We start from the raw sequence: 72,089 nt of genomic DNA, 5'->3' as shown, positions 1-72,089 counted from the left end.
ATTAAACTGTGAGTGAAAAGGTCAATGATTACAATGCTTTCCAGTATCTTTTTGCAAATCAAATACAGTTTATTGATTGAGCCTTGCTTATAGCTATTCTTTGCTATTAAATTTCCTTTAGTTTTCTTTAATTTTGTTTTAAACAGAGAACTTATATAAATTCTGTTATGTCTATTTCAATAACTTGGATAGCATTTTTAATTTTAATATTTGTTGACATTTGTTTTGGCTATGATAATATTATAGTCTAATAATTATTTCCTAAACTAATATTTAGGTGGTTTTATATAGGTATGAGCTTGGTCGTCAGCCTGCTAACACTAAGCTGTCAAGCAATAAGACAGTAAGGAGGATCCGTGTTAGAGGTGGCAATGTGAAATGGAGGGCACTGAGATTGGATACCGGAAATTACTCCTGGGGAAGTGAAGCTGTAACTCGCAAGACTCGTATACTTGATGTGGTTTACAATGCCTCAAACAATGAGCTTGTGCGAACTCAGACACTTGTCAAAAGTGCTATTGTTCAGGTTGATGCCGCTCCATTTAAACAGTGGTACCTTCAGCACTATGGTGTTGATATTGGTAGGAAAAAGAAGACTGCTGCCAAGAAGGATTCTGCCGAGGTGATGATGTCTTTATCGTTTTCTTTTATTGTTCCTTCTTTACCCACAGTTTATGTTCTCATAATATTAGTAACTTTCAACCAATATTTATTAGTTATACTTGTATGATTTTACTATTTTAAGTTGCCTGTTTTGGTTGTTTAAATAATGTTGGATATGAAATGTGTTGAAAGTAAAACCAATTACTCTGATGCATTGTATATCAGTTTTTTTATATTCATTGGATACATCTTTTTAACATGTCCAGAAAAGTAATTTTTTATCCGAATCAGTGGATTTAACTAATCTTAATAGTTAACTTAAATTAAGAATCTTTGATGTTACATCTGTTGTCTAAATGAAGGGTATTTGCAGTTGTGTTTCATAAAACTACTTCATATATTGTGTTACTAGCAGGTACAGTTTGCTGAAAGTGAAACATCTATTATTGTTTCTGCTGTGATGAGAAATATATAGATGTTTTCTGTTGCTATTTTGTGTAATTCTTTCTATTGTACCTGATATTAACTTTATAAATCATGATGGCACTCTAAATTGTTCAATGAATGGATGAAGGGGACTTCTCATGTATAGAAGCTAAAGTCTATTTCTTTATCTTGGGATGTAACTTGCAGGAGGGTGATGCTACTGCTGTTGCTACTGCAGAAGAATCCAAAAAGAGTAATCATGTGCAGAGAAAATTGGAGAAGCGCCAGAAGGATCGAAGTCTCGATCCCCACATTGAGGAGCAGTTTGGTGGTGGTCGTTTGCTTGCTTGCATTTCATCTCGACCCGGTCAATGTGGCAGAGCTGATGGGTAATTTACTTAAATTGTGATTTTGTTAAATATGTTTATAAAGAACTTCATTCATATGTGTTGTTTTGTTTTTCCTGAATTATGCAGCTACATTCTGGAAGGTAAGGAGTTGGAATTTTACATGAAGAAACTTCAAAGAAAGAAGGGAAAGGGTGCTGCTTGATTTTAGTGTTTACCAAATTTTTATGTGGCTTTAGTTGTTTTTATTTGTTGCTGGTTCCATTTAAGGGGATGTTTGTGCTACAGGACATCGTTTAGTGCGAACTATTTTATTAGTCCTTTGCAGATTGACAATTTTGTTTATCCCTCTTTCAATGAAGAATTTTAAAAGTTTGGTTATTTAAGAATGATTGTATAATTAACTCAAGGGTTTGTTTATTAGGAGCAAAGTGAGAAGGTTAAGTTTGATACTATTTGCACTCAACTTCAGAGAAATTAAAATAGTAAAATATATTCAAATAAACTACTTCACCACCTTTATAAATTTTATAGAATGTTTTCGTTTTATTTAATAATCTTCTCCATCCTTTGTAGTTTGATTATGATATCAAATTTCCTTTTATTCCATTTACAACAATATTATTCAATATTTTACTGAGTTTTCAATTCCTGCTTCAGTTATGCGTACAGTTAAGTTTAATTAGTTGTGTTTGAATAAGGGGAAAAAGACCAATCATTTGTACATTCCTTTTTACATGCGTGTTTTATGTGTGTATATATATATATTTATATTCATAAAATTATTATTTTGATATTAAGAAAAAAAAATAATTGATCAAGTTATTCAAAAATACCAAACCTGAGATTATTCAAGTTGAAAACTTAAATCAAATTCCACCTTGTTAGAATGTTAAAATTAGAGATTTGCTATAATATTCCTATTATTTTTTAATGAGTACATCACCAACGGGTACCCTTTTAATATGACAAAATATTATTTTATTTTATAATTAATCCAATAATTCAATATATAGCTATTTCACCTTGTCGGATAAATTAGTAATTATTACGTTGCTCATAGGTCACATCAATGTTTTTAACAATTTTGTTTATCTCTTCTATCTCTATATTTTTCTTTGAAATTGAAGTCGTAGAAGTTTCTCGAAATTCTCTCTCAAATTTTTCTCTCTTATATATATATATATATATATGAAATATAAGAATTGGATTATTGCAACATGATTATGGTTAGTTCATCAATTGATTTTAGGTTTCAAGAATTACAATAAAATTTGAGTTTTTAATCTTTTTATTGAATAAATTTTTTGTTTTAGGTTTAATTTTTTTTTCATGATTATGAATTTCGTTTTGGATCTAGAACAAAGTTTGAAAATTAATTTAGACCTAGAAAAACCTAAATCACCTAATTTATTTAACTGGTTATTGTTTTTGAATTTTATGAAAATTGTGAGATTGCAATTGTGTTTCATGTTTTGATGGAATTCATAGATCAAGATTTAGATTTATGTTTTTGATTAAGTCCGTGTTGAATTAGGTTGATTTAGAATTTAGATTTATTGTTGAACTATGAAAATTTTATCGTACTGATTGAAACCTCAAATAAATACTTATTTAATTGAATTTTTTATTCTTAATTATCTGTTTTGTTGATTAAATACTATGTTGAAAACTTGAAATATTAAATCCCGTTGCTAATTTTTTGAGATAAAATATGAATTAAATGTGCTTGTATCTTCGTGAAGAATAACTTAGGTTGTTCCCTGTATTACAACATTTTAGAAAAAATTTAGTTTATTTTTAATAGTGACTCGACAACGCTATTAGTTGTTGTATCACATCTTATTAGTAAGATAAAATAACAATGATTTCCCAACTTTAATTTTGTATTATAACTTGAAGTTTGAAGAGGTTTTATTATAAAACAATACTTGGTTATTGAAGTCTGGGGAGACTTTGTTATTCTTATAATACTTGGGTAGTTAATTGAAAAGGTAAGTCAAAGAATACTTAGTTTGTACTAGAAGTGACTTGTGAAAGAATACTTGTATCTTTGCAAAGATAATGAAACTTGATTGGGTTGATCAAGAACTAAATGTAATCTCGGTGATTGAAACAAACCTGTGGAAGAAAGATAAACACTAGAAGGGTGGGTTGAACAATGTGTATAAAAAACTTGCACTTTTTGTGTAGTGAAGTAGTATCGTTAGTTAGATGGAGTGCGAAGAAAAAATAGATGAAACACTAGGTATTTTTATACTGGTTCATCTCAACTACTAAGATTACGTGCAACCAGATTAAGTTTCACTATCTTTCAACAAAGCTATGAGTATTCTTTTAACAAGCTACTTTTGTCTCAATCTTAAGTATTCTTTGACTTGACTCTTCAAACAACTACCAAAGTATTATTTTACAGTCAAGCCTACCAAAGCTTATAACAAGTATTCTTTTATAGACAAGTCTCTTTAGGCTCAACCTTACAACAATGATTATAAAGATGTTTCATCTCATTTAGACATTATACAACCAATGTAAAGCAATAAATCTTTTTACAAGAAAGAATGAAGTTTATACAAAGAGTGTTTCTTTGTGTATGTTTCTGTACAAGTCTTTTCTTTTCTTTCTTAAGTTTCAAATCTTCTAATATAGTAGCTTGGAGAAGATGACTGTTGCAATATTTTGAGTCTAGCTCACAAGTTTCTTTCATCTGTCTTCATCGTCTTTCTTTGCGATGATAGGTAATTGTTGATTCATTTAATGCAAACATTAAATGCATTTCACCACATGATACCTTTTATCTGATCAATGATGCTACTTATCATCTTTCGATACCAATCGGAGGTTGTAGAAGCAATACTAGTGTAATGTAGCTACAACAATGACTTTATCTTTTTTTCTCTGTGATTTTAGGAATTTTCGTCCTTGGTTTTTATGAAAAGCATGACTTTTTCTCTTTAACATATTTGTAAGTTTCAAGATGGTTTTTTTGTTCGATCTGCTAACAAATGAAGCATTCAAAATAAAATTTGTCATTAGTTTCAATAAATAATGAACATTTATTGTATATGAGACAAATTGCATGTTTTGTTTGATATATATCGTCTTATAGATAATTTACGTCTTACACTTCGTATGATAAATATTTTTCAAAGACATTTTAAAGACATTTTCTCTTGTAAAAATGTTTCATTTGTTATTATTTAAACTTAAAAACATAAGGAATCCAAGATCGTCTTGACTTAACAAAACCAATATAAAATTATGAAGGGGGTTCAAACGATACCGGTGTAACTTTTACTAAGCGTTACACCGCTCAATAACTTTAAATTAAATGTGAATTTTGTAAATCCAACCGTTAGATTGAAAGTTCTTTACTCTTAGATCATATATACAAAATTTTATATTAATCCAAGATGATTTGACACTTCATTCTTATAAAACAAAATTGACGTAATATATTTATTTTAAAATATACTAAAATATGAACACTTTAATTACCGTCAAGTTGTTGTTCAATTTTAACAAAATTTGATATACACATATAAAGTGATATGAATTTTCAATCTAACGATTAGATTTACAAAATTCACATTTAATTTAAAGTTATTGAGTGGTGTAACACTTAGTAAAAGTTACATCGGTGTCGTTTGAACCCTCCTCTAAAATTATTGTGTTATTTGCTCTTAACTCTTCATCTGTACTATCAAGGTTTAGATACTACTTCGTTGTTTCAAAAAAGTGTTGAGTTTTTTATTAATACTATTCAACTCCTTTTTAGTGTCTTTCTTTTCTCCACACCAAATATATTTGAAAGCTAACATCTAAGGCTAAAACTTTTATGCATATCAAAATAATTAATTTGGTTATTTAAGACTCATTTAAAGGTTTATAAATTACATACATTACTTTTCATGCATAAAACATGAGACTCATCTTCTAACTCACACAACTTGATCGTTTCTTAACATTTTGATGGGATTCTTGAGTGTAAACTATAGTCCTAAATGTCTAGTTTTCACTTCACTACCCATATATCTTATATGTGTTAAGTCAAAAGATGATCCCCTAAATTTAGAGTTTTAATGCTAACAAATAAAGAATTTTTATATAGAAAAAATGTCTATGAAAATTTCTTTGAAACATATCTTTGAAAGACTTCTCAAATGAAGTGTAAGACATAAATCATCTATAAGATGATTGTTAATTAGACAAAGCATACAGTCTGTCTCATATGCATTAAATATTTATCATTTTTTGAGACTAATGATAAAATTTGATTTAAATGTTTCATTCCTTAAAAAGACCATCTTAAAACTCACAAATCTATTAAAGAAAAGAACCATGCTTTCTACCAGAACCAAATCCCTGAAAACACGAAGGAAAGTATATAAAGTCTCTATAATAGTTGCTCTGCATTGACATTGTTTCTGCAAGCTCCATTTGGTATGGAAAGTTAATAACTAGCCTCCTTGATCAGATAAGAGGTACTATTTGGTGAAATGCATTTAATGCTCATATTAAATGTGTCAAACGATTACCTACCACTACAAGGAAGATGATGAAGACAGACAAAACAAACTTGTGAGTAAGACTCAGAGTGTAACAACCTTGTAATACCTTGATAACTGTTATTATAGGGTAGAGCCTGGAGAGACTTGATTATAAAAGAATACTTGGGTAGAAGCTTGAAGATGTCAATCAAAGAACACTTATTGTAGAACTTGGAGAGACTACTTGTTGAAAGAATACTTCAATAGTGGCTTGAAGAGGTCAATCAAAGAACACTTATTGTAGAGCCAAAAGTGGCTTGGGAAAGAATACTTGTAACTTTGCAAAGATAGTGAAACTTGATCGAATTGATTAAGAACTAAATGTAGTCTCGTGATTGAGATGAACCAATATAAAAATATTATGTGTTCTTTACTCTTAACTCTTTGTCTGTATTCATAAGGTTTTGATATTAACACCAAGTATTTTTTTTACAGATAAACTTCTCTATGCTTAAACCCAATAACTCAAAGTTATAAAAAGTTTACAAAATTATTTGGTCTTCCTTTCAAGACCTGATACAACAAATTAAGTACAAAGTTTTTTTAACAAAAAGAAAGAATATAGCTTTTACAATCAATTGATCTTTCCTTCTTTCTAAATTTCAAACTTCCTTTTATACAAATTTAGTGAAGATGATTGTTACAAATCCTTGAGCTTCTCTCTGATGGCTTGCTTCGTCTGTCTTTTTCTTTTGCTTCTTGAGGAAAGAAGTGTTTGTTGGTATAATAAATGATTACATTAAATACCTTCACCAAATTGTCACTTCTTATTTGATCAAAAAAGCTACTTATCACCTTTTAGGTACCAAGTGGGTATAACCATGCATGTGTCAAGTTAGTGAAGCGTTGAAACAACTTTAACTACAACTTTGTGTGTTTGTCGGGACTTGCTTGTCCTTTTCTGACACAAAGCATGTCTTTCATTCTTTTTTGCAAATTGTAGGTACTAACGAAGTAGTTTTGAGTTTGATCTGTTAAGAAAACATTCATACATAATCACTTCCTTTATAGAGATCATAAATGATGAAGATTTAATGCATTTCTCTTTAGAAATAAGACTTTGTTTTAGAGCAACTATCGTCTTATACAAGGATTGATCTTATGGAAGATTTTGTTTTAGTGAGAAAGTGTGTCGTCTAAGAAGATTCATCTTATGAAAGATTACATCTCATTGAGAAGTTATGTCTTCTAAGAAGATTCATCTTAATCATTTCAAAAACTTTTCTATTAATCAAAAACCTCTTTATTTGCTAACAACAAAACTCTAAACTAGAGGGATCTAACATTGTCTTTTGACCTAACAAGTGTCTTGTGAAAGAATACTTGTATCTTTGCAAAGATAGTGAAACTTGATCGAATTGATTAAGAACTGAATGTAGTCTCGTGATTGAGATGAACCAATATAAAAATATTATGTATTCTTTACTCTTAACTCTATGTCTGTATTCTTAAGGTTTTGATATTACTTCGCTATTTCAAAAAAATGATGAGTTTTTTTTATTAATATTGTTCAACGCCTTTCTAGTGTTTTTCTTTTCTCCACACGAATGCTATTCGAAAGCTAACATCCAAGGCTATAACTTCTATGAAGATCTCAAAACTTAATTCAATCATTTAAGGCTCCTCTAAAGGCTTACAAATTACAAACATTACTTTTTGTGCACAAATCGTGAGACTCATTGTTTAACTCACATAACTTGATTTTTTTTAACATTTTGATGAAAATCTTGAGTGTAAACTATTGTCCAAATGTCTGGTTTTCATCTTAATAAATGAATATCAATTTAGTTAATCACACAGGAAGAAATCACCTAAATACTAAGGCATGTTCATATAAAAATTTTCAAAATTAAATAAACTAGACAAAAACTCTCAAATCATACATACAGCTCTAATTCCCAATTTATTTACTATTCTTAACATATCACAATCAAATCATCAAGATCAACAAATTTCATCACCATCCACAAACAAACACAACAACGATTTCATTATGATACTCAGATCATCAAACACATACCAAAATAATTTCTTGGAGGCTTAGGAGTCACTTTACTACCCATATCTCTCATATGTGTCCACAAGGTGATACAATCTCACTTCGTCTCTTAAGTGATGATTTTGCAATGCAACTCACTCCTTGTAGGTTGTAGCCTTAGCCATTACTTCACACTCTGTCTAATGATATCCTTTAGTTTCTCCATTCTATGAGTTCTTAGGATTTTAGAAAAATAATGCATTATATGACCTAACCCCCTTCTTATTTTTTTAAGATTTCAGATTGAACTTAAGAGTCCAAACCCATAGATTCTTCTCTAACCCATCCCTTAAACTCTATTTTATTTATTAAAAAATATTATTTATATTATAAATTTAATTAAATAAACTAATTAAACCTATATTATAATATTATTTAATTATTTTATTTTATTTTTATTTTTGAGAACCAAGATGTTACATATTTAAGATTTTAAATTTGTCTCATTAAATTTATTTATATAAAAATTATTAAATCCAACTAAAATTCAAATAAAAAATTTCATAAATATAATAAAAATAACGTAAATATTAGTAAAAAAACAACTTAAAAAATAAAAAATTATAATTTTATATTATATTCGATTTTTATTATATTTATTACGCACTTAAATTCAAGCATTAATTAAATTTTATAATTTTAGTGAGCCAGTACTAGTTTACTGTAATCTGTAACTATATAAGAATCACTTGGAGTCCATCCCTCTGCTTCATGCGTTTGCCTTGTTGGCGGCGCAGGTTACAATTTCAAGCTTAAAATGCGCATCATGCTCTCTAAGTTGATCCCTCCAATTCCCTTATTGAGAAGGAAATGGAATCCAAAAATGGCGAGCGTGCGATGGTTCTCAGTTTCTCCCATAGACATGGCTGCAAGAGATGGGGAACTTAGGGTTTTCCTTGTCGCGGGTGAAGCTTCTGGAGATTCCATCGCTTCTCGCCTCATGGCTTCGCTCAAAACTCTCTCCCCTTTTCCTCTTCGCTTCGCCGGCGTTGGAGGGTCAGTAATGTGCTTTTTCTCTCTCTCTCTCCTTTTATTTCTTTACCCTAACTTTTAATTTTGATTAAATGTTTGTTACACCAAGTTAGTTGTTCCCTCAATTTACTGCAATTTCTTACTTTAAGGTGTTGTTTTTACTGCAATTAATCACACTAATTAAGGATTATTAGCTTACAACAAAAATTTGCATTTAACAAGTCAGTCAAAATTAATACCGTTAGTGCAATAAAATAAGAAGTAGCAACACCACCACTCACTCTCACACTTTCTTCCTGTACTCTCCTTATTATTTGGTGCATTTGACACATTGGTCCAAATTAACATGGTTAGTTCAACAAACTAAGGAAGGACCAATTTGGGGGTTAGTTTGGATAACTTTGTGCAAAAGCACATTTTGGAGAAGAAAATAGAAAAGAAAAATAAACTTGTTCATATGCTAAAATTAACTTATACATAAGTTAAAAATAATTTTTTTGAGAAGGTAATATGAAAGAACTTCTATAAATTAGTTTATGCATGTACTAATTTTAGCTTATGAAGATCTTAACTTCAATTTTCCTTTCTATTAGTGCTTTTGTATCCAAACAGACTGTTGGGTCTATTTGGTTTAAAGGAGAAGAGGCGAGGAGAAGGAAGGGGTTAGAAATTTATTTTAGTTAAATTTTAATGGACCAAACCAAACATGTTGGTCTATTAGAGACATTTTTAATGGGTTAAATGAAACTTTTTAAATTTAGTAACTGAATCAAAATAAAATGAGATGAGACATCAAAATAAATTTTATTCAAAATTTTAATTCCTAGATATAAGTTTAATATTTAATCAATTCAGGGCTAAGATGGCGAGTGAAGGGTTGCAATCTCTGTTCCCAATTGAGGATATTTCGGTAATGGGACTTTGGGAGCTATTGCCACATTTGTATAGAATCAGAGTGAGTGCTTCGGTTTATGTGATGTAATCATGCTTTGCTACGTGTATTAATCAGTTTGATAAGTGATTTCTAAACTGAGAACAGTTGCTGTGATTTTTCAATTTGTTTTCCACTAAATGGGTGCTTTTGAGAATCTGTTCAATATCTTATAGATAAATAAAGTCTTGGACATAGAATGTAGTACGTAGTTGTTACTTGAAAAATGTGGTTACACGCACGGATAGCAAATAGGACTCATCACAGGTATAATTCTAGTGTAACGTATAAAATCTACATGTATACAAATTTTAAATCAGGAGAGAATTGGTTTATTTAACCCAAGTATTAGTCGTTGTGGATATATTGATGTGCTACATCTGTCAAATTACTGGGATATTTCCATTTATATAGTTATAAAAGTTTAGAAGACAAAAGAAAAGGTGTTAAATGCAGATAGGAGCATTCTAAGTGTCTGTGAAGTGTTTCTAGTATGGAAACATTTTCGACATGGTTACTATTATAGTTATACTTATAACGGAAAGTGACTGTTAGTTCTTCATTCATTTGATACTTTTATTACTAAGGGATATCTCATGATTTTTACTATATTTTGAATTACTTTTGAAGCTTATGTATATGGAATTTTATTTGTTTCACATGTGAATTCCTTGTGCATTTGTTTTCAGGTGAAACTGAATGAAAGTGTCAAAGCAGCTGCACTATTTGAACCTCATGTTGTAATAACTGTTGATTCTAAGGGCTTTTCTTTTCGGTTCTTGAAACAGCTTAGAGGTACTACTACTAATGCACTCTCCTTGCTGGAATAACTTCTGCATGTTTGGTTTTAGAGTTACACTTTATGCCAAATGGGGTATTTCCTTTTGCAGATAGATACAGTCACAAAAAGTTGCATACGCCAGCACACTTTCACTATGTAGCACCATCATTCTGGGCATGGAAAGGAGGTGAAGCTAGACTCAGAGGACTAGCAGAATTTGTGGATCATCTATTGTGCATACTTCCAAATGAGGACAAAATATGTAGACTGAATGGATTGTGTGCAACATTTGTTGGGCATCCAGTCCTGGAAGATTTTCTGGAGTTGAATTTGGTATGATATCGGAATATTTGATAATGCTCTTATTGGGTTTATCATAAAGCTTGTATGTGTTTATGTTAGGCTATAGAATGAAGGGAATTGGAATAGTTACTAATCAGAGGGATATTATGGGTCAGACCCATCATATCTACAAATAGGAGGATATTAGGGTTGTCATATCTATAAATAGAAGGATATTAGGGCTGTGGGGAGGCATGCATATTAGTAAATCTTTGTGGGAATAGAGCAGTGACTATTGGAAATGGGGAAACCCTTGGAGGATAGATTGGTCTCCTATTTCTTGTTCTTTTCATCCTATTCAATAAAATCTTTTTATTTTCCCACTTGTAAATTTTGGTTCCACAGTTTATTAGTGATTTTATGGATTATCATGTTTATTGTTTTTAATTCTCCTCTCTTCTACAATAGTAAGCCAAAATCTTTTTGTTCTCTTGGATTTCTAATCCTTCCATAATCCATATTTAAACTCAATCCTTGCCCATCATTAAAAATATAAAATTAGTTCTCTCATGTCTCTTTGATATCTTGATCTGTAACCAAAACTTTTCCTTCTTCATCCTTATTGTATTTTACTTGGTCCAAATTATTGATTTCCTTTTCTTAATTTTGGCATGCTTATATTTCCAGATAAACAATTCCTCCACTCATGAATGGAGGGCTGAAGGAAATGGTGAAGACTTCCGAAATAAGCATGCAGTGCCAGCAGGTACTTCTAATCAAATGACATTCCACAACTTCACATATTTATTTTTAAGAAAAAGTTTACTATTTTATAATTTATTGTTTATGGTAATTGCATGTATGAGCTCATGTTTAATATTTCGTTAGTCTGATGATTTGCTTTCTTGCTCCCTCTGTGGATATTTGTTCAAGCATAATGTCCCAAAATCTAGACTTTGGAGCAGAAGTTAAAGTTTTACAAGAAAAGAGATATAGTTCATATTATTTTGCTTAACATTGAAGTCATAATTTGTTTTTTCACAACAACAATACTTTAAAAGGAGCCACTGTCATTAGCTTGCTTCCTGGAAGCAGAATACAAGAAGTCAGTCGGATGCTTCCCATCTTTTCAGACACGATGGAACTGATGAAAAACATGGTTCCGCAGTTGATGACAGTCATTCATGTTGCACCTAATGAGCATGTGGAAAATTTCATAGCTGGTGCTGTTCATAGATGGCCTGTGCCAGTTATATTGATTCCAGGTGGAACAACTCAACTGAGATATGATGCTTTTAGTGTAAGCCCCTTTGTCCCGCATGACTTCAATTTACCAAAAAATACTTGACACATTTTGCCAAAACATGTAACTGTAGCAGAAAATTGGTCTGAGACTTCTGATAGACATCTAGATCTGACAATTGTCCTTATGGTCTATTGTAGAATGCTTACAGATTCTAGCTTGCTTGAGTTCCAGTGGACAGTTAAATAGAATAATACTTGAATCTAAACATGCAATTACATAATAACTGTTAATTTTTCAAAAAGTTGTGATTCTGTTCAAATGAGATTCTGAGTTTAGCTTAGCCATATCCATCTGCTTCCCAGTCCCCTATATAATGCATGAAGGCTGCACTTTGTGCCTTGTTAATTCAAATTAACTTCATTGTAGGCAAGTAGAGTTGCGTTATGCACATCTGGGACAGTTGCTGTGGAGCTGCAGCTTGCACGATTACCTTGTGTTGTGGTGTATCGTGCCCATATTTTGACAGAATGGTTTATTCGGTACAAAACAAAGATCCAGTACATATCACTTCCCAATATTCTCTTGGACAAGGCCATTATTCCTGAAGCCCTCTTTCAAAATTGCAAACCAGCAAACCTAGCCTTGTTGCTCAAGTAAGAGTGAAACTAAAATTATTTCAATTGCATTACTAATTTTAGAAGAAAATGAATAACAGTTGATAGGTCTCAAGCTGAGAATTTATTAGTTGCCGGCAGTATTTCTCTTTGGAATGTTTGACACTTGTTTTTGCCTCTACATTACAGTGATTTAATACATGATAACGATTGTCGAGAAGAACAAATACTTGCAGCCCACAAGTTTGTCAAGCTTCTATTTCCTTCAGAGAGAATAAAGTACCACCTTCCACAACAAAATTTGATAGGAGCATATCCTGATTACACTCCAAGTGCACTTGCAGCATTGGCTGTATTAAACCATGGTAAGCCAATGACTAATATCTAAGGACATCTATTTATGCGAGGGCACTCTGGCATGGGATATTTTTACTGCGAAGATTGAAGGTTTGAAGCTAGAGAATATTTTCTTTTGATAGTTACTGATAAAAGTAGCATTCAAAAATGTAGTATCAATTTAGGAATAAACATGGAATCAGAAAAGCATTGGCATTGCTCCATATTTTGTTTCGGCTATAACCCAAATATTCCTTGGCCCCAATTTTTCTTTTTCTTTTTCGGCTGTGTTTTATGCTATATTTATAAAACTAGAACACATACATACCTCAGCCTTTTCGGCTCTGATTGCATGAATTGATTGAAATGCTATCTCGAATGTAGATTTAGTTTCCCTTGTGTGGTTGCTCAATGCTTTTCCACAACATACCTCAGCCTCTTCAACTTCATCACCATTGCTGGTGTCTGTATCACAATTTTCCTCAACAGAATAAGACTGGACAAAACAATCTTCATTGACAGATTTGTCCTTTGGATTCCCACCACTTGAACTATCTAATTCATCAATTTGCTGGCATAATTGCCTTATGTCATCCATCCTCACTGACATTTACATTACATGCTCATTAGTATCACTATCTATGTTAGATACAAGAGAGCGGTTTAAGCTGACTCATCTGATTCGGCCTTCAGGGTTTCCTGCACATTATGTCCGTCTTAACTCCCAGCTGAGCTATGAACATCAGCCTCTGCTCTAATAGTTTCTTCCAGATCCATATATAACACAATGTAATTCAAAGATTTGTATTAGTTTAATCTTTCAGAAACTACTACAAGTGACAAGTCCAGGAGTATACCTTCAAGTGTCGAATTTTATTACTCAAATCAATATCAGGCTCCGTTACTACATTGATAACTGGCTCATTTCTAATGGATCTTAGTAGCTTCCAATCAACAAATGCAATCTTTATTTCTAAAACTCAAATATCCTTCCACTACACACTACACATGAATAAATTTGGTCTTCAATCCAGGTAAAAATACCTGTTAGACATTTCCACCAATTGATTCCTGTAGCAAGCGCGTTAAACAGGAGTCACTATGGAATTGGAATGTCTTCGTGCATGTTTGGGTTTCAATGCAAACGTGAATTTTCACGTTTAGTTGAAGCAAAGAAATTTTGCTTCCACGTAAAATTCATATTCAACGTGGAGAGAGTGTAAAATCAAGTTTGTTAGACAGAGGATTCTCTAAATACACAATTGAAATATAAAAGTGGTTACAAATAGAAAGCAATCATGGTCATGTACTTTGACCATTAATTAGTGGTAGAAGCATCTGACTCACAAGTACTAGGACAAGGATACTGCTCCTCAAAGAATAAAACAAGACAGTTAATAAATTGAGTTATCTAGCACAGCAAAAGAAAAGTAAAAGAATGTTAAAACATAATTATAGACACTTCCTTACAAGAATATTATTATTATCTTTTCAACAACTATCAATATTACCACCACCCACCATTACTATCACACACACACATACAAAATTAGTATGTAGGTTTTATATTTTGTTAGGTTTTAATTTTTGTTATGTAATTAGTAGATTTTACTTTTTGTTAGGTTTTACTATTTGTTTGTAATTAAACATGATTAGTAGGTAGGTTTTACTTTTTGTTATGTAATTAAACATAATTAGTAGGTAGGTTTTACTTTTTTGTTAGGTTTTACTTTTTGTTATGAATTAGTAGGTTTTACTTTTTATTATGCAATTAAACATTAAGTTAAAAAACCATTTTATTAAAAAATATAAAAATCCATTTTATAGTAAGTGAACAAATATTATAAAAAAATATATTCATATAATAATTAATATAACATTAAACCAGAGAAAAATAAAAGATATAATAAAATATTTTTTTAACGCAATTAATATATTAATGTGCATCTGTGTCAAAAGTTTAATATCATTTGTTATATTTATTAGTAACTTAATTATTAACTAGCAGATATTAATATGAAAACACAAATGATTATAATGCATACAAAAACCATTCACCTAGTCTAAATGTAGTGTATGTGGTTATATGAGTCTAAGCACTAAAAATAGAGACCTAAAACAAAAACAAATGGCTTAGTAGTGGTGGAGCAAAGGCCATAGAAAATGAGTGTATAAGAGAAGTTTTAAGGACACTTAGAGCTAGTTTTGGTTTTAGTTTTATCCTTTTTTTGTTCACTTTTTTTTTTGTTATTTCTTTCACACTTTATATTCAGGTTTTAATGTTCAATTAAAGCACAAAAGACTCTAGGAATTGCTGTCCTTAAATTTTTAAGTAAGAGTTAACAAGTGAAGTTCACAAAAATATGACACTAGAACATGTTAGATCTAATAACATGCATATGATTCATATAATGAGCACTTGAGTTGTGCAACCAACAATGTTTATTTTTCTAAAATAGAGAATAACGTGCAGCTAGCAAAGCTTCTTGAATGGATCTTTTACTCCTTAGACTCTTTCAAGCTTCTTTAGTGGCTCTCATTAATGTTAGAAGCCAATTCTAACACACAAGAGAAGATAGAAACTCTCTTAGGTGACGCCACACTCTTAAAGAGTGATAAATCTCTTCAATTTCTCATCATATTTAAGAGAGGATAAGAGAAAAGGAAGAATCTCAAAGAGAAAAATAAGCTTTGAGAGAGAGAATTGGAGAATAGTTTTCAGCCAAATCTCAACAATATGCTCAAAGTTATGTACAAATGGTTCCAAGCACCTATGTATAAAGTTTAGATAGCTTGGAGAAGAAGCTAGAGCCTTAGGTAGCTTAAAGAAGAAGCTAGACATCTAGGAGACAAGGAGACACTTAGATCTAGTTCCACCAATCACAAAAAATCCCTAGGAGACATATTTGAGACATGTAGGAGACAACTAGATCTAAAAGATCTAATGAGTAAGTGTCAAGTGTCCTCTTATCTCTTGGTGGTTAAAGAAGTAGTTCCAAGGGTAGAAGCTAACCAAGGTGTCCTTGGCTAGTCTTGGTCAAACCAAAAATCAAAGAATTGGTTTTCTTTGGTTAATCAAATGAAGATTAAACCAAGCCAAATCAATTCCTTAGGTCAAGAGAAGAAAAACAAGTTCAATATCACTTTTGACTATTTCCACACATTTACTACTTCCACACCATCTAGAATGGCTATTGCCAAACTACTAGAATGAATATTTCCACTCCAACTACTAAACTGAAAAAAACTAAAATATGGTGACCATGAATATAATGTCAAATGGAATACATTTCAAAAAAGAACATGTCTCTAAATCTTAAAGGTATGACCTAAAAATCAAATAAACATACACCCCCAAATACAAGGCAAAAATAACCTATACACTTAACTATTAGATGCAAAAGAATGGAAAGAAAACTATACAAAGTATATATAATAGAAGATTAAGCAACTTTGAGGAGAACACATACTCTATGTTCATGATAAGTAAAGGTCTAAGAAACACATTTTCTCTTATAGCTTCCTCTAGCCTCGTAACCATATACCTTGTCATAGGTCATATGGCCTTTAAGGATAGTCCTCCATTATAGACTCTAACCTTCACCCTTCTTGGACTTATCTCTTCCGAAGAGATTCTTGGAATTTAGGTTTCCATCAAAACCCTTCCAATAATAATAAAGACAGAATAAATATTAGTTAATGTTATCAATTGTTGTATATTTTTTTAATTAAAAGATAACAACTTCAATATTTTTAGAAATGATCATTTCACAAAAAATTAAGCTAACAAATGGCTAGTCATTAAATTCCCACAATTAAATAACACCAAAGATAAAAAAGTTTATTCAATTAAGGCCTTTGATTGTTGCATACTAGAATAACTTTTAAAAGAAAACAATTTCTATTTCACTCCATGCACAAAATTCATGATAACAAATGACTATTTCATAAACTTTTATGATTTAAGTGATATTAAAAGGCAAAAATGTTACTCAATTAATATCACAAATAATTGCATAAATTAAAATCATTTTTAATTATAATTACGAATGCATGAGTAAAAAACATGTATATTATAATTAAAAGAAATACAGGATAATGTCTCATATTTTATTTGTTATGTATTTTAATTTACAAAATAAAAGAAAACAAAAACGAAAGAAAAAGAAAAAACATGCTTGTGTACTTTTACTGCTACTCTTTTTTATAAGCAAATTAAGGGTGAAAAAAAAGTTTGAATAAATGGATAAAAACAAACTATGAGCTAAAACTCCTCTTAAAAAAATGATGTTTTTAAAAGAGTTAACATCAATGAAATTGATACATGTATACCAACATCAAAAAATGAAACAAAAAGAATAAATGAATAAATAAAATAATGATCTAAGTAAATAAGAAATTTTTTTTTGAGGTAATGCAATTGTGAAAGATGCAACCGTTAACCAAGACAATAAAAAATTTACAAGTGATAGCGGTAATCTAGAAATAAACACTATTGTAATAGTGGTACACCAGCAATACTGACGTAGTGATGAAATTTTAACAAGGAATGATTGATCCTCTTGGTATTGTGATGAATGGAAGATATGCATTGCCAGAAAGTGAAATTGTTTCCTCTTTTCGCTTCGATCTTCTCATTTTTCTTTCATCCCCCTTCTCGAGGCTGTAGGTCCCTTTTTGTAGATAAAAATACACTCCAATTGTGTATCCATGATTCCTTACAGTGATGACAACGGGGCAGGTCAGGTACGAGTTTTATGATACCTGTCCCCGTCCTCGCGAGTCAAATCCATTCCCGTCTCCCGTACCTGTCGGGTATATGATTTTCATTCTCATCCCCGTCCTTGTCGGGTATCGGGTATATCTGTATCCGTACCCGTCAATTTTTTTTTTTTGTAAAAAAATGATATTTTAAATTTATTTTTTATTATATTAAATTATAATTAGGTTATATCTCTATATCATATTATAATAAATAATCACAATAAAAACATATTAAAATTCTTTAATATAATTAAATTGAAAGTGACTATTAAATTAAAAATGATAACGGGGAAGGGTACGCATACGGGGCAGGTAAGTACATACCTGTACCCGTACCTGGTCAAACCGGGTATTCTCCGTCAAAGTCGGGACAGGTTTAGGTATTACCCACTGGTACGAGATACGAGTATATTTTTCATCCCTAATTCCTTATGTTTTGGTTTGCAGTTGTAATCACTTCATCCACTTTGCAACCAATCTTATCCAATATTGACCGAGTTCAATCTATCAAATATTGATTGAATCAAACACTTCAATTTTCTCTTTTTCATTTTTAATAGAATAGGGTAAAATTTCTTATTCACAAATGTGGTCTAAAAAGTGTCTTTTAACAATTGTTGCATGTGATGTTGTAGTGTTGTTGGTGTAGTCCATGCATACATGTTTTGTTGCAGGATAGTGTGAGTCTATGTTGGTAGGTCTCAAAGGTCATTTACCTAGATATTGGGAGTTTTATGGTTGGGAGCCTCTAACAGGAGTGAGGGGTAACCATAGCCGGTTGTAAGACTTCGACAAGACCCTGATAAACATATCTTGGTTGGGGATGGATGGGGGGATCACCTACGATAAGTGTTGGGTATCGAGCTCCCTTCCTATGTGGAGAAAAGGCCCAAAATTGAGAAGCCCACTTGATGTCTCACTTAATTAAGTGGAGAGAGAGTCTGAAGCGGGTAAGAGAAAAAGAGGGAAAGTCAGAAATCACTGAGAGCACCAGCACTTTGAGAGAGAGGAAGAGAGAAAGTCATTCTCGTTTTTACACAGAGCTGCGACAGTAAAATAAGTACTGCAGATTCGTCACTGTTGGATCGGGCTAAAAATTGGACAGCAGGTTCGTGACATCCAGTTCTTCATTATGACCGGTTGGATTGTTGAAACGAGGTCTGAGTAGGGAGATATTCAGTTCGCACTGTAGCTGTGTATTTGAAGTTTTTTCATCTTCTTTGTTCTCTATTTGTAAGCTTTATTGCTTTGTTGTTTGGCTGGGTGTTAGCACTATTTTGTGCAGTAGACTGAGACTCTTTTGTACTGTTTGTTGATCATAGTGGAGCTATTTCTTTGGTTTGGACGACTCGTGATTTTTACCCTTACTTTGAGGGGTTTTTCATGTTAAAAATCTTGGTGTCTCTGTGTGTGATTTTTGGTGATTTATTATTGTTTTTCATTGGTTGTTGCTCCTTACAGATTCTTGCAAGTTTGGGGAATTTATTTCCGCTGCGATAACTGTTTGAGTTTGCTCTGTATTGTTATTGTGTTGCTGTTTCCCCATCAGAGTGGCATTAAAGCTCTTGTTGGCTTTGGTTTGGGGCTATTTGACTTGCTTGAATGATGGAGGCAAATACTAAAATGATTGCTTTGAATGACACTAATTATCACTTGTGGAAGGGCAAGATGAAAGACTTGCTATTTGTGAAGAAAATGCATCTTCCTGTCTTTACTACTCAAAAGCCGGATTCTATGTCTGAAGAAGATTAGGACTTTGAACACCAACAGGTGTGTGGTTTTATTCGACAATTTGTAGAAGACAATGTTTATAATCACATTGCAAATGAGACACATGCTAGAACTTTATGGGAGAAGATTGAGTCCTTGTATGCTTCTAAATCAGGAAATAATAAATTGTATTTGTTGAATTGTCTGATGAATTTGAGGTACAGGGAAAGTTCTTCCATTTCAGATCACTTGAATGAATTTCAAGGGCTCCTAGATCAGTTATCCGGTATGGGTATCAAATTTGATGATGAAGTTTTGGGACTATGGCTACTAAATACTTTACCTGAGTCTTGGGAGACATTTCAGGTTTCTATTACCAACTCGGCCCCTAATGGTGTTGTTTCTTTGCAAGCGGCAAAGAGTGGTGCTCTTAATGAAGAGATGAGAAGGAAGGAACAGGGTTCTTCATCTCAGTCTGAGGTGCTTGTCATTGAAAACAGGGGGAGAAGTCAGAAGAAGGAACTGAAGGGTGGTAGAGAAAAGAGCAGGAGTAAGTTCAAGTCTAGATACAAGAATGTGGAGTGTCATTATTGTCACAAAACAGGGCATATATAGAGGAATTGTTTTCTGTGAAAAAAGGAGAATAAAGGCAAGAAGGGTAAGCAGAAAGAAAAAGATCATGATGATGATGATCGTGTTGCTACTACTACTTGTGGTGATCTTGTTATTCTCAATGACCATGGGTCAGTTAATCTTGTATCAGATGAGAGCATGTGGATTGTTGATAGTGGTGCTACACTACATGTTACACCAAGGAAGGAGTTCTTCACATCTTACACTTCTGGTGATTTTGGAGTGTTGAAGATGAGTAATGATGGTGTGTCTAAAGTGATTGGTGTTGGTGATGTTTGCCTGCAAACCAACATGAGAATGCAATTGTGGCTTAGAGGAGTCAAACATGCTCCTGATGTCCGTTTTAATTTGATCTCTGTGCAGATACTTGATGATGGTGGTTATGATAACCACTTTGGTTCTAGAAAGTGGAAACTCACCAAAGGTAACTTGGTTGTGGCTAGAGGGGAGAAAAATTCTAAATTGTATTGGACAAAAGCTTTGGTTGCTAAAGACAGTGTGAATGCCATGGATATGGAGGCATCTTTGTGGCACCGAAGGCTTAGTCATATCAGTGAAAAGGGATTGAATTGCTTAGCTCAAAAGGATGTTCTTCAAGGGTTGAAGAGTGCAGAATTGGAGAAATGTTCTCATTGCATGGCTGGCAAGCAAACTAGAGTATCCTTCAAGAAGCATCCTCCCTCAAGGAAGTCAGAGTTGTTGCAATTGGTACATTCTGATGTTTGTGGTCCATTGAAGGTGAAATCCTTTAGTGGTGCACTTTACTTTGTTATCTTTATTGATGATTGTTCCAGGAAACTATGGGTCTATACTTTGCAGAGAAAAGATCAGGTGTTGGAGAGGTTCAAACAATTTCATGCCTTGGTTGAAAGACAGTCAGGGAAGAAGCTGAAACGCATTCGTACTGACAATGGTGGTGAGTATTGTGGACCCTTTGATATTTATTGCAAGCAACATGGTATTGCACATGAGAAGACTCCTCCTAAAACTCCTTAGTTGAATGGTTTAGCGGAGAGGATGAACAGGACATTGCTTGAGAGGGTGAGATGTATGCTCTCAGATGCTAAATTATCCAAGCATTTCTGGGGTGAGACACTATACTCGGCGGTGCATGTTATTAATCTCACTCCTACTGTTATTCTTAACAGCGAGGTGCCAGAAAAAATTTAGTTTGGCAAGAATGCAAGCTATGATTATTTGCGTGTCTTTGGTTGCAAGGCATTTGTCCATATTCCAAGGGATGAAAGATCCAAGTTGGATACAAAGACAAGACAATGCATCTTTATTGGTTATGGTGAGGATGAATTTGGCTACAGGTTTTATGATCCTGTTGAGAAGAAGCTTGTTAGAAGCCGTGATGTACAGTTCATGGAAGACCAAACTATTGAAGACATTGATAAGGTGGAAAAGACTACACCCGAGAAAGATAGGAATCTGACTGATGTTGATCCTATGCGATTACCTATTCACAATCTGGATAATGTTGATGGTAGTGTTCAACCTGGTGAACAACATGATGATGTTGACAATCAACAACTTGGAGGTGGATTAAATGTTCCTATTGATGATGACCAGGAGGAGCATGAAATGTCTCATGATGAGAATATTGATGATGCACCTGAACCACATCAAAGTTCAACTCAGGAGGTCTAATAGACAGAGACAACCTTCAAAAAGGTATTCTTCTGATGAGTATGTGACCTTGACTGATGGTGGAGAACCTGAATGTTTTGAAGAGGCTTTAGAAAGTGAAGAAAAGTAACAGTGGTTGGATGCAATGCAAGATGAGATGAAATCTTTACATGATAATCACACTTATGACTTGGTGAAATTGCCTAAGGGCAAGAGGGCCTTAGAAAACAGGTGGATTTTCAAGGTGAAGCAAGAAAGTAATTCTACATCTCCAAGGTACAAAGCCAGATTAGTGGTGAAAGGCTTTAAACAGAGAAAGGGTGTTGATTTCAATGAGATTTTCTCACCTGTGGTGAAGATGTCATCCATTAGAGCAATTTTGAGTTTGGCAGCTACTCTTAATTTAGAGGTAGAGAAAATGGATGTGAAAACTGCTTTCCTTCATGGTGATTTGGAGGAAGAGATTTATATGAAACAACCTGATGACTTTTAGGTTAAAGGCAAGGAAGACTGTGTATGTAGGCTAAGAAAAAGTCTATACGGTCTGAAGCAGGCTCCAAGACAGTGGTATAAGAAGTTTGAGTCTTTTATGTGTGAGCAAGGCTACAAGAAGACTACTTCTGATCATTGTGTCTTTGTTAAAAAGTTTTCTGATGATGACTTTATTATCCTGTTATTGTATGTTGATGACATGCTTATTTTTGGGAAAGATGTTTCCAGGATTGACAGGTTAAAGAAGCAATTGGGCGAGTCATTTGCCATGAAAGACATGGGAGTTGCTAAACAGATTCTTGGTATAAGAATCATTCGTGACAGAGAGAAAGTGAAGCTTTGGCTATCACAGGAACATTATATTAAAAGGGTGTTGCAGAGATTCCAGATGGAAAATGCTAAGGCTGTGAGCACTCCTCTTGCTACTCATTTTAAATTGAGTGTTAAACAGAGTCCTTCTAATGAAGCTGAGAAATTAGACATGGAGAGAGTTCCTTATGCATCTGCAGTGGGTAGTTTGATGTATGCAATGGTGTGTACTAGACCAGATATTGCACATGCTGTTGGTACAGTCAGTAGATTTTTGTCAAACCCAGGTAGAGAGCATTGGAATGTTGCGAAATGGATTCTGAGGTATCTTCATGGTACTGTTGATATGAAGCTTTGTTTTGGAGGGGATAAGCCTACTTTGGTGGGTTACTCAGACTCAGATATGGCTGGAGATGTTGATTCCAGAAAGTCCACTTCGGGCTATTTGATTAAGTTTGCAGGGGGAGCTGTGGCTTGGCAATCAAGGCTGCAAAGGTGTGTAGCATTGTCTACTATAGAGGCGGAGTTCATTGCCATTACTGAAGCATGCAAGGAGTTGTTATGGTTGAAGAAATTCTTGCAGGAGCTTGGTTTTGTGCAGGACAAATACCCTTTATTTATTGATAGTTAGAGTGCTATACATCTTGGCAAGAATCCAACTTTTCATTCTAGGTCCAAACATATTGATGTAAGGTATCATTGGATACATGATGCTTTGGATGCTAAGCTGTTGGAGTTGGCTAAAATTCATACTGATGATAATGGGGCTGATATGATGACTAAAGCATTGCCAAGAGAAAAATTTAAAATTTGTTGTGAGATCGCCGGTTTGGCGGTTATCTCCACATACTTGTGAGGGGGAGATTTGTTGGGTATTGGGCTCCCTTCCTATGTGGAGAAAAGGCCCAAAATTGAGAAGCCCACTTGATGTCTCACTTAATTAAGTGGAGAGAGAGTCTGAAGTGGGTAAGAGAAAAAGAGGGAAAGTCAGAAGTCACTGAGAGCACCAGCACTTTGAGAGAGAGGAAGAGAGAAAGTCATTCTCGTTTTTACACAGAGCTGCGATAGTAAAATCAGTACTGCAGATTCGTTCACCGTTGGATCGGGCTAAAAATTGGATAGAAGGTTCGTGACATCCGATTCTTCATTCTGACCGGTTGGATCGTTGAAACGAGGTCTAAGTAGGGAAATATTCAGTTCGCACTGTAGCTGTGTATTTGGAGTTTTTTCATCTTCTTTGTTCTCTATTTGTAAGCTTTATTGCTTTGTTGTTTGGCTAGGTGTTAGCACTATTTTGTGCAGTAGACTGAGACTCTTTTGTACTCTTTGTTGATCATAGTGGAGCTATTTCTTTGGTATGGACTACTCGTGGTTTTTACCCTTACTTTGAGGGGTTTTTCACGTTAAAAATCTTGGTGTCTTTGTGTGTGATTTTTGGTGATTTATTATTGTTTTTCATTGGTTGTTGCTCCTCACAGATTCTTGCAAGTTTGGGAAATTTATTTCCCTATCAATAGGATGGTCCCATTCTATGGCTCTTAGGCTATCTTGAGATGATGATGATGATGAAGAGATATACCACATGCATATAGAATTAAGCACAGGCATTTGCACAAGTATATATATATATTATAATTATGATTGATTAGGTTACATGAATAATTGTTGTTGATAATGAGTGAATGTAAAATGATTAATGTATTTGAGGCGAGTGTTGCCTTGGATGTTGGATACGAATATAGATGCATTTATGGAACTTAAGTATGATGTATGTCATGTTTAGTGTTATCCTTATGTCTTATATGTGTTATACATTGATGAGATGTATTCTTACTCCTTGTGTTTTTTTGTTGTGTGTGTTTATGTTGATCACTATTTACAAAAGTAAAGTAAGTATAAGATGATGAGTATGATGGCATAGAAGCTTAGTGTTTAGTTGGTGTTAGGTCTTGCTTTGATATTATGACATCGGGGGCTAGTGGACATTGTCTTGTTTACTTTGTTATAGATGGAACTTGATTTATTTTACGATGGATTATGTTTTAGAAGGTTTTGTATAAAGGGACGATTTGTGCATTGATTTGAATTTATGTTGCTATTTGTATATCTTTCTATATAAAAGTTTTATTCAAAGTGTTCTGAACCTTTTTATTAAAGGAGTTAAGTTTTAAGAAATTTTACAAGTTTTTCTAATTTAACAGTTTTATTATAAAAATAATTATTTATTATGCTTTGGGGTAGAAAGATGTCACACAAAAGGGTCACAAAAGATCTTCATTAAAAGCTTTCAAAGTCAAAGAATCATCTGATGAACAAATCGAGAAGGATGACTCTGACATGGATAAGATATCTCCCATAACATGAAAGATTCACTTCATGTGAAGAAAGAATGGTAGATCTAGATGGAAAAACCTCAATAAGAAACATTCTAAAGAACCCAAGGATAAAGGTCCTATAGTTTGTCATGAATGTAAAAAGCCAATACATTTCAAAGTTGAATGTTCCACATTATAAAAAGGAAGAAAAAAAGATTTTTCAACAACAAGAAGAATGGTCTAATGGCTACATGGAAAGACTTGGATTTATCTTCTCAGATAAAAGTGTAAAAGGAAAAGACATGTCTTGAAAACCTTTTTAAATTACAAGAAGCTTACCATCGTTTTTTTTTTTTTTTTTTTTTTCAAATTCTTCAGTTTTCTCAAAAGGTTATAAATATTTGAAAAAGAAAGTTTTAAAACTCAAATTGGTTACAAACTTTTACAAAAAGAGAAAAAAGATCTTTTTTTTCAAAACACAAGTTTGAAAAAAAACTAAGCCACGAGAGAATCCAAAGGATACACATCCTGATGAATTATTAGAAATTCATAAAGAAGTTTAAACCTTGAAAGAAAATTTCACGAAGTTTGTTTTGGGATTGATAACTTGAACAAGATTCTCAAATACAAAAGAGATCCTTATCTCAAATAATCGATTATTTGCAAAACTAATAATTTTGAAACTAGTTGATTATTTCATCAAATAATCAATTATTTGAGAATTACTTACCTCTATTATGACAAATAGAGCATAATAATTGTTGTGTTAAGCTGGTAGTTGATTATTTTAAGTAAACTTAGTTTTCTACAAATTTGATATTGTATTCTACCAAAACTTGGATTTTAATCTTATATAGCTTTGTCCTAATTGAATTTTAATCTTATGTCATCAATTGTCACCCAAATTTAGATTGAACTACTCCTAAACATACAAAAATACACAACTAATCATTCAATACAATTTTCAGTCTTTCTGAGAGGCTTTTGGAATCATCAAAACATGTATATGTTGCTCTTTAAAAACTTGTTCTTCAAAAGTTTGTTAAAAAATATGAACTCGAAATGGAGAACATGGATGTGAGGGTAAGATGAAAGTTTTGCATCAATGGTTGAAACAAAAACACTAATGGTGTGTTTGGATGAGGGATTTTAAAAATTCAAGGAATTTAATAAAATTCTTGGTATTTGAATTACTATGATTTCAATTTATATAATTTTAAAAATATTTTGTTTGGATAAGTCAATTTTAAATCTTTAACTTTGATATGATAATTTGATTCCACCATGATAAAATTGATTTTAAAAATATATTCATATGTTGAGATTTTTAAATTAAATTTTATAAAAATAAAATATTAACCAATTTAAAAATATTTAATAATTTTAAAAATTAATATTAGATAATATTTAATAATTTAAAAAATATTTTTAAATATTTAATAATTAAAAGAATGAAGAGATCGATAAGAGATAAAAATAAGATATATAAGTGAAATAAGAAAAGAATTATGAGGAATTTTAAATTCTTACTTTTTTTTTTGGAGAATTTGAAATTTTACTATTTCAAAGAATTTCACAAATGCTTGAATTTCAAATTCTTTATAAATTTTCTATCCAAATAAAGTATATATTTAACCGCAAAAAATTTAAAATTTTTTAAATAAATAAATTACTTCATTTAAATTTTCCATTCAAACACACTATAAAACAAGGGTACTAGGGAGAAAAATGAAAAAATGGAGAAGTAGGAGAAAGAGAAACTAAAGGGTATAAGAAATGATGGAACCCCATGTGAGGCAATGTGAAGGTGAAAATGTGCTCCTCTTACATTAAGTGACCTCAAGTGGTACCCTTTCATCTGACGGTTAAAATGGCTTGTCATTGAAAAATTGTTATAAGTGTGCACTTGTAGGGCAAGCCACACTTCATGTTAACTCTATCACCATAACACAATAGTTGTCTGGGTGGGACACATCAAAGGTATGTTGGTTAGACTTAGAGCATCTCCAATGGGAGTTGCTTATAAATAATTTTCTGTGCCACATCACTGCCAAATCAGCTCTAGTTTACTTTATGGGTTGTTTAAATTTTAGCAAAGTTACTTCTATAAGTAATTCTGATAAAATTTAAGCAACCCATAAAGTAGGCCAGAGCTGATGTGACAGTGATATGGCACAGGAATTGCTTATAAGCAACCCCGATTGCAAATGCTCTTAGAGATTGTCCATCTCAAGCTAGAGAGTTGATTCATGCATAGGTAACTGGCTTGAGACAATTACTGAGAACATTTCACTAAGAATAAACAACGGGCGAGAATTTCGGTATGCATCTCGTAATCCTCCACCAACATGGCCATAACAGTTAGATTCACTTGGCAGTTATAAAATTATTGTATTATCTATATCTTAAACGTTTTAACTCATTTATTCAAAAATATCTTATCTTCAAGATAAGATTTAACACTTATTTAAAGGAGTATAAGTATAGTTTCTAAACTTAATTCATTATTCAATGTGAGACCACTTCTCACTTGAGCATTATAGTCACTTTTTTGTACGTGTGCTCCACTGTCAGGATATCATCAGCATTATTAGTCTTTTTTGTATGTGTGTTCCACTGTCAGGATATCATCCCTTCAACCTAACAAAGTACAAAAAGATTTTGACAAGAACAATGATTAAAGTTCATAATAAATAAATATTTTGAATATATAAATTAATTATAAAAAATAAATATCTTTTAACATATAATTATATTATATATTTATGATGAAGAAATTATATTATGATACAAGATTATTTTTTAATTATTAATAATTTCTAAAATTACTGTATTGAAGAATAACTCCTAAAAATGATAATTTTTATTGAATGACAATATTTTATGAAGTTATTCTTAAAGTAAAGAATTTTTTTTAAGAGCTATTACTCAATAAAAATATAATTTTTTTTTACAACACAAGAATTTTTGGAATTTGTTTTTCTTATTTTTATAACAAATGTTTTAATTTTTTTTTATTTCTTTTGATTTTTTTTTTTAAGATTTAAGATTTAAGATTTAGGAAGGGATATATGTCAACTTCAACTAGCCCTTTCTCTTTATAGGTGGGCAAGTCATCCCGAATATAATCCGAGATAAGCTTTGAGAGGGGTAAGCCGAGAAGATATGACCGAGTACCCTGAACATTAAGACTAGGGATGGCAACGGGGCGGGGCGGGTACGGGTTTTATGATACCCGTCCCCGTCCCCGCGAGCCAAATTCATCCCCGTCCCCGTACCCGTACCCGTCGGGTATGTAATTTTCATCCCCATCCCCGTTCCTGTCGGGTATCAGGTATACCCGTACCCGTACCCGTACCCGTCAAATTTTTTTTTTTTAAATATAATATTTTCAAATTTTTTTATAATTATATTATAATTATAATTAGGTTATTTCTTTATCTCATATTATAATAAATAATCACACATAAAAAAATATTAAAATTTTTTAATATAATTAAATTGAAAGTAGGTATTAAATTAAAAATGGGAACGGGGACGGGTACGGGTACGGGTACGGGTACGGGACGGGTAAGTACATACCCGTACCCGTACCCGTACCCGATTTAATATATCGGGTTTTACCCGTACCCGTACCCGGTCAAACCGGGTATTCCCCGTCAAAGTCGGGACGGGTTCGGGTATTACCCGCGAGTACGGGTATATTTGCCATCCCTAATTAAGACGAGAAGAGATAATCGAGATGTGGTGGCCGATCACCTCACTAGACATATCTCCAATATATCAAGTAACTCGACCTCCCAAGAGAAGTCGAAATAAATCCAATTGAAATTTATATATAGAATAAAATCTTATCTTTATTAGTCAAAATCTCACTAATAAATAACTATCTTATCAAATCACAAAAATCTTGAAACCCGTAATTCCATGATAATCAAGCATAAAAATCTTAACCCTAAAATAAATAATGAGATTACACTTTTGAATATTTTGACTTTGATTGAATGACTAAACTAATCATAAATATTCTCCATACCAGAACAATTATAAATTTTAAATATGATGTAATTTATATATTCAATAGTAATTATTTATTATAAATTTTAGTTATATAAAATAAATATTTATCAAGTTCAAATATTAGTTGTCAATAATAAAAAATAACAATGTATCACAAATGAAATTATCTATTATAAATATAAAATATAATTTATATATATTCAAAAATACTTATTTCGTATGAATTTATCATAATATATTTTTTAATTAAAATATTTATATATTTTAGTGATATAAGAAAACATTTTTCTATTTAATGCACGTGTCAAAATTCTAGTTTATAATATAACAATAGATTTACAAAATATAAATTATTTAAAACTTTTTTGATGATAGAAATTTCATAATTATATTACGTTTTTTATGCATTTGATGTGAAATATTCAGATCAAAATAATTTACAGTTGTAAATTTTTGGGTTAATTTTAGTCCTCGAAAAATTTTCAAGTTTTATTTTTAATCCTAATTATATTAAATTTTCTCCCCTGGACCGACACCAAAGTTCAATTATTTCACAAACAAATATAGTAACTAACAGCCTAAAGCCAGTATTTTAAAATTTGGAAGCTAAAAGAAAATTTATATATTTTCCGAATATAAAAGCACCAGCACTAATCCTAATTTGTTTTTATTAATTGTGATATAACAACCAGTACTCTTTTTATACTTTACTTTATTAATTTAAATTTTTAATAAATAAATAATTTCAAATTAAAGTTATGTTTTAGAATAACTTTAGAGTAGCTATTGTCGAACTAAACAATATAGTGTTGGTTTGAGATTGAATAATAGTATAAAAACAATAATGACAATATTAGTACATGTATTTTTTTTCTCTTATGTATTTACTAGTTTGGTAAGAATATATTTTCTAATAAATTAATAAACATTATAATTTAACATATTTTTTATATTCTTTAATTATAAGATACAGAGTTTGAATTTTTGTAATATGTAGTGTGAGGAAAGGATGATATGTTAGAACTAGAATGACTATTAGAAGGACTAGAAGGTGGGTCTGGTCTTGGTGAACAAGAAATTCAGGTGTTGACTTATTGCATCAGTCGTTTTAGCAACAGTTTGAGTCATGTGCCACGGTGTCACAAATGAAGTGTCCGTTATACTTGAAACTTTAAAGGCTCTTAGGTCGTTAGCTAAAGTTGCCTTGTTAGCTTCCCTTAGTGCTTACTTTCCCATCTTCGTGCCTACCATAGAGAAGAAAGGAGGTTGGCATTCTCACTTTTTTATTATTATTATCACTATTATATAGTGACAAAAAAAAATTACACTTCAGTTTTGGACTATTACAATTTTGGAATATTTTGGAATATAGTAGAGCTGCAAGTGGTTACGGGTAATTCGCGAATCTGAACTAACTCAAATCAACCTAATGGGTTCAGATCAGATTTTTTAATGTTCGGGTTAGATCCAACTCAACACGATCAAAACCCAATACTGTATGGGCCGGATAATAGATTTTATGTTTTCAACCTATTACCAACCCGATCATATATAATAATAATAATAATAATAATAATAATAATAATAATAATAATAATGTTTGAATGATTATTTATTCAGGATAATACTTACCGTAACTTTTACTTAGTAACAAGTTTTGTGTTTTAAGTTGATAGTATTTTTAATAATATAATATATTTATTTTAAATTTTATTTTGTATTAATTATTATTGTTATTTTGAGTTGATAATAATGTAACAAATTAATAAATTTATTTTAAAATTTAATTTATATCATTGTTTGTTTTATAGGTTGACAATATTGAATTTGCAACAATGTATCAAATGATTTACATTTATTTTAAAATATTTAAATTTTTATAATAAATAAATAAATAAATAAAATTGTTATCCCGATTAACGCAACACAATTCAACCCATTCCTGATTAGATTAGGTTGGATTAGATTTTAAAAAAATGTTACACAAATCTGACCCAACCTAACCCGTTAAATTTTGATTAAGTTGGATAACGGATTTATCTAAACCCGACCCAACCTAACCGGCTAACACTCCTAAAGTACATGTAGAAAGAAGAAAGAGATAAAACAAAAATAAAAATGAAAAGTGATAGATGTGATATGTGACCTAATGTAAAATGAAAGAAAAAGAGAAAGTGAGTGTATAGTTAATTATTCTTTTATTACTAAATAAGAAAATGCTTTAATATATGTTTTCGTTATCATTTTTTGATTATTGGTTCTTTCTCCCTCTTTGTGTAAACATATATATGCATCTGGCAAGTTCCTTTTTCATTTATAGAATATAAAATTATATGTGGGTTCATTATAGGTGTGCTCAACAAGAGTTCTTCTCTTGGTTAGTTAATTGTGTGATCAGGATATTCGTCCATTTTGTTTGGTTTAGGTGAGCTCTCCTCAATTTTCAGGTAGAAAAGTTGCCCTATCTAAATAACATAACCTCAAGTAGTAAATCAACTCCTAAGTATCGAGCACGAAGTGAGTGAAGCAACTTAAACGATACACATTCTCACAAACAGCCAAAAAGCAAATTTGAAAAATGCACAACTTGGCCACCTGGTATAACCATTCACACTACAAGATATGGATATTTTTATAATTTGAAAAAGAACGGATCACGAGATTATGGCCATCGAGATAGAAAGGTTGAGACTTTGGATCGATGGGTACAGGCAATTTGACCCTTCACGTCACGCCATTTTTGTCGTAAACGAAAGATCGTTTCACAAAATAAATGTCCCATTTCCCTTCATTTCTCGTCGTCTTCTTCCTGACATCATTCCATGTTACTTTGTGTCCATTATTTTTCCATTCTTGTTTTTGCTAATGTCCCCCTTTTGTAAGAGTTCAAATGTCTCACATCAATTAAAATTGAACATGTTGAATAGTATATAAGTAAGAATAACCCATCTATTTAATATCTTAAGGTTTTGAGTTATAATAAGGTATCAAACTCAGTTGTATAACTTACTCACTTCTCATGAATGAAGTGTTAAAACTCTCTAACAATGATATCAGAGCTAATGGTTTGACTAAGTGATTGGTGATCGATTTAGACGAGTATCGAGTAATGGAATTGGTTGTTGATACCAAGACTAAATTGGTGGTTTGACTAAGTGACTAGAGATCGATTTAGATGAGTATCGAGTAATGAAATTGGTTGTTGACACCAAGAGTGAATTGGTGTAGGATCCAAGAGTGAGATCTTTCTTGTATTGAAAAGTCTCCCTAGAAGTGTGGAAGACGTATGCAATGGCAGTTCAAGAAGACCACCATTGAATACTCATAGATGAAAAAAGACTTTCGCTTGAGGGGGTGTGTGACCAATTGGAATAGACTCACACTTAAAGGAGTGTTGAAGTTCAAGTGTAAAGTGAGTTCCACATCCACATCGGTTAAAGTTGGGCATGTTGAGTAATTTATAAGTAAGAAGGATCCACTTACATAATGTCTCACATCTGTCATCTAGTGCTTATCTAGGTAAGGGAAAGTGAGAAATCTCGTTTTGGGTGTGAGAATATATGTTGGGTAGTGGAATTGACTTCCAATCTTATTTCTGTTGTTTTTCCTTGTATAAAGGGTTTTTCCTAAATGTGTCTTTATCTTCTGTATTTCTCTTTGTGTGTTCTAATTGATGTAAATTGTATGTATGTGTTGGTAAATTTTGAAATTGGATTGTAAATTATATTTTTTGATGTTCTTATGGGTTCCAGTGGGAACCCTAAAGGAATGCATTAGGGGTTGTATGAGGAGATTATTTGATTATGTAATTATATGCCTAAATTATGTTGTTTAGAACATTTATTACATGGTTTAGAATGTTTCTACCAATTGAATTGTGTATTTGGTGAATTGGCGTGTGACTCGTATTTTCTGCATTTTTCTACAATGTGTGCTATTTTTGATACTGCGTTAAGCGCCACATGGGGCGTGTTGGTCATCATTGAGGTTGAGAGCAAATTTTTCTCTGACGGTCTCTCACACTAGGTGTGAGATGATCCTTACCGGGTGCAAAAGCTCTCCAAGGGCTTCCCTATGACGCTTCCATTGGGCATGAGTTGACTCTCGTTGAGCATGGACATTGTAGGGGCTCTCTATTGTATTTTCGTTGGGCATGAGCTCGATTACGTTGGACACGATTCAGACAAAGATCAATGTGGTCCTCTAGAGGTATTGCATCGGGAGCAGGACATGTGTTGTCGGGCGCCATTCCATTTGTGAATGTTGTTTGATGTTCCTTAGATTACATGATATTTTCATGTGTTGTAAAGTAAGTTGTACATGAACATATATATATGTGTGTATACGAGTGATTGATGAAGAATGTGATATAATGAGGTTTGTTATATGTGAATTAGGAGATCATGTGAAATGTTACGCATAGTGTCTATTTAACATGCATCATGTGCATAAAAGTATTTTTTTAAGGGTACGATATGAAATACACCACCAGGGAAGACCCTCTCATGTAAAAGCTAGGGTATCAATCCTTGAGCATAGCTCAATTTGAAAGTCTCAGTCTTGCTTTTTGTGTGCATGTGTTGTATCTTGCGCGACTTAATTATTTCGATCAGACCCTGATAGTATGTCCTCTTAGTGAGAATACACAGAGGGTGTGACCCATCAATACTCTTAGGCTACTCTACGTGTATTGTGTGATGTCTTATTAATAAAATAATATCTTTCCCATAGCTTATTAATTCAATTATAAAATTAATAAAATTTATCATAGGAACAAAAAAAATTCATGAACTAATGTACATATAATTAGATTATATACATCACAATATATACAATAACGTACTTATTTACAAACTATTTTTTTTTCACTTCTACTAGAATAATTACATATCAAGTTGAAATAAAGTTACTATTGGGTTGGTATGATTGACTAGAGGTAAATAAAAAGTAACTAGTATAGAGTCATCTATAATAGTGGGACTTTCCTAGTTTGGAAAAAATACAAAAGTTGATAATCCTATGCCTTGAAAAGTTACTAAATTTGCAAATGCATCAATGCTTCAATTTGTGCCAGAGAATACAACCGAGATAACTGTGGTAAAAGAGCCTAGTATAGCTAGAAAGTCCATCTATTGTATTATAATTAATTTAATTTTAAAACAAAGAAAAATAAGGAGTGGGAACAATTATCCAATAAATACAAATAAATAAATAGAATATACAAAATTATTCGTAACTAATATTAATTATATATTTTAGATTTTTCTTGTTTTAGTAAAATTTGAATTATTCTTGTAGTGACTAATCATGATAAATAAACTTTATCATAATTTCAAATAACAAAATGACATTCCATCTTAAGTTTGTACTCATTTAAATCTCCAAAGTCAAACCTCCAACTACAAATTAATTCAAAATTTTATTTTTATGGTCATAGATTAACATTTATCTTTAAAAAAATGATGATATAGTAATAAGATGAGCTTAGAAAGATTAACTAAATTAGACTATAATTAGAAATAATATAAAAATAATTAAAGTAAACGATTTAGAGTATTTTTAATTATTTAAAATTTAGTAAACATAATTTACAGAAATGTGATGTGTTTAAGAATATTAAACTAGTTAAATGATAGTTATAAATTTCATAAAATAATTAAATAACATAAATTAAGAACACTTCATTAACTATTTGAGCTAAAAATATCATAGATTAAACAAGTAAATAAAGTTAAAGACATCTCACTAAATAAATATACATAAAATAAATAAATATAATAATATAGATAATTTAAAAGGAATAAAAGTTACCTCCTCTTACCTTAATAGAAGAGTGAAACTGCTTAGAGTTAACTTAAGGTTGAATAAAAGAATTTTTTTTACTTTCCTTCTTCTTACTCTTTCTGTCTCTTCTTTCTCAATTTTTTTTCTTTTCTTCTCACGTTCTCTTTTGTATATGATGGTCCCCCTCTCCCTTTACCTATTTATAAGCAATCTTGGAATGATTACTAATTTTTTTCTAGTTAAAATTGAATTACAAGATTCAATTCTCATTACTTAAAGATAAACTTCATTACTTGAAGACAAGGAGATGAGGATCCGTACACTGCAACAGATTTTATCTATTGCAAATTTTTTTAAAGTTTTTCTCTTTCTTCTAACTACCTATATTATAAGAGATTTAAAATAATTTTATTACTTATATTAAACCTTTAAAATATAACATAATTAAAATATTATTTTGAAAAATATTCTAAATAGAGTTTTAAAATTTTATAATATAATTAAATATTATACTTTCATTTTAGTTTACTGGAAATATTGTAATAAAAATTTTAATGTATTAAAATTATATAAAAATATTTTACTTAATCTCTATTTATTTTAAAATATGACAACTACAAATTTAGACTATTATTTTAAGAATAAGATAATAATAATAATAATAAAATTGAGAATACCAAAATTATATAATATTGTAATTAAGTATTGTATTAGAAATTTAGAATATTACATATTGCTAGCAACAATGCAAGTGTGATGTTTTGTTTATCTATGTATGTGATATCTTGTTATATGTCTTATTTATGTTTGACTATTAGATTTGCATTCTTGTACCATAAATTAAAGTGAGATGTTTCTCACTCTTTTTCTTTTGTGTTGTTTTTGTGTCTTCTGCAGGTGATCATCAATATGGTATTGAGGATCGACGTTTGTGATGAGACATTGTCCTTAATGATGAGTTATACTTTGATAAAACATGTGACATCAAGACATAATTAGAACTAGTTAAGATTTGTTTCATGTTATTTAGTTTGAAAATTTTGGTTTTAATTCTTTTGTAATTTTTGTTATTTCATTAAACCTAGTTTATGTTAATAATATGATTTTTTCTACTTATATATATTTTGAGTTTATTTATTATATCAAGGTTATTTAGTTTTATATTATTTATATGTTATGATACGTTTTATCCTACGTATCACAAAAATTATTTTGAAATTCAAGTTAATAAGTACTATACCTTGAGAGAAATTGTTTAGTAATCTTAGATCATTTAATCTTTGACTAGTCTTTACATGACATATATATTATCAACTATTATTAATTTTTCATAAAAAAATTAAAATGGATGATCATGTAATAATTAATTAAAACCATAAATACTTAATAATTTAGCACCAAATAATAATTTTTCGTGCCATAGAAATTCTGAGACTCAAAATAATGCATAGCTTCTTTTTGAGTCAATTACCACCTTATAGAGTGGTGGTTGGAGTGTTGAGATGAGGGTCCATTAAATCATTACATTGTTTATCATTTGTAACCCACCTGGTCAATATCTAGTCAATGTTACTCAGTTAGTTGTTGAGTTGTCGAATTCACAGTAGATGTACGTGTCTCGACCACAATTGATATAAAAGTTATTCCCTCCAATTTTTTTAATTATTTGACGGTTAAAATTTATGTATAAGAATTAAAAAAATAATTGATATTTTAATTTTTTAAAATATTTATATTTTATATTTTATTATATTTTTTAGGTGGTTGAAGAAGAGATAAATATATTAAAAATGAATAAATACATTATTTATAGTAAACATATATTAATTACTAAAGATAAAAATATTTTAAAAAAATTAATAAGTCATTAATTTTAAAAAAAATAACAATAAAAAATGAAAAAAAAATAATGTCAAAATAACTATAAAAAAATGGAAGGAGTACAACAGAAATTAATATATCAAACAGCTTGAAAAATTAATTAAGGAGCATTAAGAAGATTAATCATATATAGGGAGGGTTATTATTTCATCAATGAAAATTAATTAGTTGCATGCATATCCATCAATAAGGACACAGAATTCATTAACCTCAAATAACATCGTACGTACATACATTTTGAACATAGGATCCCATGATACATAATGGTAGCTAGTAATTATATTATCTGAAAATACTACATGAGTACATGGAAAGTACAACCCAAAACCAAGTGACAAGAATTTATTGTAACAAGCTCTTAATTTCGAACTAATTATTTGGGTGAAATGAAACAGCTTGACCTTAATACATAAGAAAACGGGGTGATCCTAGCCTCCACAACATCTTATGAGTAAAATTCATTGATTATTGATGAATATAATGAATTTCTGCCCCCACCATAGTTTGTGAACAGTGAGAACAGAAAATATTGAGTCGTTTCTCTTTCTGATCTAGCCCATAGCTGTTATTGGCACCGACTCTACCAAAGGCTTCATGTCCTTAATTTCTTCGGTTGTTCCTGTCTCTACCAAAGTCTTTCTGTCATTATTAATTTTAACTTCATCATTTGTTCCTGCATGAATATTATTCTTGTCATGGATCATGGGGACAAAGTCCTCGTAGCATTCCTCCAAGGTTCTGAATTTTTCATCTGGGTATAGAGTGCAAATCTCAGTATCATTAGGTCCATCTGTGCTGAAGTTAACTTGGCAACCGTTGATGAAAATATCATGGGTGAAGGATGCTACAATACTTTGGGGTATACAATTTTCTGCACACAAAGTGTTAATCATTCATTAATATTCATTATATGATGAATGGTATAATTAAGATAATTGATAATAATATGGCACTGATTGAACCTGCAGCTATGGCGAGAAGATCATCCCCTGTGATGGTGACTCGGGGAATCTTACGATCAATTTTCTTTTCCCATAAAGAAGCAAGCTCGTTGACAGAATAACAGTTAGTGGCGGGTCGAAAATGAACGTTTTTGTTCAGCGTTCTGATATCATCAATGGCCAACATTGTGAACCTTCCAATATCATTGCCATCAACGAAGTATGCTGCACAATGCACATAGAACAAACTTTTCAATACTAACCATAATCAACATCAAGTTTATGTCTCAGTGTATTATCTTTAATTAGCAACTCTTACTATTCAAATTTTTATCATCTAATCATCAATTTGTAAAGGATCTTTTCTCTATTAGTTTTAATTTAATTTTAACATAATTAAACTGCTTGAAGGAGGTTTTAAAACACAAAATTAAATAATTATCACGCTTTCTTATGCACTTTTTCCGACACATTTTAGTTAAAAATTATAATAATAAAAAAAAGAGATAATTAAGACTCATAAATATTTGTGATTTATAATAAATTTTAGTATATAATAAAAAATATGTTAAAAAAGAGTAAATTTTCTATAAATGATACGGTTATTTTTTTTTTTAGCAACTTAGTCTTAGCAAAAAATACATATAGAGAAGGAAAAAAAAAATCTAGAAGAGGAGAGGAGAGAGACTAGATTACTATAGTCGTGATTTTTTTAAAAAAAATGTTCACGTTTTATTTTTAAACTTCTCTTATATAAAATAATAGTATATTTATTGAAGAAGAGTAATTTTTAGAAATTATTAATTAACAGGAATGTTTTAAACAATCTTTCTTTGATAAGATGTTTTTAATTTATTTTTATTTTTATTTCTAAATAAAACTTCAATAATTTTTTTTAAAAAATTATTAATAATAAAAACATCATTATACCACCATGTAAATTATTAATATTTTAATTGTTGATAATTTATTTTAAAACAATTAGTTCATAAACAAATATTATAAATAAAAATTGAATTATATAAAAAATTAAAAGAATTTTTAAAAATACTTTAGTCAAAAAATAATTTCTAAAGAAACTCTCGAATAAGATAACTTTCATGTTTATTCATAAATAAACACTAGATTAAATAAAAAAGTTAAAAGAATTCTTATAAATATTTTTATTAAAGAATAATTCTTAAAAATGTTCTTATACAAAATACACGTTTGTGTTTAATATATTATTTATGATAAATGTAAAATATAATTTATTTATTAAAAATGGAATTAAATTTATAAAATAAATATTTATGGGAGGATATTATTTATTACCTTTGACGTTGCCATCACCGTAGATTTGAAAGCGATCGAGTGGTGGAGGAAGCTGGGTTGGATGGCAATTGTCATGATAAGGCCAAGAAGCAATGGAATTGCAGCATATGTTTGTGTAAGGAATTCCATACTCCTCAACCATTCGCCTCACCAAACGCTTCTCTTTATACATTCTCAGCCCTGGCTCTACCGGATCTGCTCTGTCCACGTCATGCCCAAACTCTGACGGCACAAACCTCTGCAACAAAGATGATCACAATGAGAATTGAATCTAAATTTTCATATTTTTTATCATAGAGCGTGTTTTGAAACACGTTTCAAACGTGGAAAACCACGTTGATAGCTTCCACGTTCAACGTGGTTTTCCACGTTTGAAACGTGTTTCCAAACACGCTAATAATCTCTCCTCTCCTAACCAAGTACTAGATTAACTTCAGTGGTTCAAACCTTTACAACACTAATTGTTAAATTCATTTTCATCCACACATTTCTTATCTCTATAATAATTAAATAAATATAAATAAATAAAAGATTTTGTAATAACTCAATTTATACCTTCACACTCTTCACACATTTTATGGCCTCCACCAATGTAATCTGATCCAACAATCTTTCACCTCCTACAAGAGAAATCACCACGTCTATCTCATATTCCTTCAAAATCTTCTCCATCAATTCCTTGTCATTTATGACGCCCTACCAAACACAAATGGTTAAACTATATCAATGGAAAGTCAAAACCAAACATAAATGTAAAGTCGCCATCACCCGAAAAAGATAAATAAAATAATGAGCATAATGGTGAAGACAAAAATATCATGGACCACAAAGGAAATTCATCGATATCAATAATGTTCATTTTAAAATTTTAAGGATGTCTCGGATCATGTTTCGTGCTTACCCAAATCTCAGCAAATAAAAATGATCACTAAGGGGAATTAAGATACTATATTAATTATTTGTCAATATTTTATAATTAATTAATTGAATGAAAAGAAAATAAATTAGTTCAACCCTTAATTTAGTGTGTATTTGTTTATCCTTTAAACCTTCATTAGCATATTTTTAGAAACAAAACGTGACTGAAAAAAATTGATGGATTGAAGTTACTCTTTTCCCTTAATAGTTGTTGTGACCGAGGAGTGTAATGAATTAGTGAGAATTTCGTATTTTATTTTATCCATAAAAAGTATTACAATCACATAAATAAAATTCGAATTTAAAGTTTTGTACATATTCGTTAAACTCACTTCTAAGTCGAAGATTCACGAGTACTTCTTTTAGCATCACATTAAAATACGACTTTTCTTCTTCTTTTTTTTTTTCTTTCTAATTTTTGCATAAAATAAAATTGTGGTCTTTCAAATCAGGTTAATACAGTTTTAGTCATTAAAAATTTAAAATATTTTAAATGTCCACATTTTAATTAAACACGTATTTTTAGTTCTCGATAAAAGACTAAAACCACATGTACCTTTATATTAACATAGATTAAAAACATTAAATTTTTTAACAACGAAAATCAAATGTTAAAAAAAAAATTTGAGGAAAAAATAATTTATCTCAATTTTTAATCAAACTGTGCAAGTTCACACGCAGAAAACATTGTTTTTTCTTTTATATTTATAATAATGATAAAAAAAATAATTTTAGACTTTTTTCCTTTTATATTATCTAACTCACCACTGCTAGTTTGATTGTAATTATGCATGTACAAAGTACTGTAAGACTAAAAATATTCTCTAGAACCAAACTTTATTAACAAAACGCTGAACAAAATGATGAAGGTGTGGTGTGATTACTTTCGGTACTAGCTAGTCACGTGAAAACCCTCAACACTTTTTCCAGATACACAGAGACAATAATAAAGTTTAATATATAATACACAAATATATCATATGCATTCACATAAAAAAATATTATTATAGATATAATATATATAATTTTAATATTAATTTTAAATAATATTTAATAATATATATTATATCACAATAATTTATGTTTACTTTTAACAAGGAACGTATCAAGTGAGAGGAAATTTATTATGAAAGATGAGAGAGTTAAAATATAATTCTTAGATTAATTTTCTTTTACTTAATATGCTAAAACTTGATAATTTATAAAATTAATTTAAAAATTATATTTTAATTATTTCATTTCTTATAAAAAAAAATTTCTCATTTAATATGTTCTCTATATTAATATATATTATATTTATAATATAGGTTAAAGTTTAGTGACAACTGACAAGTGTTGTCGTTAGATGTGTATTACTGTATGATTATCGATTTAAAATATCATTCACAAAAAAAATGCATATTTTAGTGTAAAAGAAAACAAAAATTTGAGTGTAACGTTTTTTTTTAAACTTTACTTGAGTTTCACTCAAGTGAAAAATTACGTTTAAAAAACATATACCCAGCATACTGATTTTAAGTGGAACATAACGATGGATGCACAAAACACTTTAACACAAAAGAAGAAGAAAAAATGTGAAACGAAAATATTGATGCTTGATGCATTGAGAAAAAGGTAAAGAAAATGGAGGAGTGGTACTCACATGGATGACCTTAGCACCTTTGTCTTGAAAGGTTTTGACAATGGCAGCCTTGGAAGGTGAGACAGGGCCAGGCCTGAGGAGCAGAAACGTAGGGTACCCTAAGGCAAGGCTTGCCTTAGTTATGAACTGACCCATGAAGCCAGTTCCTCCAATGACCAAAGTACGGTTCTTGGAAATGGAAGGAAACGAAGCCGACACAGTCATGTTTCTTTCTTTGTTCCAACCTCCAACAACCTTGGACTTTGTTTTGGTATTTTCGGTTTTGATTTCGGAAGAGAGGAAATGGCACTCTCTTGTGGGGTGGCACTGATGTTTTTTGTATAGGAGTTGGAGCCGTTTATATAGTACTATTATTGGATGGGAAAAAATTAATGGTTCTTTATGGTCGTGATTACGGTTTAATTTCAGCTACTCTTCCACACGTTGAAGAGTTAATGTTGGAGATTACGATGATGTGTACATTTGAAGTTTAGATCTCATTGCCTTCGCTGACTGTTAGATAGTACCATAATTGTGTGCCGTACAAAAGCACCATACAGGTGTCGTTGCTTCATACAATATTTGTCCAGGATCACCCTGTCAGTGTCGGAAATCGGGAATCCGTAGCCATCATAAATATTATTTTAATTATGGGTCACCAACTACCAAGCCCATGAGATTTACTCCCTATTTGTTTTGGCTGATTTATTATTCACGACGAATAAAAAGTGATGAAAAGTGAAGATAAAACTTGTTTATTTCGAACAAAATACAAAAAAAGAAAAGCAGGGAAAAGCGAGAAAGCTGTACGGAGGGTTCTTCGATAAATTATGGAGAAAAACGGAGAAAGTCACGTTGGCAAGAATTAAAAGACATGGTTGCCCTTTTAAAAATCACGTGCATAATTAATTATGCATGACACATAATCGATTATGTACCATACATAATCAATTATGTGGCATATTTTCGCTTCTAGGCGTGCCCAGAACGGGCCGCTCCAAAATTGGAACAGCCCGTTCCAAACTACTAAAACAAGGGTAATTTAGTAGTCTAGAACGGGCCGTTCCCAAACTGTAACGGGCCGTTCCCAAACTGGAACTGACCGTTCCAAACTAGTAAATTGGCTTAAAAACCTTAGTTGAGAACGGACCGTTCCAAATTCTTTGTTATGGATAAAAATGCAACCCCAAATTTGTAATGTTAAAAATTTCTTAATTTTTTAATTGGTAAAAACTAACTTATACAATTAACAAATGTATCTTCATTTCATTCTAATTTATGTCAATAATTTATTAATTTTTTAATTTATTAATTAACTTTAAAAAAATTTATTGTACATTTTTTTTATATTAAAAAAATTATATTATTTAAATATTGACACCAAAAGGTGGAAATATAAAAAAAATAAAGTAATACATGTTTATAAAATTAAAATAATAACACTTTCATAAACATTAATAAAATAATGTTAGAAAATATAATTATCATAATATATTTTGTTATTATTATTTATTATTATAAATATTATTATTATTATCATTATTATTAATATTATTATTATTTATTATAATTACTATCATTATTATTTATTATGATTGTTATTATTTTTCTAATATTTATTATTTATTATTATCATTATTTATTATTTTTTTAATAAATTATATCTATTAATATAATTTTATTGTAATTATTATTATTTACAATAAATAATATTATGCTCATTTTAATCTAAGGATAAAAGTGTAAATTACATATTCATCTATTAAATTTTTAATTTTTATCTATTATTAAATTTAAAGCAAATATTTAAATTAAATTATTTTTAAATTAAGATTTTATATTTATTTTTTTAGTTAAAATTTTTATATTTATCTTTTAATTATAATAATTATAAACTTCTTTTTAACCTAAGGGCAAAATAGTAATCTTACAAAATCATCAATTAAAATTTTTTTTTATCTATCACATCAATCAATTCACTCACAAATTTTCTCTACACTTTTCACTCACTTTTCCTTATTCCAAACAACCTCACTTTCCACTCACTTTCCCTTCAAATCCCTCCTTTTCCACTCCCTCTTTTCCATCCTCAAATCCAAACAAAGTCTTAGTAATAATAATAATAATAATAATAATAATAATAACAACAACAAGAGTTAATCATTTATATGCGTAAATTTTTTTTAAACTAGCAACCAATCAAATATCTTAATATTGTCATGTTATTTGCTCATTTAATTAAATAAAAATAAAATAAAATAATTTAAAAAATATGATTGGTTGTTAGTGTAAAAAACTTTACAACTCTAATAATAATGAGTTTCAATATATTTTTATTTTTTTACATTTAGGATAATTTTATTTTTATCTTTTATAACTTCTAAAAATTTTGTTTTTATGTTTAGATCACTAATTATATATTTGAAAATGTTAAATTGAGATAATTATATAATATCAGTTAGATTTAATATTATTATTTTTAATTAAAAGACATATCAATAATTAGATTTTATATGAAAATATTTTATAGTTTTTAATAAAATTTAAATATAATGATTAAATTTTTTTAAAAAAATAAAATTACAAAGACTAATTTTAAATTTAAGAAATTAAAATATATTTAAATAATAATAATAATTATTATAATAATAGTAATTATGATGCAAGTGATATAACAAGAAAGAAATAAAACAATAGAAAGAAAATATGGTAAACAATGATATGCTATGGAAGAAAAAATCAATATATGTTTTCATTTATTTTTATATAAAAATTACTACTATATATTACTACAAATTAGTAGTGTTATAATGGTTCTGCTTCACCTGACTAGCACTGTGACCTTTGGAAGATATTCTCGGTCTCGTACAAAAAAGTTTAATCTTTAATTTGCATGTTCTAATCAAGATGCCTTTAAGTAGTTGATTGAGTAAAATATACTCCTCTGTTATAAACTTAAATTCTCATATTTTTTAGTTTTGAATCTGATCGTCAAATTATATTTCTTTGAGAACCTATATTTTTTAATCAGAGTGATTTTAAGAATTAATTAATTGTTTTTCAATGAGAGTATTTTAATCATATAATTTTTGGTAAAAAAAATACACGTATTTTCTACCAAGTAGTGTTATGTTTAAGTAAAGTAGGATCACCATGTGAGTGACGTAGTTCTCCGTTAAACAATATATTGCCTTTGTATTTGAACTTTAGACCACTAGGCATGGCAATGTGGCAAGTTTGTTTTCGCTGCCTCTAAAAGGTGGGCTAGGTTCAGCTTTTAAGGTGAGATTATAATTTTAAAACTTATTATCATCTTTGTCAAATTTTTTCAGGTTCAAGTCAACTCACAGAAAACCCATGTCTTTTTATTTTATTATTTTAATTTTCTTGAACATTTTAAATAAACTATATTTAAAGTTGTAAATGATATTATCATTAAAATAATATAAAAATTAATAAATAAAAATTATATCTTTGAACCCGAATGTAGTCATACTGTCAAAGTGAGCTTTCCTTGCTTAAATTGAGTCGGTGTCTAAAAGACTGAAAACTACTCGCAAGTTCGAGTTTAATTAAGATATTACTGATTAAGCTAAAATAATTAGAGCAGTGTGACATGGCAGCAAGAGTTTCTTGCAAAAGAGAGAGGGTTGCTTAGTGAAGCAACCGTCCCTTAGCTTTGTAAACGGAAGGAGGCGCGGTGGTGAAGCGTTGGTTAGACGGCGGAGGCGCGGGGTTGGACGGCGGGGGCGCGCGGTTGGACATTCTGCTGTGTGACCTGATCGGAGCGAAATGGATTGAAGCCGGAGCCAACGACGCTGTTGTCGACAGCGGTGGACGTTTTGGACCCAGACCTGGGCCTGGCGCGCGGCGGAGGTGGTGGCAACAATGGTGGCATAAGGTTTTAGGCAGACAACATTGAAGTGGAGGAACGGAGACGGCGCGTCGGAGGAGGAATTGAAGTGGAAGAAAAATGAAAAGGCACTGAAAGAAGACGTTAGGCTTAAATAAATAAAAAAATAAAAATAAAAATAAATAAATAAAACCAACGACCAACCCACTGCCACAATACAATCTTGCTATAAATAGAGTATTTTATAAAATTAATTTTATTTTTCATTTTTGTAAATATATAACACAACAACTTTTTAAAATATATAAATAACAAAAATATAATTAATAATGTATTAAAAATAAAAATAATATTTATTTTAAGAATTTATTTTTTTCTTATACCATGCTTAATTAATAAGTTGTAATGAAACGAAAAGAATAATGAAATTTTATAATTAATTTTCTCAGGTATTTAAATATTTATCATTTTTTATTGTAGCGCAATTGTATTTTTTAATTAAAATTTAAATTTAGTTCATAAATGATTAGAAAAAAAATTCTAAAAATTGAATTTCTTAAAGTTTTTTACCATTGTAGTAAATTTCTGTTTAAGTTGCTTAATGCTAACATGGCACCCTGGGGACCACATTTTTCATTTTCCAATGCATGAAGCAACTCATTTGAGTTGCTTCCATTGGAGATGCCCTAATATATTGTAACACCCTGAATTTTCTACTAATACAATATTAATTATTATTTATTTTTATATTTATGAATATTTTTTTTATAGTTATTTTAATTAATTAAAGGGGTTTTATAGAATATTGTAAAGATTTGTAATAATTTAAATTATTTATGAAAATTTTTATATAAAATTCTGATTTTTTTAGGCCAGAACAGGCTGTTCCAAAAAGTGGAACGGGCCGTTCCAAACTATGAAAAAAAAAACTATTTTTGAAGTAGCAGAACGGGTCGTTCCAAAAGTGGAACGACTCGTTCTCAATTGGTAAAGAAGCCAATTTTGGTTATTCTAGAATGGGTCGTTCCCGAAGTGAAACGGGATGTTCCAAGATTCTAAAAATGCCTAAAAATCCAAGTTAGAAATGGGTCGTTCCAATGATGGTCAATGTGTGTAAAATGAACCCTAGAATGGGCCGTTCTGATTTTAGAACGAGCCGTTCCAGTTGTAAATTTTGCATGTAACGAATGACTTCAGAACGGGCCGTTTCGGATTCAGAACGGGTCGTTCCGGGTACCCTTGAATGCCTATAAATAGGAGGCATGGGTGAAAAAAAATTATAACTAACTGAGAAGGTAAAAACTTAGAGAGAGAAAGAGAGAGAAAGAGAGAGAGAGAAAGAGAGAGAGAGAAAGAGAAAGAAAGAGAGAGAAAGAGAAAGGAAGAGAGAGAAAGAAAGAGAGAGTCCAGAGGAAAAAAGTAACAAGGTCCTGTTCAAGTTTCAGCTCCTGCTTATCCAAGTAAGGGGAGAGTGAGAAATCTCGCTCGGGGATGTGGGAATAATTGTTGGATAGTCTAATTGTCGAATTGGTCCCCAATCCCTTGCTTGTTGCATGCTTCTAGGAACATGCAAAGTATTAATGTGTTCAATTTTATTTTCTGTTTGCTCTACTTTGTTCCTTGTTGGATGTAACATCCCAAAAATTTTATTCTTATGTATTGGGATTATTAGAAGGATTATCATATTTTTATACGTATTTTACTATTTATGTATACGTATTTTTACTATTTACGTATACGTATTTTACTATTTATGTATACGTATTTTTACTATTTACATATACGTATTTTACTATTCACGTATACGTATACGTGAATAGTAAATGGCTGCTAAGGAAACCACGAGGGAAGCAAGTTTCAATTTTTTAATTAATTTTAATATTTTAATGAATAGTGCATAGTAACTTATAATATTATTTTAATGAATAGTGCATAGTGCATAGTAACTTCAAAATTTCTATAAATAGGGCCCTAGGGTATTTGGAAATTCATAACTTGGAGAAGAGGTCCTAGAGAGAGAAAGAAGAGAGAGAAAGGGAGAAAGAGAGAGAGGAGGGGAAGGAAAAGGGGAGAGAGAAGAAGAAGAATCCAGTAGAGGAGGTTCTGCCTAAGGAGAGAAAGGAGGAGGAAGATAGAGGAGGTTCTACTCTAGTTACGGTCCGGTTTAAGAAAAAGAGGAGGAGGTTCTGCCTGAGTTCCTATTTATCCAGGTACGGGGGAAAAGGGGATTATTTATATGTATAGTACATGAGGGAATTGGGTAGAGGAAGAATTCCTTAGGATTATGATTGATTTTACAATTATTTGATTTGGAGAATTATTGGTTCTATTAAAATTATCTGTGTTGAGGTTTATAAATATGCCTAAGTGTAGGAATGATGATCTGTGAAGAAGAATGAATTGTAAGGAAAATGCGGTGAGCTAGATTTTGGAATAATGAGGGGTTTTACTGTTTATATTAATTATTCTATTGATTATTATATTAATGAAAGTTATTGTTATATTACTTGTTAAGAATTAATGATATTGATGTGAATTGCTTGAGGGGTATGTAAACCCTATTATATTGAGCTTATCTGTTATCTATGTGATATGGAATTGCGTACGTGATATGAATTTGAGTTATAAGATGAAAGGATGTATGAATGTGATTTTGATTGTGATTGTGGTGTCTCACATCGATGACTAGGGACGGCACGGCCCCTGGGTAAGTGGTGCTATAGGGAGGGCGTGACCCTAGCATGGTGTGGGATGAGTAAGACAGTTAACACCACCATTTATGTCGTTTATGGCAGCCCTGGCATAGGGTTAATTGCAAGAGATTGTATTGATTGTAATGTGATTGTGTTTCCTCACACCAAATGATTAGGGATGGCATGGCCCCTGGGTAAGTGATGCTACAGGGAGGGCATGACCCTGGTCTGGTGTGGGTTGAGTGAGGCAATTAACCCGTATCACTTGTGTCAGATGTGGCGAGGTCTTGACATAGTGTTAATTGTTGAGATTGGCATGAATTATTGATGATGTTGAGATTGACATGAGTTATGAATAGTGAAATAATTGTTTTAATGATGTGAATGAGAAAAGGTATAAATGATTTTGTTAATTATAAAATCTAAGTGGATTATGATGAATTGATAAACTATGATACATGATCGTAAATAATTTATTAAATAAAGAAATATGATGAGATTTTAACATGGTGTGTTTGGATGTACTTTGCATATAGATATCTTCTTTTCTCACCGTATAAATTGTGGATATTTTAGGTGGAGAAGATCCGGCTACGAGTGGCATCTAGAATGCCAACTGTTTTATTTTGGGAAATACTCTGATATTGTGACATCGGGGCAAAGGATTTTTAGGATGAAATATTTATGTGAATTTGGTACTGTAATATTATTTTGAAAACAATTTGTAAAGAATCTTGTGTTTTATGTTTGATATTTCAATTAGTGTAGTTGTTGAAGTTTCTTATGTGAACCCTTTTACTGTAACTGAAAAGATTTATTACAATGTACATGTTGGGGTAGAGGGTGTCACATTTAGTGGTATCAGAGCAGGCCGATCCAATCGGCCGTGAGTTATGAGTCTACTATGCTTGTTTGGTAGATTAATAATGTGATGAGTTGATTGATGTGCTAATGTGATGATTGATTATGTTGTTATTTGTGTGCAATGTGTTCTCAGGATTTGTATGATAGATTTTGATGAATGCTATTTTTGATTGCTTCTTTGATAATCGCTTATTTGTTGATATTTCTTGCTTACGTAAGAGGTAGTGGTTTAGTGATATCGCTTGTGTTGAAAGCATATGTGTGAATAATAGACGAGATACTGTGCTAATATTATAGGAATTATTGAGGCCTTAGATTTGAATAAGACATGGATTTATTTTAAGTGTACTAAGAGTTTACGATTAGTGAAATTTTTGAAAGCTATAGTTGTAGCGATTGAATTCAAGGATGACATATGTCGAGAAATGGGGTTTTGGTATTTTTTTTTAAGGAGAAATTGAAGAATTGATGATTTCTAGAATTTGATAGCCGCATATTTTCTAAGTCTTTTTTATACGAATATGTGAATCGTTTGGTTTAAATTTGTGGTGAGAAAATTTGATTTAAATTTGAGGTGGTAAGAAGTAAGTTTGGAAGGATTGAGGTATTTTGTGGCTTAGATGTTGATGCATTAGTGTGTAGGGGATGTTTGCACTCCCGTTATAGTTACTTTGATGAGCAAAGGTCTAGTTGTAAGCATTGAATATATCTGTGGTGATTTTTGAATTTTTAGCTAAGAAGATGATCCTTTTAAATTCTGATGTCTTCATAAGAGTTGTAGTTTAATCACTTAGCTTTCTTTGGTGATAGGTTGAGATCACGTGGGATGTGTTGTTTTCTTTGGTAGTTGTTTAAAAGAGAAGTTAGGATGTATAATAATGTTTTTGGGTTAGTAGGCAATGCAAGGATAAGAATTGACTTTGTTAAAATATTTCGGTGCGTTATCATATGGATTAAGAGGTTGTTTAAGGTTGTATGATGCTATGTGGTAAAGGTTGTTCATATGGATGATATATATGAAGGTTTAAAGTAGGTATTCGAATATGATTTAATATGCAGGTAGGTTGATATGTGGATAGATGACCTTAGGGATCAATTGGTGAATGTAGTGTGGTTAGTAAAAGTGATCTTAGGGTATGATATGATCATATTGTAGTTAAGGGTGGAGATATATTCAAGACGGATGTATGTTGAGTTATCAAAGTATTATTATTTTATTTTATCTTATTTTTATTGATTGAGTGATTGCTTGTTTAATTGATTAATTTATTTTTATTGTATGAGATAAGTTTTCTTGTCCCTATAAATTCCAGTTGAGGTAAACATGGATATGACTCTTGGAGAAGTTGTGTTTAAGTGGGGAGATATCTAATCCAGTTAGTGAAGATAAGAGTTTTATGATATTAATTTATTATTATTGGAGATTTATTAAAGGAATTTTTAAGATAGCATTGCCCTTAACTATATTACTAAGAGGGGTATTGTCTTTATGTGGGATAGTAGGTATGAGAGTAGTTCCAACTCTTAAGGCAAGATTGACTAATGTTAATACTACTAGATTTTAGAAAGTCTTTTGTGGTATATATTTATGTTCCTAAGGTAGGTTTGGATAGAATGTGAATGCAAAATGGATCAAATAATAGCTTATACTTCTAGAAAATTGAGAATTCATGAGAGGAATTACCTTACCCATGACCTTGAATTGGAGACATTACCTATATGATTCTAAGCTTGAGGTATTCAGTTTTAAATATCTATTGACCAAAAGAGATAGTTAGAAACTTCTTAAGAAATAAGATTTTGATCTTATTAGTTATTTGGCCAAAGCCATTGTGGTAATTGATGTTTTGATTAGAAAACCTTTATATTTTCCTTATGATTAGAAAGATGGATCTTTTTAAGAATTTAAGTCTGACTTGTGAGATTACTCCTAGTGGTGAAAAATTAGGTATGACTCGAATAACAAGTGGATCATTGAGAGAAATTGGAGAAATACAATTAGTTGATTCATATTGGTAACAAGATATGAGGATATAGAATAAGGTGATGGATAGAGGTTTGACTTGGTTGTAGATGGAATAGTAAAATTAGTGATTTGATATGTGTATCTAGTTAACATGCTTAGGTGTTTGATCTTTATAGATGATTATAGAAGTAATATCAATATTGTGACAGATGCTTTGATTATGATGATCACTGATATAATATTTTTTTGATTATTTAAGGATTGGATTTGATTGAAGAATTTAGAGACTTATGCTTGATGTGTGAGATTATCCTTAGGGGCATTGAATTGATTATGTTGAAAGTGATTAGTGAATTAATGGGTGAGATCAGAGAAGCCTAGGAGTCAGATCTTTTATTAGGGAATCTAATGGAGAAGATTGGTAGAAGTATAGATAACCATTTTTAAATAGAAATCGACATTGTTTTGAAGTGCAAAGAGTAAATTTGGGTGCTTAGTAACCTTGAATTAAGAAAGATGATCTTAGAAAAAGGACGTAATAGTACTCTTAGCATTCATTTAAGAACTACTACGATGTATCAGAGTAGCGCAGCGGAAGTATTATGACCTATGATGAAGAGAGGAGTGAAGCAATTGTATACTTGTGATTAGCATACTATAAGTCTTTAAGAATTTTGTAGCACTTGGACGCTCCATGTTGGAAGTAAAATGGTGAATGGATAAGACTTTAGTGATAGATTTGTCTGAGACACTTAAGAGATTGATTTTGTTTATATGGATAGGCTTGTCAAGGTTATTTGTCTTACCCTTAGAAATCATTTGATGAAATTGATAGAGTTGTATAAGTAAGGTAATGAGGTTGCATAAGAATTAGAAGTAAGAAGCGAAGAGTTTATCATTGCAAAAATTTCGAGGACGAAATTTCTAAAAGGAGGGGAGTAATGTAACATCCCAAAAATTTTATTCTTATGTATTGGGATTATTAGAAGGATTATCATATTTTTATACGTATTTTACTATTTATGTATACGTATTTTTACTATTTACGTATACGTATTTTACTATTTATGTATACGTATTTTTACTATTTACATATACGTATTTTACTATTCACGTATACGTATACGTGAATAGTAAATGGCTGCTAAGGAAACCACGAGGGAAGCAAGTTTCAATTTTTTAATTAATTTTAATATTTTAATGAATAGTGCATAGTAACTTATAATATTATTTTAATGAATAGTGCATAGTGCATAGTAACTTCAAAATTTCTATAAATAGGGCCCTAGGGTATTTGGAAATTCATAACTTGGAGAAGAGGTCCTAGAGAGAGAAAGAAGAGAGAGAAAGGGAGAAAGAGAGAGAGGAGGGGAAGGAAAAGGGGAGAGAGAAGAAGAAGAATCCAGTAGAGGAGGTTCTGCCTAAGGAGAGAAAGGAGGAGGAAGATAGAGGAGGTTCTACTCTAGTTACGGTCCGGTTTAAGAAAAAGAGGAGGAGGTTCTGCCTGAGTTCCTATTTATCCAGGTACGGGGGAAAAGGGGATTATTTATATGTATAGTACATGAGGGAATTGGGTAGAGGAAGAATTCCTTAGGATTATGATTGATTTTACAATTATTTGATTTGGAGAATTATTGGTTCTATTAAAATTATCTGTGTTGAGGTTTATAAATATGCCTAAGTGTAGGAATGATGATCTGTGAAGAAGAATGAATTGTAAGGAAAATGCGGTGAGCTAGATTTTGGAATAATGAGGGGTTTTACTGTTTATATTAATTATTCTATTGATTATTATATTAATGAAAGTTATTGTTATATTACTTGTTAAGAATTAATGATATTGATGTGAATTGCTTGAGGGGTATGTAAACCCTATTATATTGAGCTTATTTGTTATCTATGTGATATGGAATTGCGTACGTGATATGAATTTGAGTTATAAGATGAAAGGATGTATGAATGTGATTTTGATTGTGATTGTGGTGTCTCACATCGATGACTAGGGACGGCACGGCCCCTGGGTAAGTGGTGCTACAGGGAGGGCGTGACCCTAGCATGGTGTGGGATGAGTAAGACAGTTAACACCACCATTTATGTCGTTTATGGCAGCCCTGGCATAGGGTTAATTGCAAGAGATTGTATTGATTGTAATGTGATTGTGTTTCCTCACACCAAATGATTAGGGATGGCATGGCCCCTGGGTAAGTGATGCTACAGGGAGGGCATGACCCTGGTCTGGTGTGGGTTGAGTGAGGCAATTAACCCGTATCACTTGTGTCAGATGTGGCGAGGTCTTGACATAGTGTTAATTGTTGAGATTGGCATGAATTATTGATGATGTTGAGATTGACATGAGTTATGAATAGTGAAATAATTGTTTTAATGATGTGAATGAGAAAAGGTATAAATGATTTTGTTAATTATAAAATCTAAGTGGATTATGATGAATTGATAAACTATGATACATGATCGTAAATAATTTATTAAATAAAGAAATATGATGAGATTTTAACATGGTGTGTTTGGATGTACTTTGCATATAGATATCTTCTTTTCTCACCGTATAAATTGTGGATATTTTAGGTGGAGAAGATCCGGCTACGAGTGGCATCTAGAATGCCAACTGTTTTATTTTGGGAAATACTCTGATATTGTGACATCGGGGCAAAGGATTTTTAGGATGAAATATTTATGTGAATTTGGTACTGTAATATTATTTTGAAAACAATTTGTAAAGAATCTTGTGTTTTATGTTTGATATTTCAATTAGTGTAGTTGTTGAAGTTTCTTATGTGAACCCTTTTACTGTAACTGAAAAGATTTATTACAATGTACATGTTGGGGTAGAGGGTGTCACATTGGAAGTAATAAATAAATATGTAATTAATGTTAAAAAACAATTAAGTTTTAATATGAATAAGAATACTCTCTGTGGATTCCTGTGCGGACCTTATGAGGAATAATTTTGACATGATTATGTGAAATATGCACAAATGACATAAAACATAAGAATGGACTATTGAGACAAGCTATGATTATGAGAATATGAAAAATGATGACATGATGTACTAAATGAAATTCTGTAATAAGTCAAATGTTGAGTCAATGAAATAATGAATGTATGACATGCATCATATACACATACAACTCCAGGTGTGCCGCTTATGCTGCATACCAGTGATGTAATGAGATATTTTAGGTGTACCTTAGGGTCACCCACGATGTAACATGCTAACAAGGTGTACCTTAGGGTCACCCATGATGTAACATGCTAACAAGGTGTACCTTAGGGTCACCCACGACGTAACATGCTAGCAAGGTGTACCTTAGGGTCACTAGTGATGTAACAAGCTATGAGAAATGTGAAACTTCCGTATGGCGCCACATGCATGCATTTATGAGTCGAGTCCATGACATCATTGCATGATAAATAAGTGTATATGTGAAACTTCTGTAATAAGTCAAATGTTGAGTCAATGAAATAATGAATGTATGACATGCATCATATACACATATAACTCCAGGTGTGCCGCTTATGCCGCATACCAGTGATGTAATGAGATATTTTAGGTGTGCCTTAGGGTCACCCACGATGTAACATGCTAACAAGGTGTACCTTAGGGTCACCCATGATGTAACATGCTAACAAGGTGTACCTTAGGGTCACCCACGACGTAACATGCTAGCAAGGTGTACCTTAGGGTCACTAGTGATGTAACAAGCTATGAGAAATGTGAAACTTCCGTATGGCGCCACATGCATGCATTTATGAGTCGAGTCCATGACATCATTGCATGATAAATAAGTGTATATGTGATATTGATTATGTATGTGTATTGTTTACATGTGACTTATATTTGTTGTGTGTATTATCTAACTTTTATTTCTGCACCTGAAACTGAGTGAGATGTTTCTCACTCCCTTGTTGTTCTTGTATATGTTTAAATTATGTTGCAGGTGATCATCATCATAAGGATGTTGGTGATGAGGCTTAAGGCTTCAGTTGGGCATGCTCTGATAGGATGTGACATCGTGCATAGGTAGACTTAGTTTAGGATGTTATTGTTTTAAAAGTCTTAGTTTTCTTTTCTTTTGTAATTTTGAACGTTCTTGATAAAAGACCAAAATGTGCATCTTTGTCGTATTATTTTTATTACATGATTTGGAAGTTATAAATTAATTCCTAACTAGGAGGCACAACCACCTTTCATGGAATTAATTTATATTTTTCTTTATATGATTTCTTGAGTTTTGATACTTACATGTTAACTTTTTATGATTTATGAGTTATGAATGTGAATCTTCTACCTTATGATATTTGAGACAATTGTTTTATCCATGAAAGATGTTATCAAAGATTTTATTTACTCAAAAAGAAAAAAAAATTATTGTTTACACTTATTGTGTATCAATATGTTGGGGTAGAGGGTGTCACATATACTCTTACCTATTTTTTAGTGGAAGTAAGTTAGCAACCTACACCAAAATTTTAGGACAAAAAAATAACTCATTTCTTTTGATTTGGTTAATTTGTATAAAGGATATTATAGTAATTTAATTTAATTTTAAATGAAAATAAAATATTTTTTCTCTCTTATTAAGAGCATTCCCTAAGTCATTTCTCTCTCCTATTAAATTCCTTCTCCAACTCATTTCTCTTTCCTATTAAATTCTTTCTCTAACATATTTATCTCTCTCTTATTAAATTTCTTCTTTAACTCATTTCTCTCTCATCTCTCATGATTTCTCTCCCCTTTCTCTATGAACAAATAAAAATTAATTGATACAAAAAATAAATGAATTGGAGAATGAAATTAATAAGAGAGAGAAAATATTTTATTTTCAGTTAAAATTAAATTAAATTACTATAATATCCTTTATACGAATTAACCAAATTAAAATAAATGAGTAGTTTTTTTGTCCTAAAATTTTGGTGTAGGTTGCTAACATACTCCCACTAAAAATAGGTGGGAGTATATTAGCATTCCCCTATATATATATATATATATATATATATATATATATATATATATATATATATATATATATATATATATATATATATATATATATACAGAGAGAGAGAGAGAGAGAGAGTGTGAGAAGGGTTTAAACGTGTAATTTTTACTAAATATTACATCATTTAATAACATTATATTAAATGTGAAATTTATAAATCCAATCGTTGAATTATAATTTCATATTATTTTATATGTTTATATCAAATTTTGTTAAAATTGAACAGAAGATAATCAAAGTGTTTCCCACTAATCTCTTATTTTTCTGGATTTGAAAATTTCTCACCTTGGTCTATCATTAACTTCTGATTTGGATCCATAAAACTATTGATTAGGATAGTGTGATCTAGTTTGTAAAATGCATCGCTCTTTGTATGAATTGAAACAATTATCTCAAGCTTGGTTTGGTATATTAAGTTACATTGTGCATATTTTTGATTTAAAACAAAGTGAGGAGATCATTTAGTTTTTTATTTATCATTCTCTTGGGAAGTGTGTTTATTTAATGGCCATATTTTATTATAAATTTTATTTTGTAAGAATAAAGTATCAAATTATCTTAGATTAATATAAAATTTTGTATATATGATTTAAGAGTAAAAAATTTTCAATCTAACTGTTAGATTTATAAAATTCACATTGAATATAAAATTATTGAGCGGTGTAATATTTAGTAAAAGTTACACCAGTGTCATTTGAACCATCCTCATACATATATATATATATATAGCATTTATTTTTATTTCTATTTTTATTTTGTTTCAAATATATTTCTCGATCTTAATTTCAAATTTTATTTTATTTAACAACAAACACTAAAAACTGTTTTTCTTAATCATATCAAATCATTTTTGCTTTTATCTCTATTTGTTTACTTGACTTTCTTAACTACTTATCTCTTTAGATATTTCTTTTTTATATTTATTTTTAAATTAAATTTCAATGATTTAAAAAAAATTAAATGTTTAAATATGTTTTTAATCGCTAAAATTTAAAATAAATTTTTTTAGTACATCAAATTTAAAATTATTGTTTTAGTCCCTACAATTTTTAAAAATATTATTTTAGTCTTTTAAGTCATTAATACAAAATTTATAAGTAATAGATTGAGAAAGATATGCAATATCAACTAAGTTTAATGTGATATTTTCACTAACAAAGACACAAATATATAGATTTTATGCAACAATATTTGATAAATTTTCTAACAAAATTTAAGTATAAGGACTAAAAAAGTCAGTTTTGAATTGATGGGTTAAAAATAAATTTATCTTAAATTTAAGGGATAAAAAAAATTTATCTTAAATTTGAGGTAGTAAAAATATATTTAAACTAAAATTTAATAATTAAAAATAATCTTGTATCTCAATATATTATTTATTATAAATTTAAAATATAATTTATATATTCAAAATATTAATATAACAATTTTTAATTACAACTTAATTTATATGTTAAAAAATATTTATTTTAGTAAAATAAAATTGTTTTGGATTTTGGTGAGACCGTTCTTTTCATAAGATTTAAGAAAAGATAATTTATTTCTTTTATGAAATTTTATTTTAGTAATATTTTAAAATATAAAATTTATTTTTTTAGATTTAATAAAATAAAAACATTTAATTTTAAAAAAAATACATATTATATTTTTAAAATGACAATTGACATTACACATGACTTGAAATGGATAACTACACGTTGGCTTAATGATACATACCACACTTGATGATAAAGAAAAAAAACACATGTTCAATGTCATAGTTAATTGCAAGAACCCGAATTTCGAACAAAGTTATTTAAATTGATTTTATTTTTGATATATTTTAAATTTATTACTTTACAAAGCCTAATATTAAGCTCCAATTTTGGAAATTAAACAAAACCCAAACTGATACTACTAAAAAAGTGTTATTTTTCTGTAAATTTTTCTAAAAAAAATATTTGCAAAATTTTTTTTTTGCAAATTTTCTTGCAATAATAATTTCAAAATTTTTTTTTACAAATTTATTTGTAAAAAATAATTTATAGATATTTCTTACAAATCTTTTATGAAAAATAATCTACAAGAAATTCTTACAAATTTTGCTACAATTTTAATGATCATAGAAAATGTTTTTTCATGATAAAAATTTCTAGAAAATTTTGTAAGAATTTTATTTTGTTTCTTGCAGATTTTCTTATAAAAATAAATTTGCAAATAATGTTTACTATATGGTAGAAAAATTTTGCAGGTAACTTTTCCTGTGGATTTTCTTGCTAATTTTAATTCACAAGAAAAATTAAAAAAATGTTTAAATTTATAGGTTTAATAATTAAAATATTTTTAATTAAAAATTTTTATTTTACTAAATTATTTATAAATATATCATTATAATTGATTTTTATTTTTATTTTAATTAAATTAAATATATAAAATTTTATAAATATGATAAATAAATGATAATGAGTTTTAATTTAATGATAATTTATAAAATCTTAAAATTAAAAGTATTTGTTCAATAAAATATTATTTTACTAAATCATTTATAAAGATTTCATGAAAATTAATTTTAATTAAAAATATTAATAAATTAAATATTTATTTTAATTAAATGTATAAATTAATGATGATGAGTTTTATTTTAATAATAGTTTTAAAATAAAATTATTTAATAAAAAACTAATTTTTTTTAGAATATTGAATATGTTAAGAGTTAAAATAATTTATAATAATATAATTTTGTTGTTTAATATAATAAATTAATCCTCTTTCTAAAGACATGATTTAATTACTATTTTAAAAAAACTTCAAGTTCCACGTCGATTGAAAATAAAACAATCAAAGAGTATATAAATTGGGGGCAACACTTACCTTACAAGTTGATTTTGTATCTTTGAGTGTTAAACTTATAATCAACAATCTTAGAATTTAAAAGGTTATGTATCACATGTTAGAGGTGTGGAAGCAAATTTCTTAATATTTCGGATGGATTCATTGTTGGCATTTGAAAGTTAAAGACTTATTAATAGAACTTGTAGTAATTTCTCTAAAGATATTATCTGAAGATAAAATTTCGCAAAAAAATTCGTATAGAAACCGTTGAAAAATTATCTTATAATTTAAAATTTAATTAAATATTTAATCTAATTAATTCTTTTTTTTTTATTCTAACATTCCAAAACCAAAAAAACGGATATGGTACGGTTTTTTCTTCCTGACCAAGTCTTGCTTGCATCCACGATTTTTACTGTTACCACCGAAAAGGTTGCAAAAAATAAACAAACCACTGATGCATGCACGTATTCATCTTTTGAAAAAGGTATCTAATTGTGCCTATATAAATATATTAATACGAAGGAAAACACATACACAACAAGTTCATTTTATCTCTCTCTCAATATTATTTCTACTAAAAATTATAATTTTGGAGCGGTGTTCTTTGGTTCAGGGATCTTTTGCTGCACTCGAACGGTCTAACGGGTTGACGTATCTTGGGAGAGGAGCGCACTATAAGACTCTAAATTACCAGTGCAGTGGGGATGTTTTCTCTCTAAGGATAGCGCTCTGCGTGCTTCAACTCAGGCTACTCTAAACTTATTATTTAATATTCTAAGTTGCTCTTTGTGTTTAATTAGTTGTTACTGATTGCTCTGTTTTAATTTTATAATATTCATTGTGTTGTTGATATTGGTTTTATTGGAAAATCTAAATATTTTTTTTTGTGTTCTATTAAATTTATTTTTATAACAATCTTAGAGAGAAACTTTTCTTTTCTTGTTCAATATCAACATGTCTGCAATGGACATTTTAAATTCTTTGAGTAGTAAGCCATCAAAATTTACTGGTGAAAATTTTTTATGTTGGCAACAACAAATGAAATTTTGGCTTACAGAGTTGAATTTGTTTTATGTTATTTTAAATGGAAAATCTGAAAATTGTTCTAAATGTGCCTTGGTTGAAGCTAGTTCTTCTAGTGATAAAGATATTTTGTGTCATGGTCATATTTTGAGTGCTCTATCTGATAATATTTATAAAATATTTTGTCATACAAAAACTGCTTTGGAGTTATGGGACGCTCTTGAACTAAAGTATGGTTCTGCTGAAAAGGGTTTAAGAAAATACTCTTGTGAAAGAATGATTTATTTTCAAATGGAAGATGGAAAACCTTTCTCTGACCAAGTTCATGAATTTGAAAATATTATTTATGATATGAAAATGAAAGAAATTACTTTGCTTGACATAATGCTTGTTAGTTTGTTAATTTCTAAATTGCCTCCTTCTTGGTCTGAATTTGCAAGAAGCCTTAAACATAAACCCGATCATTTCACTTTATCTGATTATTGGTTACCTTGCGAATTGAAGATAAACATCGTATTTCATAAAAGGATTCTAAGAAAACCCCTTTTCAGGCTAAGGCTCATTTAGTGGAAAACGCTAATAAGCCTAAACAAAATTTTTTCAAAAAATCTGGGTTTTCCAACAATAATAAATTTGGTCAAAGCTCTCATTTCTCTAAAAATAAAAACAAAGCGTTTAATAACAACTACAAACCAAAGAGTAAAATTCAAGGAAATGAGTCCTTCTACTTTGTTTGTGGAAGAAACAATCATTTTGCTAAAGATTGTTTTCATCGTCGTCGTCAACCAAAAGACATTACATCTGATCTCAAATCTTCATCTCAGCCTCAAACTAATGTTATTACTGCTAATGCTAGCTCAGATTTCCCATCTAACAGGTATCATGTCACTAGCCTAGAGTTAAACTTTATTTATAACTCAAATGATTGGTGGATTGGCTTTGGAGCTAATGTTCATGTGTGTGCTGATAAAAAATTATTTTCTTCATATCAGGAATGTGGCACGCGTACTGTAAGCATGGGGAATGGGAGCCTAGCACGTTTCATTGGTCTAGGCCGAGTAGAATTAGAATTATCTTCAAGAAATTGTCTTGTTTTAGATGAAGTTTTTCATGTTTCTAAAATTAGAAAAAATTTGATTAATGCTGCTTTGTTAGTTCAACAAGGTTTTAAAGTTGTTTTTGAATCCAATAGAGTTGTAATTTCTCGACATGGTTCTTTTGTTGGGAAATGATATATTTGTGATGGTTTATTTAAACTTAGTATCATGTCTTCCTTTATTAATAAAAATTCTACCATTTCTTCATCTTCTATTTCAAATGTTGAATGTTGTGACATTTGGCATGGTAGACTTGGACATGTTAGCTTGAATTCTATTAAAAGAATGATGACACTTGATCTTATTCCTAAATCTTTTAATGAATTGAAACAAAAATGTGAAGTTTGTGTTCAAGCCAAACAACCTAGAAAATCTTTTCAAAATTCTGTCCAAAATGAAACTTGTGTGCTTGAAATCATTCATAGTGATATATGTGATAGTAATGGTGTTATTACTCGTGGTGGAAATAAATACTTTATTACCTTCATTGATGACTTCTCAAAATATTGCTATGTATACTTGATTATTCATAAAAGTGAGTTATTTGAAAAATTCAAGGTTTATAAAGCAGAAGTTGAAAATCAATTAGAAAGGAGTATTAAAATTCTTCGTTCTGATAGAGGAGGGGAATATTCTTCTAATGAAATGGGTGAATTTTTTGAAACACATGGCATAATTCATGAAGTCACTCATCCCTATGCTCCTCAATCTAATGGAATTGCTGAAAGAAAAAATCGTACTTTATTAGACATGATAAACGCTATGCTTATAAGTTCTGGTTTGCCTGATAATTTGTGGGGGGAAGCTTTGTTTACTGCATGTCACATTTTGAATAGAATTCCTTATAAAAATTCCGATAAAACCCCTTATGAACTTTGGAAAAATAGAAAACCAAATTTGAAATATCTCAAAGTGTGGGGCTGTCTTGCAAAGGTGAATATTCCTATTAATAAGAAAAGAAAAATTGGTCCCAAGACGGTTGATTGTGTTTTTCTAGGATACTCTTTACATAGTACTACTTATAGATTTTGTTATTAATTCTGAAGTTTCTGAAATTTCTAATAATATAATTATGGAATCTAGAGATGTTGTTTTCTTTGAAAATATTTTTCCTTTGAAGAATTAATTGTCTAAACCTGTTTATGATACTTCTAGCTCTGTTTTACCTTCTAGTAGTACTGTTAACAAGGATTTTGAACCTAGAATTAGTAAAAGAATTAAAAAAGCTAAAGATTTTGGTCCTGAATTTTATTCTTTTTTACTTGAAAATGATCCTAAAACTTATAGTGAAGCTATGAGATCCGTTTATGCACCTTTTTGGAAAGAAGCTATTAATGATGAAATAGATTCTCTTAAAATCAATAAAACTTGGTTTTTGACTAACCTTCCTCCTGGTTGTAAGAGTATAGGTTGTAAATGGGTTTTCCGGAAAAAATTGAGAACAGATGGCTCCATAGATAAGTTTAAGGCAAGACTTGTTATTATTGGTTATAAATAAGTAGAAGGTGTAGATTTCTTTGATACATACTCTCCTGTTTCTAAAGTTACTACTATTAGAGTTTTAATTGCACTTGCATGTGTTTTTAATTTGGAAATCCATCAAATGGATGTAAAAATTGCCTTCTTAAATGGTGACTTGGAAGAAGAAATTTACATGAATCAACCTAAAGGTTTTATAGAACCTGGAATGGAAAATAAAGTTTGCAAGCTTGTTAAATCCTTGTATGGTTTAAAACAGGCTCCCAAACAATGACATGATAAATTTGATCAAGTTGTTTCTTCATATGGATTTCAGTTTAATAATAGTGATAAATGTGTTTATGTAAAACAATTTGATGATAATTCATGTGTTATTTTATGTCTCTATGTGGATGATATTTTAATCTTTGGTAGTAATCTACATGTTATAAATGATGTGAAGTCTTTCTTGTCTAGTAATTTTGAAATGAAGGATCTTGGTCTTGTTGATGTTATTTTAGGTATTAAGTTGATTAAGAATCATGATGGTATTGTTTTGAAACAATCACATTATATTGAAAAATTGTTAAAAAAGTTTAATTATTTTGATGTGAAACCAGTTTCTATCCCTTTTGATCCTAGTATTAAATTGAAGAAAAATATTGGTGAAAGTGTCTCTCCTCTTAAATATTCTCAAATTATTGGTTCCTTGTTACATTTGTCTAATTTCTCAAGACCGGACATTGCATATGTTGTTGGTAAGTTAGGAAGATATACTCATAATCCTGATCATTCACATTGGCTTGCTCTAGAAAGGTTATTTAGATATCTCAAAGGAACTGTTAATTATGACATTCACTATGCATGTTATCCTACTGTTATTGAAGGTTTTTGTGATGCAAATTGGATTTCTGACTCTGATGAAACTAAATCTACCAGTGGTTATGTCTTTACTTTAGCTGGAGGTGCAGTAGCTTGGAAATCTGTAAAACATACTATTATTTCTCGTTCTACTATGGAAGTTGAAATAATTGCCTTAGATACTGCTAGTAGTGAGGCTGAATTTCTTAAAAATTTACTATATGACTTGCCATTATTAAATAAACCTATACCTCCAATCTCAATGCATTGTGATAGTCAAGTTGCCATTGCTAAAGTTACTAACAAAAGCTTTAATGAAAAAAGAAGGCACTTGAGAATAAGACACAAATGTATTATAAATTTGATAACTCATGGTGTTATTTCTATTGATTTTATCAAGTCTAAAAATAATCTTGCGGATCCACTCACAAAAGGGTTGACACGTCAACAAGTACTTGAATCGTCGAGGGGAATGGGACTAAAGTCCATCAACTAGTTGCAACAATGGACACCCGTCTCCACATAAATGGCGATCCCATAAATGGAGTTCAATGAGTAATAACGAAATTGTTTGTTAACTAAGTACACCATTGTAAATTGTAAAATTATTGCATGTTCCATTCCTATGGCGAGGTGTACTCTAAAGTAAACTGTGACAGTAATAAGGTTGAGGTATTCAAATATTTATATTTATTGTGTTAAAATTAAAAATACCTCTTAATGGACCCAATGACAATTGTTGTAGGGGTGGGTGTCACAGACCACCCTTGGAAGGGTTCACCTAGTGAGTGTGGTGGTGGGGCCGCTACTGTGAGATATATGGGCAATCTCTAAATCACACTCACGAAACAAGATACATGCGCAAGGCCGTAATGCGCTCCACTGATTAGAACTCAAATGAACACCTTTATTATACGTGTTATGTTCTAAAATTTGGTTAAAGGGATATGGCTCAAGACAATTATGTCTCCATATTCTCTCAAATGGAAGTTCATATGCACTAGGTATAAGTCTCAAACCCGGAAGGTTCCTTGTACTGAAAATATAATATATCATGTTCCATTAAAATATTTAAGTTTATATATATATATATACATATATATATATATATATATATATATATATATAATTACATACCATTTTTTTCATATTTAAAATTTTAAATTAGTGGAGGATTGTTGAAAAATTATCTTATAATTTAAAATTTAATTAAATATTTAATCTAATTAATTCTTTTTTTTTTTTATTCTAACGTTCCGAAACCAAAAAAAAGGATATGGTACGGTTTTTTCTTCCTGACCAAGTCTTGCTTTTGTTTTTAAAGTGGTTAGCACACGCATCCACGATTTTTACTGTTACCACCGAAAAGGTTGCAAAAAATAAACAAACCACTGATGCATGCACGTATTCATCTTTTGAAAAAGGTATCTAATTGTGCCTATATAAATATATTAATACAAAGGAAAACACATACACAGCAAGTTCATTTTATCTCTCCCTCAATATTATTTCTACTAAAAATTATAATTTTGGAGCGGTGTTCTTTGGTTCGGGGATCTTTCGCTGCACTCGAACGGTCTAACGAGTTGACGTATCTTGGGAGAGGAGCGCACTATAAGACTCTAAATTACCAGTGTAGTGGGGGCGTTTTCTCTCTAAGGATAGCGCTCTGCGTGCTTCAACTCAGGCTACTCTAAATTTATTATTTAATATTCTAAGTTGCTCTTTGTGTTTAATTAGTTGTTACTGATTGCTCTATTTTAATTTTATAATATTCATTGTGTTGTTGATATTGGTTTTATTAGAAAATTTAAATATATATATTTTTTGTGTTCTATTAAATTTATTTTTCTAACGGAAATAATGTTTGCTATGAATTTTTATACAAAATTCATATAAAAAATCGAATGTAATAAAAGAAATTATAGTAGTGTGAATGAATATTTATATAATAATTTCCTTTCAAATCATTAGTGAAAGTGGTGCTTAATTTTATAGTACGAAACAAATAATAAATGTATAATATATTAATATGAACTACGAACCCAAAGACATACAATGATAATGATAGTTAAAGAAGATGTATGATGTAAGCCTAAATACATTGCATGATTATGATAGGCTATCAAAATTAAAAAGACATACCATGCATGATAATGATACATGCATGAATAATAAGCCCAAAGACGTAGAAACTACAAAACAGTGACGTTCTTCTAACATACTTTTGGTTCTAAGTAGTTAACATGCGAGAATACGTTCAAATATAATTGCTGGTTATGTAACTTTTCTTACGATTATGAATTCTTGAAAATTGACATTTATCTAATTTTATGAATTCTTGAAAATTGACATTTATATGAATTCTTGAAAATTGACATTTATCTAATTTAATTATATTTATATACTTTCTCTACGTGCTTAACAAACCCGTGGCAAGTGCGATAAGAACGACACAAAGGTGAGGGGTGAGGTCTTAATTTTTTCTATACCATGATTATGACAATTATAAGACAAAGCATGAATTGTGAACCCAAAGACATACCATGATGATCATATAATTTAAATTACAAACCACACAGCACATTTGTACTAAAGATATACCATGATTACGGTAAGTTATAAAAAATGATAATACATTTTCCGGATTGAGTTTTTCGGAGCCCTGAAAAAAAAATGTTCTATAATTATTTAAATATTAGTTATGATCTTAATTTTTAAATTTAAAGGTGTAAACAATAAATATAAATAACTAAATATATTTGTTAAAAAAATTACAAACCACACAGCACATTTGTACGAAACTATGAATTATCCTAAAAAATTATTGTACAATAAAAAAAACTATCAATAATGATAACGTATAACAAAAAAGTTTAAAATGACTAAGTGGTGGTTTATGATTTGATGCCAAGATTGCAAAATAAAAAAAAATAGAGAAATTATTGAAAATAACCTTTATTTATAACTCTACTTTAACATTTATAGATATTTTGGTAAGAGAAAAAGATGAAATATATATAATAATATTGTTGATTTATTTTCTTAAAATCAAGAACAAATTTTTGCTGAAGAGAAAAAATATTATGTATCAATTGATTAACTATTTGTAATTAATTAATTTTTTATATAATTTTATTATGTGAATTTTTATTTGAGTCGCCTCTGTACATACCATATATGATAATCATAATGATATAAGCATGAATATTGAATAGTAAGCCCAAAGGTGAGAGACAACAGTATCATTCTTCTAAATATCCGGTAGCTGCACGAGGGTGCGCCGATAATTTCGTTGTGTCTCGTGAGTCTTCATCCTCCATATACTTGTCCTAGGGAAGAGATAGATACTTACAAAAGGTATTCCAACGCTCAAGTCAATCCTCGAGGTCAGAGAGATCAATGCTAATCAAGTTTGATAATTATGAAAAAATATTTTTTTTTGTCACTAATCATCCTTATTTATACTAACTTTAATAGACTTAGGCCCATGCCCACAATGAGATTCATTAACATTAATATGTTTGGTTGTGTGAGCCATTGTAAAGAGTCAGAGACTGATCAACTTATTTCATGTTTGTACAATTATGCTGAGAAGTCCTCGACCTTCCTCTTATACCTATCCGGTAGATAATAAAATAAAATATGGGTAAAAGAAGAACAAATATGCAGACACACTGAACACATGTAATAACATCATGCTTAAGGGCTTAGAAGAAAGAAATGTAACCTTGAACTAGCACTATTTTTTACCAACATATATAATAACAATCAATGAAAACAGAAGCATTGTAGTACTTGTGTCAATTGTGTGTCCATATCTTTATTATGTTAATGTTGATATATTGTAACATTTTTTTATATATTCATGACACTATTGCTATTAAAACTTTTTATGTTGATTAAAATTAATATTTTAGTTGATTAAATAAAAAAATGTTATACATATAATTGTTATAGCTGAAATTTTAGAATTTTTATATCAATTATATTAAAATTTGACATAAAAATATATACTTGTATGTCAGTTATGTGCATAACTAAAGTATAAGATTAACTTTTAATGTCGATTTTACAACATTGGTTAAGTATATAATTAATATATTAAGTATGGACATAATGAACATGGAAAGCTTTTTTTCAAAAAAAAAAAGATTTTATTATATTTATTTTCTTCCCAGTAAAATAAGCAAATAACTTAGATCAAAGGTTGACCAATAGCATAAAAAATGTGGAAAAATCCAATTTAGAGACCAAACGCCCATTTTGTAAATTGTAAAAATTAGTTTTTAAATCCTTTAGCGACTGAATTTGAGACAAATTTTGGTAAGTGGCTAAACCTCTATTTGCTTATTGGAGCAACTAAATTAATGACTATATGTTGTGACTGGTTTAGTGACTCCTTTTTAGCAACTATTATAATGACTTTCATGTAGAGACTGATTCAGCAACCTTGTTAGCTACTTTTTAATAGCCCATCAATGGCAATTGATTCAACAACCTTCTATGTAGTGACCAATTTAATTACTAATTATGAGACTGATTTTGTGACCATTTCATTGTGACTGAATTAAGGATCATTGTAACCACATTTTGCAAGGATAATGCAAGAATGATAGACCAAAATATTGGTCTCTAAATCGGTCACTAGTATAGTGCATATGGAAACCATGATTTCTTCATGGATCTATCTAATTTTTTAGTTTTAAATCAATAGAGATATAATATATAACCAATTTGGTTTAATAAGTCACAAGTTTCAATTTGAACAAGAATCAAGGCAAAGTTCAATAATATTTTTTTTAATAATGTAAAAATATTAGAAAACTTTACACAAATGCCCTACATACACAAAAATGTTTTGTACCAATAAAAGAGTATAATTTTAACATATCATGTAACGACTTAACATGTCACTACACTTAGTATAGTACAACTATTACTTATGGAAGACCATTGGCCAAAGGCCCGATTACTAGAGTTATGGCCAAGAACATTCATCATGGATGGGCTAGCTTAGAGGATGGTGGGATTTCTAAGCCTAAGCTACTCTTTTCATGGTCCACCACACTTTGAGGCTATATTGTATATAGAATAGGGTTAAGTCTTTGTATTCCCTTTTGCCTTGTATTTTGGGCAAATTTGAGACTAGACTTTACATAGCCAATATTGGTTTCATTTTCTTTGTCTTTTAATTTTAGGAATTTTGGACTAGTTTATTTTTTACCTTGTATTTTAGGTCATGTAGTTTAGGACCATTTAGGGTAGAACGGATTAAATGTACATTAGAATGTAAATTAGGATGCATTTCATTTGAATTTGAAGCATGCATGGAAGGCCACACCTAGGTGTCGTCCACATGCTTCAAACCCAAGTGAAATGCACCTTAAATTACATTCAATTGGACATGAAATCCGTGTGTGTGTAGCTTGTGTGTGACCAGCCAAGGCACCCAAAATTTGAATTTCAAATTCAAATGTTGGGCGATTAGGGTTTAAGGTGACCATACCATGGTCTACTTTAAACCGTAGTTAATCTAGCTTCTCCCACAAGCTTCTCCACTCCTATAAATACCCTAAACCTATGTACTTGATCACTTTTTTGATGATATATGAATTTCACTTCAGAAATTTCTCTCAAAGAGTCCTTAGAACCTTAGGGAAATTCTCCCTCCTTAAGCACCTTCACAAAGGAATCCTTCCTTTGTGCTTTGGAGCTTCTTCTTCCTTCTCTAGGAAGACAAGAACAACCACGGATTCAGATGCTTCTACACCATCTTCAGAGTTTTCTTTTTTCTACCATTGGAACCTCAAAGAAAGATCTCATGGATTCGGAGGAAGCTAGAAGGAGCTCATTCTTCCACTTCTTCAAGTGTTCCTCCATCAATAACACAATGAAAAAACATAAAGTATTCAACTACTATAGGGTTCTTATTCAACAGCAGCATGAATATTTATGCAATAGATATATGTGTATGGTACATAAAACATAAAAAGACTTCTGCCAATATAACTGAAAAATATAAAGTTAAATGAGAAACAACATAAACTATGTACATATATATATATATATATATATATATATATATATATATATATATATAATACACATCAAACACATATCTCATACTTGACGTCATTTAGGCATAGAGTTCCTGACTTGAATCACACCCAACGTCATAAAGCTGCACCTGATACATCAAAAAATATTATTTAATAATTATTAAGCATATAATTATCTTAAATATATCATAATGATGCATCAACAATATTAACTCATTAAAATCATAAAAGCTCGTGCACTTAAAAGAATATAATAAATGCATAATCATATGTAAGCGTCATCTAACTAATATAAATATACTAAAATATGCTAAAAATTCAAAATTAATTATAAAATTGTTAATTCCCAAAACTACATGTAGCCCATTTCGTACAAAACTCATCCAATTCTTGCTCAAAGAATGTATCCAGATTGTCGAATAACGTCATGTTGAAATTTAAATATAAAATATTAGTTCATCAAGTAACATAAAGCTTAATAAATTAAGTAACATGTTCATAATTTTTTCACAGCAAAATGTTCATAATTATATTGCCTGACTTTATGAATCAATAATAATTATAGAAACAATTGTGAGAATAAGCTTCATTACGTAATATTTATTCTCATGGTTACACAGTCATGCTCCTTTTCAAATGTATAAAAGTGAGGTTAAGAACACGAGAGTGTTTAAGGGAAGTACAATTGTCTCAAAAAAATGACCGAGAAGGTGAGATAAGAAGCACGAGTATGCTTATGTATAGTACAACCCTACTTGAAAATGAAGTAGAGATGTGAAAAGCCAAGCACGATTGTGCTTACCTCTACTTTGCTTTGTATGATAGTGTTAAAGCTTAGCATGGTTGTGTTAGTCCCCTATTGACATATGTTGCCTTTAGGACTTAGTTTTTGAGAAGGGAAGGAACAGAAGGTGAATAGACTACTATGGTAAATTTTGGATAATTAGCTAATACCTAACATATTATGACGAGAGTTTGAATACAATTAAGATACAGTTAGGCTTGAAATTTAATAGTTAAACATGTATATGTGATCCTTTGTGCAAATGAACAATTAAATATAGTTGATAATGTGCCTCCTACTTTTGCTACAAGCATCCAATATAAACGACCAATGATTCACTAAAGTGATTCATGCAAGAAAGATAATATCTTTTGGTATAAACTATCATTTCAATAGTATGCATCATACTCCCGCTCTTAAAGTTTTTATGTGTAGATCTTCTCATGCATTTAATGCATTTCAAATGAGAAGCTTCGTCTCTTAATTGATCTTTTCTCAAGACTATAAAAGGAACACTTGAGACGAAGAAGATAAAGATCCAAAAAAAAGGTCATTGACGATACAAATGAATTATTCAAAAATTATAATATTTTATTGGAGACTATTTGATAAATGTTTATATGCACACTTGTATGACTTTATTAAACATTTGTAATCATAAGCTATGTATTTGTGATTAATCTTGAAAGTGGACTTTTTATACTACTTCTGGTCATTATGGATAGGGGTTGGTATATGGACTCAAGTCCGCAAACTTCATAGATAATAGGCCTAGGTTTCTTAAATCTACATTATCATAGGAACTTTTTAAGTCTGGTACATGACGTCTGTGGACTTCACAAGCTTAATCTTTGAAGTCTATGGGCTACCTGCTTCATTATAGGGGTAATGATAAATATATTTGGATTTAAAAATGTTTTATTTTTTTTTTAAAGATATTAATCAAGACTTTGATATTTGGTTGAGTATTAGGACTTTTAAAGTTTTAAGATAGTAAGACTTTGATGTTTGGTTAGTAGTTGGTATGTTTGGACTTTTAAAATTTTTAAAGACATTAAGAATTCAATGTTTTTATTAGAATATGTAAGCTTTGCTATTTAAGACATTGATTGATTATTTATCATGTTTAATGTTATTGTTACAAATGTATTTAAATCATTTTATATGCTACTTTTTCCCATGTTTCCGTAGGTTTAAAAAAGGGGAGAAATCAAAATCTCATTGAATGTGTCAATATTCATTAAAAAAATCTAAATTTAACTAGGCCCATAGACTGGTCTATTTATCTACAAGTTTCGTGGGTTGAAAACAAACTTAAAAATTTGGATTCATTTATTTTGCGAACCAAACTTATCCAACACATTAAAAATGCGAATTTTATGAATTGGGCCTTAAAAGGACTGGATCGATCCACATACCTATCCCTAATCGCTAATAATAAATGTTGAAAATAAAGTCTTTCTTCACATTGCTTCTCTATGCAACAAATGATTAAAGAATGATTAAGTTAGTTGAAAAAAAGTTGCATACATGATCTCACCTAACTTGATTAAATTATATTTGATTTTTTTTTATCAAACTAATATTTTAGTTCATATATTATAAGTAATAAACAATATTTTTATATAGTTAAGATTTGTAATAAATATATCAAAAATATATAAATTATATTATATATATATATATATATCAAATAATTTAAAATTTTAATATAAATTATTTTTAAGTATTAACAAATTTATTTAAAGAATTGTTAAAAATTAATATAGACATAGAGATAAATGAGGGTATATTGGAAGGGATATATAGTAAAAAAAAAAATCAAATGTGTGTAAATGTGATAAACGAAAAATAGTTTGAAATAGTTAAAAAGGAGTTTTTTTTTTTTACTAATTATGAGAATAATGTATGAAATGCAAGTCCAAATGAAAAAAATAATAATAATATTGAATGTCTAATACAAAGTTAGAAAAAAAATTATAGTTTCATTCTCTAAATTATATATTGTATTTTATAATATAAGAATTTTTTCAATCTTAATCAACATTTTTTATCCATAGAAATTTTAATTATGATGATAAGGTTTGAACATAAGATTTTGTGCATATTTTATAACTAGATCGATGCTAGGAGTT

General features: G+C 30.1%; 3 protein-coding genes and 1 long non-coding RNA gene across 4 annotated transcripts in view; 3 read left to right on the top strand and 1 right to left on the bottom strand.

Moving 5' to 3' along the window:
• LOC109813845 (small ribosomal subunit protein eS8) overlaps positions 1-1,765 on the top strand; it is a 2,643-nt gene extending 878 nt beyond the window's left edge. The window contains exons 3-5 of the mRNA XM_020378110.3: positions 292-622; positions 1,237-1,418; positions 1,506-1,765. Of these exons, the coding sequence (XP_020233699.2) occupies positions 292-622; positions 1,237-1,418; positions 1,506-1,581 (589 nt within the window). The 3' untranslated portion in view covers positions 1,582-1,765. The remainder of the gene's footprint in view (positions 1-291; positions 623-1,236; positions 1,419-1,505) is intronic.
• A 6,895-nt stretch (positions 1,766-8,660) lies between these two features.
• Positions 8,661-13,483, top strand: LPXB (lipid-A-disaccharide synthase B). Its single transcript, XM_020378102.3, has 8 exons — positions 8,661-8,960; positions 9,792-9,891; positions 10,557-10,662; positions 10,758-10,981; positions 11,618-11,696; positions 11,992-12,230; positions 12,603-12,829; positions 12,980-13,483. Exons 1-8 carry the CDS (start codon positions 8,722-8,724, stop codon positions 13,176-13,178), a joined length of 1,413 nt encoding a protein of 470 aa, XP_020233691.2. The 5' UTR covers positions 8,661-8,721; the 3' UTR covers positions 13,179-13,483.
• Positions 13,484-36,845: 23,362 nt separating this feature from the next.
• LOC109813851 (leucoanthocyanidin reductase) lies at positions 36,846-41,811 on the bottom strand. Its single transcript, XM_020378115.3, has 5 exons — positions 41,482-41,811; positions 39,477-39,617; positions 38,922-39,159; positions 37,629-37,832; positions 36,846-37,537 (listed from the first exon to the last, which is right to left on the bottom strand). The coding sequence occupies exons 1-5, from the start codon at positions 41,683-41,685 to the stop codon at positions 37,218-37,220; spliced, it is 1,107 nt and encodes a 368-aa protein (XP_020233704.1). The 5' UTR covers positions 41,686-41,811; the 3' UTR covers positions 36,846-37,217.
• Positions 41,812-46,954: 5,143 nt separating this feature from the next.
• On the top strand, positions 46,955-53,592 carry LOC145953027 (uncharacterized). The gene is made up of 3 exons (XR_014430547.1): positions 46,955-47,523; positions 48,583-52,360; positions 53,420-53,592. It is a non-coding gene; the product is annotated as an uncharacterized LOC145953027 (long non-coding RNA).
• The last annotated feature ends 18,497 nt before the right edge of the window (positions 53,593-72,089 follow it).

Source organism: Cajanus cajan, chromosome 11 (assembly GCF_000230855.2).
Source record: "Cajanus cajan strain Asha chromosome 11, NIPB_CcT2T_4, whole genome shotgun sequence".
Classification (NCBI taxonomy): domain Eukaryota; kingdom Viridiplantae; phylum Streptophyta; class Magnoliopsida; order Fabales; family Fabaceae; genus Cajanus; species Cajanus cajan.
This window is presented reverse-complemented; position numbering and strand designations above follow the sequence as displayed.

Excerpts from the sequence above, each read along its gene's own strand:
- LPXB (XM_020378102.3), top strand. The coding sequence starts at position 8,722 with ATGCGCATCATGCTCTCTAAGTTGATCCCTCCAATTCCCTTATTGAGA. Across the intron at positions 9,892-10,556 it reads CACATTTGTATAGAATCAGA|GTGAAACTGAATGAAAGTGT; the intron begins GTGAGTGCTTCG and ends ATTTGTTTTCAG. Across the intron at positions 10,982-11,617 it reads ATTTTCTGGAGTTGAATTTG|ATAAACAATTCCTCCACTCA; the intron begins GTATGATATCGG and ends TTATATTTCCAG.
- LOC109813851 (XM_020378115.3), bottom strand. The coding sequence starts at position 41,685 with ATGACTGTGTCGGCTTCGTTTCCTTCCATTTCCAAGAACCGTACTTTG. Across the intron at positions 37,833-38,921 it reads CGGTGATGGCAACGTCAAAG|CATACTTCGTTGATGGCAAT; the intron begins GTAATAAATAAT and ends TGCATTGTGCAG. Across the intron at positions 37,538-37,628 it reads TCTTCTCGCCATAGCTGCAG|AAAATTGTATACCCCAAAGT; the intron begins GTTCAATCAGTG and ends CTTTGTGTGCAG.